Source organism: Gymnodraco acuticeps, unplaced genomic scaffold, assembly GCF_902827175.1.
Source record: "Gymnodraco acuticeps unplaced genomic scaffold, fGymAcu1.1, whole genome shotgun sequence".
Lineage (NCBI taxonomy): Eukaryota > Metazoa > Chordata > Actinopteri > Perciformes > Bathydraconidae > Gymnodraco > Gymnodraco acuticeps.
Genome location: NW_022990981.1, coordinates 831,596 through 902,494, shown reverse-complemented (window position 1 = coordinate 902,494; position 70,899 = coordinate 831,596). Strand labels below are relative to the sequence as shown.

Below are 70,899 nucleotides of genomic sequence, written 5' to 3'. Positions count from 1 at the left end.
TTGTTATTCTTCAAAATCTCTGAAATTAAAAGTTTTTACACTTCCATATTCCAGGTATTCCTCATAAAACATGTTTGTGACTTGAGGCCATTTGAATTTTTTTTAAATGTTTTTATACATTTTAAGAAATTGCAATTTTTGTGTCACTACCCCAGTTTTTCATAAGCGGGGTCAAAAATGACCCCAAGCATTTCCTACAGAATCTCAAGGGTTTGCTTTGGGAACCTTTGATTCTTACCAACTGTGACTGTCAGGATACATTTTCTGTCCCACTTACACATCTGATGCCTGCAGTCTCACCACCAGGAGGTCAGTTTGACACAGCAGCATACATGTAAGTATTATCTTCATTTATCAACTCCATGACTTTTCTGTGATAGAGTATCATGTTGGTCAACAAAGTAGACACTAGTTAGCTAACTACAAAATAATGTTAGTATTAGCTAGCTTACTAAGCTAGCTAACATTACACTAGTTTAGTAAGCCAGCTGATATTACTGCATTTGTTGTGTAGAGACTCACTGTATTCATAATTCCTTCTAATAATAGCTAACCTGTTAGGTAACCTATTATATGATTATTGATTGGTGTGTGTGTGTGTGTGGCTGTGTGTGTGTGTACACATGCATGTCTGTGCCTTTACTTACATATAAATGCACAGACATTTACTTAGATAGCTACATATTGATTTATAGTTTTGTGTGTCATTCAAACATTGTCTGTTTTATGTTTTCTCATCTAGACTATCATGGCTACTTGGAGGCCAGCTAGGATACCCGAAGACGTTGCTTGAGATATGATCCTGAACGGATGGGATGAAGAGCCCATCGGTGGGATTGACTTGGGATCTGACATCTCAGATGTAGAGGATCCAGATTATTGTCCACCTGGACATGTCAGGCCGTCTGGGAACCAACCTGCCCCTGCCGAACAAGATCAGTCAGACACGGAGGAGTCCTCTGAGTCCTCCGAAGAGGAAATTGATATTGTGTCCAACAGAATGAGCCGCAAGGGCTCTTACTGGGCAGAGTTACCTCCCACCCAGGCTAAAACACCAAGCCACAATTTACTGAGAAGTCGATCAGGGCCTGCACCTGGGTTTAGCACCGTCTCTCCAATAGATGCATGGAAGCTGTTTATCACTGATAGTATATTAGAAGAGGTGTTGAGATGCACAAACATGGAGGGAAGAAGAGTCGCAACAAACAGAGGAAAAGAGTGGAAAAATCTAAGCAAAGAGGAGCTCATGGCCTTCATTGGATTGACCATTCTTGCAGGAAGTGAGAAAAACTGGGATGTACCAATCCGTGTGCTCTTTGGGAGTCCTCTACATCAGTGGTTCCCAAACTTTTTGTGCCCAAGGCACACCAAAGGACAAGTACAAATCTCAAGGCACACCTATTGTGCAAAATAGCCCTTATAACACGTGTTATCACTCATATCATGTAAAATATCTGTAAATGTGCATAACTATTTAATAATGCTAAATAAAATGTGACAAAGACAACTATATTACTCGTGAAATATTTATTAACGAAATATTTCAGAAATTAATTTGAAACTTTATCAAATTAGGCTTCATCAAAGCAGCAACACACTCATTTAAACCAGACAGGTCACAACATTAAAAATGAGGCAAAGGAAACTCAGCAGAAATTCAGCACATGAGAACTGTCAATGCAAGGAAGCTGCATTGTCCATGGTCCTGAACTACAAATTATAAATGTAACATTTCAGCAATCAGCATTGAAACATGTGCTATTGTAAATATTTTGCCGATATATTACACTACTTCGTTACTATCTACATAAAGTAACTCGTTACTTTACTCGCCAAGCACATGCGTGAGTGCCAATAACTTTCCTTACCAGCAGGCGGCGGTAGTGTGCATTTGTCATTCAAAACAGACAACAACCGGAAGACAGAGAAGAAGAACAGACGATGTGATATAAACAAACAACAAATAGCTGTGCGGTAGCTTCGCCTTAGCATGTGTTCTTTGTAGGTGCTTGTTGAGGTGTGGTGTTTCCAGCAGTGGATAACAGCTTCTGGCCTGGACACAGTTTGCACCTCACCGTCACATTCCTGTCTATTCTTCGGACGAACTCAAAATAATGGGCATACCTCCACCCCTCGAAAGTTATCGCTGACTCAGCCATGTTTATGCAGCACTGCACGTGGAGATGTGGACACACAAGTCGCGCAGATTACGTACATATAAACCTACTAAGTACTGATATAGTAAATTAAAAAGTAATTATTTATTTTTAATAATTTATTTTTTGTGTAGTTGTATATTGCAATAATAACGTATGGTTGTCACAAAATCCCACGGCACACCCGAACTTGCCTCACGGCACACCCTTTGGGAACCACTGCTCTACACAACCCAATGTACAAGGCCACAATGTAAATTGGACGTTTCGAAGATATTCGCCGTTTGCTGCGCTTTGATGACAAGAGGACCAGAGCCTCCAGACTGGAAACAGACCACATGACAGCCTTCCGCCACATATGGGACCTGTTCCTGGTCAACTGCAGGCAGAAATTCATCCCCAGTGATTGTGTCACAGTGGACGAACAACTTGTACCATTTCAAGGGAGGACCAAGTTTTTGCAGTATATGCCAAGCAAGCCTGCCAAGTACGGCATAAAGATATTCTGGGTTTGTGATGCACGCACCTCTTATGCAATTGATGGAATTGTGTACACAGGGAGACAACCAGGGGAAGAAGTCCAGAAGAATCTAGGGGAAAACACTGTCCGTCAGTTGTGCAGTGGATTCAGACACAGGTCTCAACATCACCACAGACAACTTCTTCACCAGTGTGCCTCTTGCAGAGCATCTCCTGGAGAAGGGTCTGACTATTGTAGGAACGTTGCGACAGAACAAGCCAGACATCCCTCCAGTGATGAAGGCTTCCAAGTCGAGGGAGGTCCACAGCACTGAATTTGGGTTCAATGGCAGCATGACCATGATCAGCTATATCAGAAAAAAGGGAAAGGCTGTTCTGATTCTCAGCACAATGCGCCACAGCAAGATGGTGGATGAAAACAGCCAAAAGAAAAAAACAGAAATAATCCTCTTCTACAACCAGACCAAAGGAGGTGTAGATACCGTTGACCAGATGGTTGGCTACTACACCTACAAGCGCCAGACACAGAGGTGGCCCATGGTGCTGTGGTACAACATGATTGATATAGCCACTCTAAACGCCTACTCATTTTTCAGGGCTCAGCACCCTGAAATTTCCACAGGTATCACCAACGCACAGCGACATTTCCTCACAGAGCTCTCAAAGGAGCTTGTGACTCCTCACATGAAAAGTCGACTGGAAGGTACCCCGAACCTACCAACCTACATCACTGAAGCAATGGGAAGGTGTGGAGTGACAAAAGCTGCAAACCAGCAACAGGAGAGAAGCACAGAGGGCCAACAGAAGAGAAAGAGGTGCCAGATGTGTCCAAGAAACAAAGATCGCAAAGCCACCAATTGCTGTTGGAAATGCAGTACCCCAGTGTGCAATGGTCACAGCCAAAAGCAAATAGTTTGTGACAACTGCACACAGTGAATAGAGAAAAGACGTTTGTGTGGGCACATGTGAGTGGACAGTGTTCTGGTCTTATGTATGTTCATTCTCTTTTTTGTCCTCCAGACAGATGGACATACTAACAATAATTTTTGAAGATTTTTGATGTTATTTCTTGTGAATATTTTTTATAAAAAGTTATAAATAAGCATGTTAAATGTAAAATCAGTCTTTTGTTGACCCAAATATAATAAATATAATCACCTTTAACCAAAATTAAAGACATTTTTTAAATTCATTGCAAAAACACATTGATTCTAATTGGGGTCATTTTTGACCCCACTCATGGAAGAGTGTAGGTATTGGTCGTTCATGCATCCAAGGGTTAAGATATCAATGACTTCTCCCATCCCTGTCATTTCAAAAAGTCTCCCTGGGAAAGACTCATCCCTACACTTAGGGCAGTGCATTCTGTTATGCACGTCCGGCACCCAACCAGGCTACGGCAGCATGGTGCCACCACGGGATTTTCCATGACATCTGCAAGAATACATGTTTTTTTATTAGACCAATTTCAAAAAAGTATTGTGATGGTAGTCTCAAGCAGTTTTCATCTGATTCATATTACCTGTTAATGTTACAGTGTATAATATATATGTTTTCCCATATACTTTAGTAGCTGGGAATATCAGCATTAAATGTTAGATAGTTATTTTTCAAAAATGCAGGCATGTACATTTTATCTACATTATTTCTTCGTAATTTTGATTATTTTAGTATGTAATAACAATATCTGACTAAAGTCAGCAGTGATTTCCATTTTAATGGGATAACCCTTTAAACTCAGATTTTCCGATGAAGTTCTCTTGTATATCGGTATGTATCTCCGTATGTGTTTTTAAACCCCTTGTTCCATATTGTAGGACTAACATCCATGTGTGTATCTGCTAGTTGCAGCATCATTGCAGCCACATCACACTTACATTGAGTACAAGTTTCAAGTCGAGATGCCATTGTTTTAAGGCTGCAAGATTAAATCAAACAGAAAATAACTACATGTAATTTATACACATCTCCCTGTAATGCAGCATGTATATATATTTTTTATTTTCTGAATCCCAGGTATCTGCACTAGAATCTAAAATAATCCTTGTGGCTTTGAACAAAGATTGTCAGTTCAGTGTGTTTGTAATGATGAACCCACTAACGGGACTGACCAGTTTGAAGAGTATAATGCAATGACGTAAATTAGAAAATCTTTAGAATATGGCTAGTTTGTGCAGAATTAGTATGCAAGTTACTAACCTCGGCATATAGGCACTTAAATGTGGACTTAACGGTGGACACCTGGTCAGTCGTCAGGGCCACCGTGCTGGCCTTATTGGCCTGGGCGTACTGGCTGAGGTCCCGCAGGGCCTGTGTGATTGCTGGCAGCTCCTCTGCTGCCAGCACCAGCTCCTCCACTGCCAGCACCAGCTCCTCCACCTTCTCCACAGTATCAGAATCAATACCACTGGGGGGTTAACAAAAGTGTTAGTTTAGACACAACACATCACACACATTCCCTCTCCACATCAATGATTTTCATCATGTAACGTGTGAATGTTTATTCAGCATAATATAGGTCATCATTACTTCATGTAACTTATTTATGACTCTATGACTTCACTTTATTTTCCAACTATAGCATTACTATATTGTTTCTGACTGAAATTAGAGAGGTCTCTGTCAATATTTGCTTGTGTTGTCACTTAGTAAGGTGGTGTTCAAACAGGGTATATGCAGGAATCCTGAAGTCAAATGTAAAACCTTTTAAGACCTTTTTTAAGACCCTTTCCATACATTTTAAGACCTCATTGCCACATGGAGTTTTAACCGGTTACCTTGGAGACACACTTTACCTCACATTGACTATATACAGTATGGATTGTCCTTCCTCCTTATCTTCCAACCATTTGGACGCAGACTTGCATTTCCCCATAACGATGTTGTTACAACCGGTGTAAACGGACCTTTGCGCGCTATCAAGCAGTGAGCGTGCGATGTCCTGTTGAGATGACGTCAAATCCAACGGGATGTCATAAATAAACTACACAGAATCACACTACACTCCTACGCAATGATTACATTCAGGCAGACTGTAGAATACAACCTCTTTGGACAATTTATATACTTATTGAAAACAAGCTACAAAATGTAATACCTTGGGAAATGCCGTTTAATAGCCTTCATTTTCGCTAAATTGATTTCCATCCATCCATCCATCCATCCATCTTCTCCCGCTTATCCGTGGTCGGGTCGCGGGGGTAGCAGTTCCAGCAGAGAGCCCCAAACTTCCTTTTCCCTGGCCACATCAACCAACTGGGGGATCCCAAGGCGCTCCCAGGCCAGCGAAAAGATATAATCCCTCCACCTGGTCCTAGGTCTACCCCTCGGTCTCTTCCCAGCTGGACGTGCTAAATTGATTTATCAACTTTTAATACTTTTTAAGACCCCGCGGACACTCTGTCAAAGGTGATTTGAAATTAACATTCAGATGAACATGGGGAGACTATGGTCTGCGTTTTTAAATGTCACTCTTCAGTGACTATTGTGTCGAAAGAACAGAGTCTTGCATTCGAAAATATGTGGAGGCTTGGATAAACACTATGCTTGTTACCTTGTCCTCCTCCTCTTTCTTCTCATCAGCTCCTTATAGGAGCTGTCGAGAAGAGCCACAATCTTCCTGGCATTTTGCCTCCAAAACCCCCAGACCTAAAGAGAAGATAACATGTAGTTTTCAAATGACTATTACTTTATCAATTTCAACACATCATTTTTGAAGAAAAAAAAGTAGTTTAGACGAAAGGCATAACTAACTTACTTCTCACATAATTGAGAAGGCTAAGACCGTTCCTGACAGCCAGGAGTGCAATAGGTGCCAACAAAGTGGGACAATTATCAGATTATACCAAATGAAATGACAGAGGTTATACAATTAAAAGTTAAATCAATAAATAAATCAGCTAATTAGACAAGATCAGAACAATACTTGATATACAAGATATGTAATGAAAAATAATATTAAATAAACGTAAGTAGCATTTCAGTTTTTACAATAACATACCAGTTGTCCCGGCCCCCTCTAGCATGCGGTTCCCCTTCCCGTCACAGAGGACAACCTCCTCTTCTGTGCCCAGGTCAGACTTTATTTTGTCAGTAAAATAAGTCAAAGTTGCATCTCTCTCTGAGAAATCAATGTAGAGATTCCCTCCATCTGTCTGAAGGACTCCATCCTCCACTCTTCCCATACAAATGATCCTATTGAGTAGTGCTGGGGGGAAACGATTATTTTGAAAACGATTAATCGGGCGATTATTTGATCGATTAGTCGACTAATCTAAAGATTATTTTTCTGTTGTTCAATTCATAAAAAACGTAATGTAAAAAATTTTTTTTTTCACGATACTGTGTCTCAGGGGATCTTAATATTTAAGAACCTATTAATGTGTTATACCAGATTAACGGAAATAATCTCAGCTAATTGACGATACAAACCATGTTTACCAAAACAAAACACAAGTCTCATAAGAAGCATCTAAATTACCCCTGAGCGAAAAATGCTAACGGACATTGGCACAGAACTCAAGATAAAAGTACCCTTATTACTTATCGTAGCTGCACATACAATATATCCGATTAAAGCTGAGACTCCACATATTATGTAGGTATATAGTATGATCACTGAGTGATCCGGACTCGCGACAGGGGAAGCAAATACAGTCATCACAACACGTACCTTCACAGAGCTTCTAGGGAGATCGTCTCACCACCGTAGCTGTCAATCTGATCAAAAGACGTGTTCAATGGCATTAAAATGAGAAAAAACGCGGCTGAATCGGTTAATCCATAGGTTTTTAACGTCTATGTATAAAAAAATGATTGAATTTATAATCCATAATTCCATTTTTATGTAAAAATCGGAGAGCAAATGCTAGCTGCTAATGGTAGCCACCACAGCTAGCTGCTGCTTCTGCTAGGCTATGCAGCAGTCTCAGTGAGATATAAATATATAAATATCTTTGCGTTTTGGACTAACTTTAAAATATTCCCATGCTTTTGAAGACCTCGGGCGAGATGTTTTCGTTTGGGGGCTTCGTGCACAATCCTGTGAGGAGGAGGTGGTAGCCGTTTCAGTCTCCATTGTGTTTGAAGTGCGATTGCGAACTGCTTGTTGCTTTGGGTGACCCACGTGTGTGTAGCGACGCGTCGACGCGGAAATATGTCGTCGACGATATTTTGAAGTCGACGCGTCGCTACAGCACTACTATTGAGAGAGACAAAGAGAGTACGTTTTGGACATGAGTAACCCGTCTATGATCGGGTTATTGGAGTATCCCGTTTATGTGTTTGTACATGTAAAAAAAACATATCCCGTTTATGATAAACCCGAATATGATTATCCAGGTTACTAGCACTTAGCTTAGCTATTTTATCTACCTCTGGAACAAGCTCAACTAGTTATAAATATATTTATTCTTCACTGTCGGGTCACTCATTACTGGATTAGCGAGATGCATGAGACGGATAAGGACGGGCTGCCTGTCAGGAGAAGGAGAGAGAGCGCTCCGTTTATTATGAGATTTAGATCCCCATAGCCCCCACCAGACCAATGATTGGCTATCAGTGATCGGCCCCAAAACCCCTGATCGGTGCATCCATTTATCATGTAAACGGGTAATATGAATGTGGAACGGATCACACACACACACACACGCACACGCACACAAACACACACACACACACACACACACACAATTTGGTCTAGGTTAGAACAGACCTGGAAAAAGTCCTGACAGCGGCCGCAGGTCCAGGGCGGCCAGCAGAGGCCACAGGCCTTCCTCCAAAGCGGAATAGGTTTGGCAGGGCCGGCTGCGGAGCTGGGTGCCCAGATGAGGATGGTGTGGAGACATCCTCTCCACAAACCTCATAACGCCCTTCCCTCTCAATGTTGCCCAAGTAGCCCAGGCTGCTTGGGCAACAGGACCACACCAGTCTCAGCAATTAAGTAAATGCTAGAGGGTGTCAGCTGCAAATACAATACAATGCTTTATTATTACTAGTGCTGTCAATAGATTACAATATTTAATCGGATTAATCACATTAACTAACACTGAAATTCTGTGATTAATCCGATTAATCACAAGTTTAAAAGAAACATATTTACAAAACAATGCAGGTGTGGAAGAATGAAATGCTAAAAGCAGTTAGAGATCAAGATGTGTTATTATCTTAGTCGTTTCTTTTCACTTTAGGGGGGGGGGGTGCTAGTGAATTGTCAAGGGGGTGAGGGGTGCTAGCGAACTGTCAACTGGGGGTTAGGGGTTAGAAATGAACGGCGGGATATCTCTCCCAGCTTAGACGCGGTTTGATTGGCTACGGCTTGAGCTGTCAGATTTTCAGAAACTGGATTTGATTGGCTGGCGCTGGCTACTCTGCAGAAGTTGAACATTGTTCAACTTCTGACGCCGGAGACGGACCGCTATGCTACCCACAATTCAGTTCAGCGAAAAGCGAGGCAACGTGACGTCACCCCATTCAAAGTGAATGGGCAGACGCGTTGGAAACCGTTTTTGAAGCTGTCGAAGCTGTAGTGTGGACGGGCCGTTACGGAGCGTCCACACTACAGCTTCAAAAAAAGCTTGGAGCTGGGCGTGTCTGAAGCTTGGGGATTTTATTCGGGCAACGCGACCAACAACCAATCACATGAATCTCCTGCCCCCGACATACAAAGCAAAAAAACCCGGGGATTTTATGCGAGCAATATATATATATATATAAACTCCCCAAACAGGCGAAAACCTACCAGTTTCACCCACTGTCTCTGCCACCTCCCTCCATGACTGGTTCTTCCGGTTTGTATCCCGGTAGGTGAAGAGGGTCTGGTCATACAAAACCGGGTGATTTGCTACGGCGATAAATAGTTTCTCCTCCATCTTTTTTTGAAATATAGAAATCAACGGCGGGATATCTCTCCCAGCTTATATTAGACGCGGTTTGATTGGCTAGCGCTTGAGCTGTCAGATTTTCAGAAACGGGATTTGATTGGCTGGCGCTGGCTACTCCGGCGTCAGAAGTTGAACATTGTTCGCCGGAGACGGCGGAGACGGACCGCTATGCTACCCACAATTCAGTTCGGCGAAAAGCGAGGCAACGTGACGTCACCCCATTCAAAGTGAATGGGCAGACGCGTTGGAAACTGTTTTTGAAGCTGTCGACGCTGTAGTGTGGACGCAGTGTTACGGGCCGTCTACACTACAGGCATCAAAAAATCTTGAAGCTGGGCGTGTCTGAGGCTTGGCGATTTCTCGCGACCAACAACCAATCACATGAATCTCCCGCCCCCGACATACAAAGCAATAGCAATGTTAAAACGAAGTAAACTGGATATAAAATCCCCAAACAGGCGAAAACTCCCTCCACGCCTGGTTCCTCCGGTTTTTATCCCGGTAAATAGTTCTGGTCGTAAAGAACCGGGTGATTTGCTCGTTTGGAATATGAGGAAATGAACTGCGGTCTGGCTCTCCCAGCTTGCACGCGGTTTGATTGGCTAGCGCTTGTACTGGCAGGATTTGCATAAACGGGATTTGATTGGCTGATGCCAAGCATCGAGCCTCAAAAGTTGAACATTGCTCAACTTTTGATGCTCACGATGCTTGCAAAGCCACGCTCCGCTCCCCACAATGCAGTTCGGCGAAGATTCAAAATCAACTACGTCACCCCATTCAAGTGAATGGGCGAAGCGGTGAAAGCATTTTTCGATGCCTGTAGTGTAGACGGGGCGTTACTCGGAACCGAGTTTAGCTTTCCAACCCTGCCACAGTGCTCGCTATACGTTCCGCCCCCGTCTAACAGTACAGAAAGCAGCGAGGCGGATTTTGGTACCGAAGCCTACTCCTCAGTCATCCTGTTAGTTTAACTTGCCTGCCTCGTTAATTCCCAGGTGAACATGTACGGTTAACGCGTTAACTCTAATTATTACTACTATAAAGTTACATGAAAAGACCACAAATAAGGAAAATGACACACTGAACAATGAGAACAAAAATGTCAGGTTAGGGCTGTCCCGAATACCATTTTTCGGGCTCCGGATATTCGGTAGTAATCAGCAGCGAATATTCGAATATTCGGTGCGGAGAGATTGTTTGTTTATTTTAATTTTTTTAATTCTAAAAAATGTCATAACACGCTCTGAATCCGAGACACCTGACAACACGCTGTTAAACAGAAGCGCAGAAAGAGCATACTATTACGATTTATATTTATTTATTGTCTCAGTACCCGCATACATTAAAACTAAATGTGTCCTCTGCATTTAACCCAGCCGCAGTGCAGTGCCCGGGGACCACATCTGGTTCCAAATTCCGTCTATAACGTTTTACAACCTGAAGATACAAAACACATATTTCTGTTAACAACAATACTTTTAATAACATAGCCGTAACAGTAGGCCTAACAGTGTAATACTTGTTACCGATACAGTAAACAGTATTTAAATAAGTGAAGAACGAAAAATAAATGAACAAACTGTATGCCAATAATTGCCTTAGCCCCAGATGTTCCCACATTGCTCCTATTATTTTCACTATTCGGATAAAATTGAAAAACTAATATAAAAAAACAATTCGGTTGCTTGCTTGCAACTATTTTCCAAGCAAAGTAAGTGCACGATTTTATCATGTGTAACGTTACTGTTTAAACGGCGGATAAAGCAGCTTCATCATGGCAACTTGACAACAGCTAAGCTAAGCTAGGCTAGTACTTACAGCATCCGGTGACTTTTCAGAGTTGTTGTGCCACCGTGGTAGGCCAGTTTCTTGTCGCACATTTGGCACACTGCCTTCTTCTTACCGTCGTCCAATTTAAAATGGTCCCACACAGCTGGAGTCTTCGGCATTTTGTGTTCAGGTGTGTGAAACGAGGTGAAGCGTGCCGTTTGCGTTCGTGACTGTAACGGCCCGTCCACACAGCAGCTTTTGGCGATTTGTCCACCGCTTCCAGCGCGTCTCCGCCCATTGACTTTGAATGGGGATGACGTCACTTTCCCTCGCTTGTCGCCGAACTGCATTGTGGGGGGGCGAGGCGAAGATTTCCAGGATTTCCAGGATGTTCAGGATTCCAAAGTTGAACATTGTTCAACTTTTGAGGCTGAGCTGGAAGCGACAGCCAATCAGATCCGTTTATGCAAATCTGACAGTTCAAGCGCTAGCCAATCAAACCGCGTGCAAGCTGGGAGAACGAGACCCGCAGTTCATTTCTATATTCCACAAAAATGGAGGAGAACTTAGTTATTGCGGTAGCAAATCACCCGGTTCTTTATGACCAGTCCCTATTTACTTACCGGGATACAAACCGGAGGAACCAGGCATGGAGGGAGGTGGCAGAGGCAGTGGGTGAAACTGGTAGGTTTTCGCTCGTTTGGGGATTTTATATCCAGTTTACTTCGTTGCTAGTTTACTTCGTTGATAGCAAGCATAGACAGTATCATTAGCCAGCATGGAATGTAGCATAAAATAGCACCATAAACATTAATCTCATAAATGTTCAAAATGTTAAAAAAATAAATGTTCATCATAGCCCTTCCTATTTGACAATAGTGTAGAAGAACCGGGTTTTTTTGCTTTGTATGTCGGGGGCGGGATATTCATGTGATATTCATGTGATTGGTTGTTGGTCGCGAAATCCCCAAGCTGTCAGACACGCCCAGCTCCAGGATTTTCAAGATTTGGTCAAAGCTGCTGTGTGGACACACCGTGAGTGAACGCGATGTCAGGAGCACAGGCTGATTGTATATATTTCCGCATTTTAACAGTGCAATTCAAAAGTATAAATATAGTATAAGAATATGGCAATTCGCCTTTATTGATAGCATACATTTAGGAAAAAAAAAATAAAAATAGAAAAAAATAAAAATAAAAACGAATATCCGAATAATGAAATTAAAACCCGAATAGTTGGCCAACGAACGAATAGTCGAATATTTGGGTACAGCCCTAGTCCAGGTGCGCATAATTTTACGTATTTAATCATATATTTCCGATTATAAGGAGTAGAAATATGATTCAGATATCCGCGTAATCGCTGGAAGAGTAGCTTTCCAGCGGTATCTCCTGTGAGACTGTAACCAGGGCACAGCAGCCAATATGGCCGCTCAAAGCAGCTTGACTTTACACTGTGTGCGATTGGTGGATTCGTGTGTCCGTCAAGGAAATCTCGGCCGGCAGCCATCATGGTCTGAAATGACCAATGGACATCGAGAAATCACTAAGGACCTACCCACCAAGTAAACAAAACATAAACCACGTGTCTCCCATCAGTTTACGTCTTTGAGGAGAGAGACAGATAAAATGGCTAAAAAAAACGTTGCCGTTGCCGACTTCGCTAGAGATTTTTTTCGCTAGCAGCAGTGAAGATAGAGCCTCAGAACCTGAAGTCTTCGACTCTTCTGAAGAAGAAGAATACAAAGACAACAACAAGGATCCATTTGGACATGGGTAAGTGTAAATATTACAGTAATAGTGTACTGGCAATGTGTGGGGAATACCGCGAAAATGAACAATAGGTTTATTGATATATATTATTTATTGATAGTCATGAACTTTTTATTGGACAAAATAGACTCTCCATTAGCAAACGTTTACTCTGTGTTAACGTTATTTTGGTGTGTAAAAGTGAGATTACATGTGTAGAGGATTAAATTAATCATTTATTCGTCCCACAACGGAGACATTTACAGTGACATGTTTTTGCCATCGATTATTTTATCATACTGTTCTGTACAGATGATACTTTGTAATCAGATGTAGCCTATGTATATGTGTGTCTGTGATTTTATACTGAATGTAAAGTAACTGGAAATATGTGTGTGTGTGTGAGAGAGAGAGAGACTCCTCCAACCTCCCAAACTTTCTTTTTATGTGTGCATTGTTATTTGTGCTTGAGCAACATTTTACTTGAACTTTATTTCAATGAAATTAGTTGTAATTATTGTCCTACGTTTTAATTTGTTTTACAGAGATGTTTCACAGCTGCCTGGGCCTAGTGGCCCACATGCTGCGTTTATCCAGCAGCCAGAACATCCATCTGTGCCGGCCCCCAGGTCAAGATCTACCGTGGCTCAAGGGCCTTCACCAGAGCCATCAAGGACCAGCAGACCAGCATCACTACAGCTGCCTCCACCTCCACCTGCGGCTGCCACCAGGTCAAGATACACCTCAGCACAAAGGCTCCACCACAGCCATCACCTTCAACCCAGCCAGCAAGGAGGTCTCGTGGAGGTCTCGTATAGCACTTGTACACCCCACCTACACAGCAGCCCATGCACCATCACCCCCATCTTCACAGCAGCCAGACCCACTGTCTTGGAAGACAGACAAAGACCTTGACACTGTCTTGACATTTATAATGAATAGTTGGTTGAAAGTTCTGATGTTCAATATTGTAAATAGTTAGATTTTCCAGTTTCTTATATTTATATAAATAGTTGGTTGAAAAAAACATTTATAATAAATTGTTGGTTGAAAAAAAAGGTTGAATGCTCAATTTCTATTTGTACACATCACATGAACCTTGGTATGTAATATGAAGTCATTATTCAGTCCTAATGTATCTCAGTCCCTGCTGTGGTGAAAGTAGAGTGATAAACACCTATTTTACTCAATTTGAATTTAACTTTTTTTCATTTTAGACATGAATAACACATTTATATACAGTGTAATTCAAATATTTCACTGCTTTTGTGATCCTAAGACTTTGGTAACCAAATCAAAAACACCAAAACAATTCGATCACGAGTAAATGTGTGTTTTCACAAAAGTTTTGAAGATTTTCCGAAAAAAAAAAAAGAGGGTTAAATATAGCATACTCTCTCGTGCAATCAGGGCGTAATACGGCTCCTGTTTACAGCAAATATGTGGCATTAACAAACTCCAGAAAATACGAGACTAACTTTAGGCGTATACGCTAAATGGTATAAGTGTGGAAAATAATACATTTGAACTTATCCTATTTTGAATGTCTTGGACTGACGTTAAATACAGCAAGTGAGATATACAATTTGAAATATCCTCTTTGGGCGTGGTTGTAACGTCACATTTTGTACTCACCTTAAATATTCTGCCTATGTTCTCCAGCGTGATGTCAACATCACGAATTCGAAATGTCCTAGTTCCCCGCCAGAGGTTCACGTGATCCTGCTCGAACATGTTGGTGTTACAAGTGTGGTCGAGGAGCTGGAGGAATTGTCAACGGTCTCCGCCTGGCGCAAATTAACAGAACTTCGGATTGCCGCTATATTTAGCGCGGCCGGAAGTAATCATTTAAAATGAACCGTTAACTTTTAAAATAGTCTAGCTAAAACATATTTTAATTTCCACTTAATTAAACGTCATAAACATTTGAAACATGAAGCTATTATTTTCAATAAAAAATAACTGCAAATTCTAATATATAATGTTATTTTCGGGGGCGGATCTCAACGGACCCCCCTGCAAAATACAAGAAACGCTACTTGGAGGGTCCAACAGGAGCTAGCCAATGACAGAGACTGCAGCTTTTAAAACTGTCCCAAAGTGGACCCGACTTTAGTGCGCCAACTGCTCTGAATTTGAACGTCACCCACCACCACTGCTGCTGTACGCCTACTCGAACGAGCTGATGGAGTCCAGCCTACAACCTTACCTAGAAATTATAAAGAAAATGTTACATAGTGGCTGTAGTGATGAAAAGATACATCACTACTTGACTTTTGAATGTGGCATGCAAAGAGGAGCATCCATTAGTAACATTCGCCGTTTTTGTAGAGAACACGGTTTAACAAGACAGCGAGTGACCGACCATGAACTGGAAGCTGCTGTCTTCAATTCAGTAAAAGAGGTAATATTGGGCTACAATTAGGGTGACCAGATGTCCCGCTTTGCGCGGGGCTGCACAGCATTTTCACGATTTTTGGTGCGTCCCACAAATTGAGACGATGTCCCGCATATTTCATTTTGATTGGCTAAAACGCTTTTCTTAAAATCAGATTTATCCAATGGCTGTTGAGAAAGCAGGGAAGGCTATCATCACGGGGATGTGTTTGCTGTCAATCAATCTGTAAACACGGCGGGTGCTGGTCAAGTGTTAACCAATGAGAGTAACTCACTCACACACCCCCCCCCGCGGCCCCGCCAAACAACAACAACGAAAGTCAGTCAATAATGCAGGCGACGCAGCAGGTTATGGAAAATGGAGGAAACTGAAACTACAGCTAAGAAGAAAAGAAGATGCACATACAACAAAGACTGGGAAGACACTTATCAGTGGGTGAAGCCAGTGCAGGGCGACTCTCAGAGAGAGTTTTTTGCAATCTTTGCAAGAGTAATTTTTACAATTTCACATGGCGGTGAATACGACGTCAAAAGACACCGAGAATGCGATTCTCACAAGAAACGTGTCGCTCAAAAAGAGACATCCCACTCTGGAGACATTCCTACTCAAACCAAAAAATGATGGCCACTCAGACAAGGTAACAGCAGCAGAAATAACCAGTGTTTACCATACAGTGCAACACTCCCAATCATACCGGTCAAATGACTGTGGTAACAAGCTAGCGCCGACCATTTTTCCAGACTCTGAGATAGTAAAGAAAATGTCATGTGGACGTACAAAAGCAGCTTGCCCCTGCCTCTGTGGAGAGTTGTTTGGCAGAGTTAAAGACACCAGTGGCAAAATAGCCCACACACTGTGTGTGTGGGGGGGGGGGGAGATACTAAATTGTTACTGCATTTTGACTTGACTTTCTGTCATTGTTTATTGGATGCTGTTGAATAGATCAAATGAAACAGAATAGAAATAGAGATTTTTTTTCCGGGGGGGGTGTGTGCTGTTGAGAGGGTGTCCCACATTGTCCCACACAAACATACTCCTTGTCCCACATTTGGTTTGTTGGGACCTGGTCACCCTAGCTACAATATGTTATATGGCGTTAATGTCCCAGAGATATACATTAAAACAAATGGTAATTGTGTATTTGCGTTATTATACTGTATGTGTGTTATGTACTGTAGCAATTGGCTAACCTGGCTAATTGGCTAACCTGCTACAGACACCCGCCTCCTGTGGGCGACTTCTCCATCCATTAATAATATTATTTAATAATTATAATAAAGATTTGTGTGTGTGGCTCAGGGAGGGTGGTGCCCTCTATTGGCCAGCCCCCACTGCAAACGTTACATTGTTCTAATACTCTTAATTAACTAAATGAATTTTAAAAAAAACATAGACATCAAATACAGTAAAACTATGCAGGCCCAAGTTTAACTCTTGAGGTCGAAGCAATTTTTTAACATGTTAGGCTCATCTGGGCTTTTTTTGTAAAAATGCTATTAAAACATGAACCTTGGTGACCATCGGGCTGGCCTGCATGGTCTGCCTACAAAACAAAAATAAAGTTTATGTAGCCCCAAAAACAGCCTCTGATTCATCAACAGACTTCATGCAATGCTTCATTGGATGCATATATTAGATAATAATCTCTATCTCACTCCTAAACCATCTAAATCTACTTTCAGAATGGACAAATGTTAATAAAATACATCCATTGTTTGTTTGATATGCTTCTTGAAATCCTAAAAAACACATCGTTTTTCTAGAACAGATTATAAATCGCCTGAAAATGGCCACACGTGGCGTTGCGCTGGGCTATATCATGAAACTTAAGCGCTCTCCATTGTGGAGATATCCCCGCGAGAGTGCTGAAAACGGCTTTAGGCTTTTTTTCACTTGGAGCAACTGTTTTTTCCTTTCCCTACACAACCAACTACGATTACTTTATTATGTCATTATCTATAGAAATTGGCCTTATGTTTCCTCCATGTATATATTATGTTTGTGTGTGTGTGTGTGTATATATATATATATATATATGTATATTATACATGTGTGTATATTTATATATTTGTCATCTTTAACATAATTTTTATAACTAACACTGATAATTACTATCTTATCTTTACCTTAAGACTGGTCCTATGGCCGGAAGATGATGACAGGGTATCTTGCAGCTGCAGGAGTCCATGCATCAGAGAATCGTGTGGGCCATGTGTTGCGCAACATTCACTAACCATACCATAGGGCACGATGTCAGGTAGGTTTAATCAAATGTAGCGTCATTAGTTATCCACGCTTGAGAGGTAGTTGGATCAATCCAAACAACACAAATGTAGTTATTAATGCTTATTAAATGTAGCCTAGATTATTTGGATGTATGGTTATTGTTATTTCTCAGAAACCCTTAATGAGGCAGCTCATACAAATTAAGTGGAGTGCTTTATATGGAATTGTGATTTTCTCTAATATTTCAGTATGGTTTACTATACCCTTATAATGAGGTCCTGATGTTTTTTTTTTGTCTCTATTTAAGGGAGCCAGGAACCTCAATCCAGTTCCATATACTGCGGCCTATGTTGGTCACAAATTGCACATGGACCAAAATGAGAAATTGGTTATGTTTGGTGTGACTCATGTTCTGGCGATTGATGGCTTCTCCAGCAAAATTGTTGGGCGTTCCACTATGCCTGTGAAGAACAACCTCACTATCTACAATGAGGTTTACAGGTCATTCAAAATACCTGTGTCCAACAAAAAGTACAGAATAACTAACAGCTTGTGGAAATCATCCCCATTTCATGAAGTGCTTTAACAGTTTAAATCCAATTATCTAAATGTTCTGCCTTAAATTGGATTATGAAGTTAGATAAACTTATATTGATCACGCTGTAACAAAAGTACAAAATCAAACCAACATTGAACCACCATTGTAAATTGTGCATGCCGGTCAGAATATATTGGAGCACAACCGGCTAGTGTGTCGCAGTGTGGTGTATGGGTTAATGTAAGGTCTCCTCTTATCCCAAAAATATCTACTTCTAGAAGTAACGGGTTTTTGGCCCGGCGCTTGGCCGGTTACCGCTGGTATTAAATACATTTTGGCGAATGGTTAGGTGGCGCGATAGTCTGTAGTGAAGGAGCGCGCTCCCGCTCACGGGGAGCCTGCTCGCGCTGCGCTCCGCAGCAAACAGCTGTTTGCTTTTCCTCCAACAATGACAACCGACTCGTAGCGTTGATAAACGAAACAATTTAACTAAATTGCTAGTCAAAATACCAATACCACAAGAAGAAAAACATTTTAAACAATATTTTTAGTGGCCCGAGCGGGCAAGTGGAAAGTACGTTATGCTGGCCCGGGGTGTCTAAATAGTGCTTCCGGGCCAGCGGGCCATTTATAATGTCGAGCCCTGCTTAAGTGCAAGTTTGGTTGAAGCCTGATGAAAATACAAATGTCAAGCCTGCTGCACCGTGTGCAAGAAAACACTCAAATTATGATAAAGGCATTAGTCGAATCGGAAGTTCTTCATATCCTTTGTACTTTTTTTTCAGTATGGATGTGAAAAACTCTACTTTGTATTTTCATGATTTGCATTCATAATGATCCTAAAAAGGTCTTACATTTTTAAGCAGCAAGTCAAAACTCTGTTCACCTCTGATCTGCTTGACAACACAAGACCAACTATAATTGTTCTACAGACAGCTACGGATGACACCATTAGCCGCACTCTTCATACTGCTGTATCCGACTTGGTAACCTTATTCTGTTTTCTTGCAGAAGTGCAATAATGGAGCATGGCATGTGGGACCAGGTCAGAGTGGACCATGGAAAAGAGTTCTATTTAACTCTTTTTATGCAGGAGAAGTTGGCCAGCCAGCGACACAACACAGAGAGGCCACCATACCGGCAAACTCCGTCAACAAAGGTGATTCAGTTCAAAACCGAGTTGTAATGTATGCAGTCAAGCTAAGAATTGTACAACCCCTGATTATAATTTAGAGTTTTCTGCTTTTTAAAGTAAATTACAACATGTAATTAATTAACTAACGCTTTTCTTCATTATTTCTTCTTAATTGATTGCTAAAGGTAGATGATAATTATGAAATTGTGTGTAAGAAAGTACATTAATCTATAAAAAAAAGCTAATATCTTCTATATTTTGCATTGACAGAATCATACAATCGAAAGAATTTGGCCTGAAATCAACAATAGGGTAAACTACCCGTTGAAACTGGCATTGATCCAACTTGTGGATCAGGAGGAGCTGGACATGGAGGACAACATGAGCAAATACTGCGTGTCATCCTTGACTTGCCAATTGGCCCAGCTCGGAGTTGAGCGTGCTGTGCAAGCATGGAATGCCCACAGGATTCCAGGTTTGTGTTAGGGTTTGTTTCTCAAGCAGAGATGTGATAAAGTCTAATCTAATTACATACACATATATTTTGAGTAAAAGGAAAGTCTAAAGCCATCTCAGAATTTCAAAATAATTCATCATGTCTTGACTTCACACCTCTGCTCTTAAGCCTCTTTAAAAAACATTCAATGTATAGTTAAAGCAATGAATGTATCCTTTATGCTACACTTATTTTAGGGAAGGGTATACCCAATTACTTGGCAAGAGAGGGATGCCCGAAGAGAGTCGAACCAGACCTTTTGCCTGTTGCATCAGTGGCTGCCGACTGGTACGATCAAGAGGTTGGAAGGCTGACACGGGAGTCCCACTTTGGCACCAACCCCTTCCATAATGCCCAGGACCAGGAAGCTGCAGAGAGGGAATTTGGTCAGCAGCTCCCAGATGTCAGTTTTCTCTTGGACAATGCTGTAAATAATCAGCCAGAGCATTTTAAGCATGGACTCAAATGCCTGGTTGATGTCACAAGAAGACATTCCCAGTGTTGACCAATGGACGGAGAACTCGAAATGGCAGGGATGGAGTTCAGTCATTCAATATTGTGACATTCTAAAATTAAAACATTTGACGTCCTGCATTGTTGTACTTTTTCTTGTGTTTGTTACTGTAATAGGAGTGTTATCTATTGTACACACTGAGGTGTAGTGAAGAAGAAAGATTTGAGACATCTGCTTAGAAATGTGAGATTAGCTATGACTTGTGACATGTTTGAGTCTTGTACAATATCTCATACAGTCGACCCCTAAAACAGTTCGCACAGTAAATGGAACCGTTTTTAAACATTATTTTGTCCAACTAGTCTACATTGTGAATTTGATGTTTGTCTAAACTGCTAAGAAGCTGACAGCTGAGTTAGGACAGAAAAACATGCAGGCCATAATCGCTATTTTTTTCACCGAGGGCCATATACAGAAAAATAGAGAAATAACAAAATACAGTATATTGCTATTACCTCTTCCTCTAACTTTCCAAAATTGGCCTCCATTGTTGTGCACAACAAAGAGCAAACCTAAATCCCTATGGGGGTTATTCCCTATCTTTATTCAAGAGTGTGGTATTTAAATTTGAGAGCATACTTTATTGATTTCTTTCCCTCAAACCCTGTCCTCGCACTCAAATAGTGCCTGCTTGCGCTTAGATCTGCTCTGCTTCTGCTCAAACTACGCTTGCACTCAGATATATATATTGCTGCTTACAGATTTCCTGTGTTCCAGTTTAAAACCTTCTCCTCGCACTCAGGCTGTTTCTGTGCGCTCGTGAAATGTCTGTTCCCAGGTGTCCTTGCGGGTGCGTTCGCTTTATTTATTAGAGCGTCCCGTAAGGGCGGTTACTTTTTGGTTTATAAACTACCGCCCTCCACGCAGGGCCGCCCCTCCCCTACAGGCCAATCACGCAGGCTGCATGGGGCCCCGCCTTGCGCAGGGGGCACCGCCCAGAGGGCCTCAGCTGCTGTGCGCAGTTCTCCGCTCAGTTCTCTGCGCACCCCCCGCGAGAGTGTGACGGCCCGTCCACACTACAGCTTCGACAGCTTCAAAAACGTTGCCTCGCTTTTCGCCGAACTGAATTGTGGGTAGCATAGCGGTCCGTCTCCGAGACGCCGGAGACGCCGGAGTAGCCAGCGCCAGCCAATCAAATCCCGTTTCTGAACATCTGAGATATCCCGCCGTTCATTTCTATATTTCAAAAAAAGATGGAGGAGAAACTAATTATCGCCGTAGCAAATCACCCGGTTTTGTATGAGCAGACCCTCTTCACCGGGATACAAACCGGAGGAACCAGGCATGGAGGGAGGTGGCAGAGACAGTGGGTGAAACTGGTAGGTTTTCGCCTGTTTGGGGAGTTTATATATATATATATATATATTGCTCGCATAAAATCCCCGGGGTTTTTTGCTTTGTATGTCGGGGGCGGGAGATTCATGTGATTGATTGTTGGTCGCGTTCTCGAATAAAATCCCCAAGCTTCAGACACGCCCAGCTCCAAGCTTTTTTTGAAGCTGTAGTGTGGATGCTCCGAGAGATGACAAGGGGAGCACGTCTGTAACCCGACACCGTTGTAATGTATCGACATCTGACCAATCACGGCTTTGATACGGCCACTAGTGCAGGTAAAGAGATGTCGGTGAAAAGACAGTTTCAGTCCGGCGCAAAAAACAAATCATGAAGAAACTAGAGCATCACTCGAAGGTGGGTTATTATTGTATGAGTCAAATGTACAACTTGCGAATGTTGTATAAGTCAAATTGCCAATTGCCATATTAAAACATCAGCTGCAATTCACGACATGAAGAAGGCAGTCTCTGCATAGCATATAGGCTAATGGAGATGCAGTTATTTCCAGCATTCTTTATTTAACATTCATTCAAGTATGTTATGCCTTTTATCTTCAGCCTATGTATCTGTATGATTATTATTATTACTTTTTGTTGTGTTACTTCCCATTGTAAAGCGTCCTTGGGTTTCGTGAAAGGCGCTATATAAATTGAAATTATTATTATTATTAATGTACAGGAGGAAGTGTGATACACTGTCTGTCTAGTTGGCTTACATAACAGTTCAAGTTTACAGCCTAAAAAACATGGAGCATGTTTTCCCCTTTTATTCATTTTTATGTCAATTTGCACATTTCATGGTGATGCTCAGCCTCTCCCCTTAACTCCTAACAGTCATCATCATGTCAACCACAACACAGAGAAATACTGATAGAAATGTGTGTGTAGTTGTTGGTACATTGCTGACAGAGGGAACTACATTTGAATACAGATTTAAGAAATATCATTTTTTGAGCATGTCATAAGCATGTTTTGTCTTGACTATATTATAATAAAACAATATAGTATTTTTATTATTGAATTGATTATGATTATCATTATTAGTAGAAGTAGTTTATTTGCATTAATTATATTTGAATCTTTATGAGGCTAGTATTTGGCAGGAAATGCAGACGTATTCACCTGTAAACGCATATTGAACGACATACATGCACATTGACCATTTACCTCACTGTATAAAAAAGTAACTGTTGATAATAATAATAAACAGGAATTATATTTGCAAACATTTTTTCACTCCTGTCGGTTGGGGGGGGGGGGGCTCATCTCACAATGTCGCTTGGGGCCCCAAGTTAGCAAGGGGCGGCCCTGCCTCCACGGCTTTATAACATAACATGTACTTCACTTGTTTAATTTACAACTTTTGGGGAAAGCACAGTTAGTATATATATACCAGCACCTTACATAATAGCTACGTTCAGTGGCGGACTGGGACTAAAAATCAGCCTATTATATAGCTCTGGTTGCCATGGATGTATAATAAGAACGGTTGTTGCACAAAAGATCCGAGCGCGCACAGAAGAAATCTGAGAGCAGACATTTCACGAGCGCACAGAAACAGCCTGAGTGCGAGGAGAAGGTTTTAAACTGGAACACAGGAAATCTGTAAACAGCAATGTATCTGAGTGCAAGCGTACTGTTTGAGCTGAAGCAGAGCAGATCTAAGTGTAAGCAGGCACTATTTGAGTGTGAGGACAGGGTTTGAGGGAAATAAATACATATTCTGAACGTGAAATCAATAAAGTATGCTCTCAAATTTAAAGACCACGCTCTTGAATAAAGATAGGGAATAACCCCCCATAAATCCCATGCAAGTGTTTAAACTCAGGTTTCTAAATGATCTAATTGGTTACATGACTTTTAACATGTACATTTTCCCATCGCTTTTTTGTTACAAATATCAAAACAGTGTGGAATGGATAACAAAATATATAAACAGCAGTATAACTGTGTTAACATTGTAAACTAGACGTTTTTTAATCCGCACCATCTACTGGTTAAAGCACGTTATTACATGTTTAGAGTCATTGTAATGTAGATTGTGTTGCTTTTTAATGACTGTTTTTAAATGCCTTTTTCTTAATGTCTTTTTGTAAAGCACTTTGAATTGCCTTGTGTTGAAAGGTGCTATATAAATGAACTTGCCTTGCCTAAGGTCTGCAGCACGTTTTGTTGAATGTGTTATATTTGATGAAAACAATTAAATATTAAGAGTACATACAAAATAGGGGGAAGGTCAATGATAGAAATATAGAATATCAAATATCAAGAAGATGAGCCGAATCCCCAGGAACATGTTGAACCAGACGGTAACTAATGGCGCGTTTCCACTGCAGCGGGTAGCCCCGTTTAAGCGTCCTTAACCGTCCTCAAGCGGCCAGGTCGGTTTTTGGTGGCGTTTCCATATAGCCTAGTACCGGCTAGCGGGTACTTTTTCCCTCTTTTTCCGGCCCCATAAAATCGTGGTTCCCTCAGACCAGGGCCAGGGCTGAACTAGTGACGTTAACACTCTCGACTGCTGATTGGTCAGAGAGAATCGTCACAAGATCGCGCGCAAGTTCATCCCTAGCGTCGCATATATATTTAGAAGCAAGCTTGCAGCATTTTTATAAACAGCATTTTGTAAACGGATGAGCTACAAAAATGGCTACGTCTAATAAGAAAAGCACACCGTGGTCGACCGAGGAGGTGACGACGTTCCTACATCTCATTGGGGATGATCAAATCCAGCGGGAGCTCGACGGAACAACTCGAAATGTGAACAAAAACAAAGCCGATCGCCCCGCCTACACTGCGTTGCTACCCCAGGTCCTAAACTGTAATGGAAATGCGCCACGGCCTGGGCCGGCCAGCCCAAGGCCAGAGCGAGGACGCTTAGGGACGCTTAAACGGGGCTACCCCGCTGCAGTGGAAACGCGCCATTAGACAGTAACACTTCATCCTGAACTCACTGTGGGGCCTGTCTTCTATATCGTTCTCCCACTTGCTGCTGGGTGCAGGTGAAAGTATAGGGTGACAGTTCTGTTCACATCGCTGACATTTGTCACAGGTAAATCTTGCAGGTATGCAACAAACATGACGTTGTTCAATGGTTGTCACACAGCGACAAGCTGGACACTGGATTTGCCGACACAGTACAAACCGGAAGTCAGCAAAATAAAGTTATGCAAAGATTACTTGTATTCTCTATAAACGCATATCTGCATGTGAATGAACCTCACACAGCGTGTAATCATAGCCTGCCCTTACAAAAAATGGTACTTGTGCTATTAGTACACTTCTTACAAACTTTAAAAAGTATGTTTTTAATTTGACTCTTTATGTACTTACCAGATATATATGTTTCATGCAATAAGAGCAATCTATAAACTAGATAGTAGATATGTCTTTACTCAGACAATTATTGAAATATTGTAATATATACATGCCACATTTAAACATTTCCATCAACCTAGTGTAAAAAAGGGGATACAGAGAGAAACAAATGTAGGATATAAGTACAACTTATAAAAATGCATAAAGAAGGTCATTTGTTATGGGGCTTAAGTAACATTCTGAAAACTGCTATACACACCTTGGATTCTGTGTGCATTCCAGGACTGCACCATCCGGTCAAGTCCAATGTTGGCTACCTGACAGGTAAGAGTGGACACACAATATCGTGTGATGTTGTCTTCGAGGTTTAGTTCCTCCTGGTCAACAAGGTGGTTGAGTGCGCCTTTCAGAGGGTAGTTTACCCTGTTGTTTACCTCTGGCCACATCCTTTCTATAATATGATTCTGTAATTTAAAGTAAACAAAAATGAGAAGAGTCAAATGTAGAGAGCACATTGTAATTTCCCATTGTTAATTTCCCTATTTCCGGCTTTGTATTTTATCCATTTCATGTTGTATCCAGTTCAAAAGTACTGTGTATCTCTCCTATGTCATAGGGAAAAGCTAGCATTCCCCTAGAGAAGTTTAGTGAATGCCATGGGTCTATTGACAGCTTTATCAGCTAGCAGTTGGGTGAATAATGGAATGAGATCAGAAATCTTTTATTTGTCTCGCCACAGGGTAATTTACATGATTACAGCAGATAAAGTGAGGAATAAAAGACAAAAATGGCTATGTGGGGATTGTCCACAGTATTGAGTATGTCAGTCGCTTTGGATAAAAGCGTCTAACAAGGGACATGTAATGTAATGTATGAACACGTTGATTGCAATTCAGATAAAAAAACAACTCGCCTGTGTTGACTTTGTTTGCATGTATGGCTGTCTGCCTGTGTTATTCCGGTAGTCTGCCAATTTCTCCTGCATAAAAAGAGTCAAGTAGAATTATTTTCCATGGTCTACTCGGATTTGGTCCCACATTCCATATCGTAGGACAGCACTCCTGCAAAACAGCAATACAAAAGTCTTATGACATGTAACAGAATTTCATGTTTGTTGTTACAACCTAAGCATTGCTAAAGCGAATTGTGTACGCAGTTAAAATGTTGATCTCATCAATCAATTACCAAGTAACGTACAGGTTACCTGTCAGTAGTTTTCGATTTACAATATTTTTCCCAAATAAAACTGTTCAAATAAAGCTACATTTAGCCATTGTGTTTTTATTTAGCTAAATGTTTACTAAATTATTTACTGTCTGCTGTTTATTAGGTTATTATTATATTATTATAACAGAAACAGGGCACTGAAACTTACTGGTAAACCTCTTGATATATGGTCAGGTTGTTTTTCACTGGCATGGTGGAGTGGCTTACAATGTTGCTGGAGAATCCGTCCACGGCAAGGACGTGGGTCACCCCATACATCACCAGTTTCTCGTTTTGGTCAATGTGCAATTTGTGACCCATGTACTCTGCACTGTATGGCACTGGATTTAAATTCCTTTATCTCTGAAGAATTAAACACAATGTTATTGTTCTCACAATATGTTCACAGCAATGTACAATACAGGAAAATCTAGATGTTTTTTAATAATACCTACACGATACCGATCTGCATGATATGGACACAACCAACAACCAACACGCCCCTCTGATGCTCGGATTCCTTTTGAGGCCAGGTAACCAGTCATCATTTTTCTTCCATATGTTGGTCCAGTCTGAATTTGTAAACACAAAACAAAAACTAAATAGGACCAAGGTACGTTTTAACCGTTTGTTTTTTAGTTCTAATTTAAACCAAAAAAAAACAGAATAGTTATCTCATTATTATTTACACAATTATGTCCAAAGTTATTAGTGAGTATTTCTGTCACATCATTGTTAAGCCTCAACTCAGCTCCTACGTCTCAAAGAAAACCCATAATTCAGGGCTCGTTACATTTGTTTGTATTGTGAGAACAAATGAAACCGGAACTTTAGTCCACTGATGTATTGTTCCCCCACGGACAAATATCGGGGGTAGTAGCTTCCGGAACCGGAAGTTGCATTGTTTTTAGCATTCACAGTAGGATGTAGCATATCAAGCAGCATTAGTGAAGAGAACGCGTGTAGTTACATACTAAACACACCGTCTCCAACTGCCACTCAGCGATGCTAACATATCAACTGTTACTATATGGTTAACTATCATGTATACAGCTATTTAAATGCTTATGAATGGATGTTTAGCTACGTCAATAGAGGGCAACGGAATATGACGCCGCCAACCAATGGGAGAAGACTGGAAGTACCAGAGAGTTTATAATCGGAGCTGAAACGTTTATACGGCCCCTCTCCCGTCGCAGCCTCAGAGGAACGTCATGTTTACTATAATTAAAACCCTGTCCATTTTACAAGAAGTGTCTTGGATTCTTTCTGGCCATTACTCCTCCCAGCATTCCGAAACCCAACAGTAGGCTATAGAGTCGTGCAGTGACACGTCCTAAAATCATAAATCTTTCGATTCGATTTATGATTATAAAAGTAGGGTAGACATGTGGAGATTATCCGACTGAACAAAACGTGATCCGTCTCTTAAATGTGTGTCAACCACAGACATTATTTCGAGCTATTTTCCAAAATCCTATGGCGAAATTGCATAGCTTTTTTGTCGAGGGAACCAGAAGGAACTTACTTCCGGGTTTTAGGACGCTTCACGACACCACTCTATTACTATGAAGTAATAAGTACAGTACTTGAGTAAATCTACGTAATTACTTTACATCACTGAATTAAGCCATAGGCCTACCTCACCTCAACAGCTGCTTTAGCAACCTCTACTTCCAGTTGGGAATCATGCACTCACTCTCTGCCTATACCATTTTGGGTACAAAAGCGACGGATGTTTGTTTGGAAGAACCCTTTTGTTAAGCCACATTCATAGTGGAGATGATCGGATATATTTTGATCAGTATAACCATCTTTTATCATACTTTGTATAACTTCTCTGTAGGCCAACAAACTGGACTCCATTATTATTAATAAGGAGGGTGACTATATTTCCCGCGATCAAACTTTCCTGTCATGCGCACAGCAGTCCTGGTGTAAATTGATGGTGCATTTACGGCACCATACCGTAAATGCACCCTGTGTAATGCACACATTACCGCCAAGAACGACTTGTCGGACACGGCGATAGCAATATATTGTTAACAATAAAAACGGAGATGGAGTCATACTTTCTTTTCAGAGGCAGCCAGCGAGTTACTCTTAAAATAGACGACATGCGCGTCGACAGAATCAGCCGGATTTTTCAGGTATTTTTAAGAGATCCGTGATTAATTATTGATTGAACAGGCACATGGTGTGTTAACGTGTAACAAGCTAACCTTGTTTCAATAGCAATAAAGCTACGAGTCATCTGGACGAGAGAGTCAGTTAATCATTCATTTAAAAACAAAACAATATTTAGATATCACATTGTAAATGGGGAAGGATATTATTAGGATGTTATCGGATTTTATCCTTAATTTGGTGCACAAAATAGACATGGCATGAAAAGATGTGAAAAGATTCAATGATAATGATTTTATATGAACTGTTTTGCACAAATAACTGCATAACTATAATTGAACTTTTCAGAAGCGAAGCAAGAAGAAACTTCAACAACTTAAAAACAGCATTTACTTGGTGACAGCCCTGAGACAATTTTGTCGTACAGTCCAGCAAGACATTTATTTATAAACTATATCAGTGACATTTAGATTGATACTGAGGTCTGATATAGGCATACAAATAATCTTTAGGATTAACTACTAACTGCATGTTTTTTTAATACAATTAATAAACCACTACCACCATTGAAGAAACGACACAAAGGAAGAAATTATGCAAGGACACACATGGAAAGACAAAGAAGTGATTGTTTAAAAGGAAATTGTGAAATATATATAACCTGTTATTTTCTTTTAGGTCAACGCAGGTAGCCTTTTCATCACTGATGCCGCCAACGTTGCGGTTTTTCCATTGGATAGTGGGTCTTTCTGCTCCCTGGACCTCTCTGATCACGGCCATTATGAGGTTCATGGGGAAAAACCTGGGGAGACTCAAAGGATCCAGACAGAGCCAGCTGAGTCACGGCCGTTTGCTTTTCGTCATAGTCAGCCAATGTCTACTGCAAACATGAGTCAGTTGACTAGATCAATTAGCACCCCTCGGTCATTTCAAAGGTAATGAGATGCCCATTTCATACGTTGGCATGCTTTAGAATGTTACGTTTTAGTCCATGTTGCTAACTAAATGTGTGTCACTGTTCTTTTTGCATTACAGGTCAATACATGTGTCAGAAATAATGGATAGAAAGATTGTTTCCACAAGGGTGGTCATGATCAGATTTGTTGAGTCAGAGGCAAGCGTTCCACTGATCACAGGAAAAGTGAATGTGGCCATGGGAGACAGTGAGGAGTACATCCTTACAGACACCGTTGGGAATGAAATAGTGAGTCTGAAGGGACAATTGGTAAATATAATTATTCTATATTTCATTTTCATTTGTGCAAAAGATAAGGGTCTGAAAGTGCTATCAGTACAACAATGTGCCCCTTTTAACATTTTATTTTCACGTGTCTTTACTCTTTATTTCTCTCATAAAGGGTCTTTGTACTGGAAGCCGAATGCAAGAAAGATCCATGCTGTTGAGAGCTCTGCTTTCAGGCAATGGCGTCGAAGAGGCTCAAGAAGCAGGTGTGGTTGGATAACAAAACTGATTTTGTCTGGAGAAGGTTTGAACTGGTCTATCAATAGGGGAAATAATGTAATGTGTAAAGAAGGGCTAGCACTCAAACTGAAGGGTCACAATATGCAGCATTTCACTTTATTTGACTCGCTAACAACAGACTGGCAAAACCCTCTCATTATTTGAAAAAGGCTGCTTTCTGGCCATTTAGCATTTTTGCAGCTCAAGGGCTATATAAGTTTGCCATCTGGGGCAGACATGCATAAGCATGGGCTTCACTGTAGCACACCTCAGTACTCTGTGGGTCAGCACATGGTATGAAGAGTCACAGTCAACATCCGTTCTACAATCAGCATTTATAAACAATATCCTTTAAATGTAATTTCAAGAAATTAAATGTTTCCACATGCTCTTGTTTATTTAGCATCATCTAATTTGCTATGGAATACATAACTTTCTTTTATCTCTAATAAAATGAAGAAACAATCTTAAATGACTGCTAATACTTAAACTATTTTCAAAATGTGACAAAAACAGAAATGAGCTATCTGAAGTCCACACACTGAGAACTGCTGGATGCATCCCAAGGCCTGGAAGAAGTCACCAGGAAGATTTGTGACATAGTGGCAGCCAGCCAGGACTTGGTAGTACCAAGGCCAGAAGTCAAACAGGCAGCTGTTTGATCTGCAGAGGTATTGTTTTTTTTCAGAATTCTTATCTGAATTCTCTGAGTTTTTATCAACTTTGGTTCTTAAAACAGATAAAGTAATTATCGTAGGTGACTTTAATATTCATGTTGACGATGATAAAAATAGCCTTACTGTTGCATTTAACTCTATATTAGATTCTGTTGGTTTTTGTCAGAGTGTAAATAAACCAACCCACTGCTATAATCACACTCTCGACCTTGTTCTGACTTATGGTATTGAAATTGAGCAACTATTAGTCGAACTGCATAATCCTGCTTTATCCGACCATTTCTTAGTAACTTTTGAAGTACTGTTACGAGACTACAAAGCATTAGTCAAAAGCTCCTGCAGCAGAAACCTATCTGTTAGTGCTATAGCCAAATTTAAGGAAGAGATTCCACCAATACTTAACTCGATAGCATGTCTGCATGTAAGGGAGGAAACTTATACAAAATGTACACCACCCCAAATTGATCATGTTGTTGATAGTGCTACAGATGCGCTGCGAATAAAATTAGACTCTGTTGCTCCTTTGAAAAAGAAGAAAATAAAACAACATAGATTAGCTCCATGGCATAATGCCGAAATCCGCAAAATAAAGCAAAAGTCGAGACAACTTGAAAGGATATGGCGTTCCACTAAACTTGAAGAATCTCGTTTAATGTGGCATATTACTCTCAATGAATATAAGAAAGCACTGCGTAAAGCAAGAGCAGCCTACTACTCTTCATTAATAGATGAGAATAAGAATAATGCAAGATTTCTTTTCAGCACTGTAGCCAGGCTGACAGAAAGCCACAGCTCAATTGAGCCTTCTATTCCCATAGCACTCAGTAGTAATGATTTTATGTGCTTTTTTAATGATAACATTGTTACTCTTAGAAACAAAATTAATGACCTCTTGCCTTTGACCAGTATAGTGTTATCAACAGCTCCCGGAAACGTAAGTTCTAATATTACACTAGATAGTAAACTAGAATGCTTTTCAGCCATAAACCTTGAACAATTAAATTCAATGATTCTCTCTTCTAAACCATCAACGTGTATGTTAGACCCAATTCCAACTAAGCTGTTGAAGGAAGTTTTTCCATTAATTAGCACTTCTTTATTAAATATTATGAATATGTCTTTATTATCAGGCTATGTTCCACAATCATTCAAAGTAGCAGTGATAAAACCGCTTCTTAAAAAGCACAACATCGATCCAGAGGTTTTAGCCAATTATAGACCTATTTCCAATCTTCCGTTCCTCTCAAAAATTCTCGAGAAAGCAGTCGCAAAACAGCTGTGTGATTACTTAAAAAACAATGATTTATTTGAAGATTTTCAGTCTGGCTTTAGAACACATCATAGCACAGAGACAGCTCTGGTTAAAGTCACAAATGACATTCTAATAGCCTCTGACAAGGGACGTGTCTCTATTCTTGTTTTGCTCGATCTCAGTGCTGCATTTGATACTATCGACCATGATATCCTATTGCAAAGACTAGAGCACTTAGTTGGCATACAGGGAACTGCTTTAGGCTGGTTTAGGTCCTATCTATCTGAACGCTCTCAGTTTGTACGTGTCAATGAGGAATCTTCCACGCAAACCAAAGTTAGCCATGGAGTGCCACAGGGCTCAGTGCTCGGACCTATTTTGTTCACATTATATATGCTTCCGTTAGGCAATATTATAAGGAATCATTCTGTACATTTTCATTGTTATGCGGATGATACTCAACTATATTTATCAATCAAGCCTGATGAAATTAATCATCTAAATAAAATTCAAGACTGCCTTAAGGACTTAAAAACGTGGATGACCTTAAACTTTTTTATGTTAAACACGACCAAAACTGAAGTTATTGTACTTGGCCCGAAGAATCTACGAAACAAATTATCTAAGGATATATTAACCATGGATGGCATTAATTTGGCCTCCAGTGAGACTGTAAGGAATCTTGGTGTTATATTTGATCAGGATTTATCCTTTAACGCCCACATAAAATCAATTTCAAGGACCGCCTACTTCCATCTACGTAACATTGCAAAAATCAGGCATATCTTGCCTCAAAACGATGCAGAGAAACTAGTCCATGCATTTGTTACTTCAAGGCTGGATTATTGTAACTCTTTATTATCAGGGTGTACCAAGAAGTCAGTCAAGTCGCTTCAGCTGATTCAAAATGCTGCAGCTCGTGTACTAACCAGAGTTAGGAAAAGGGACCACATTACTCCTGTTCTGGCTGCCTTACACTGGCTCCCTATAGAACACAGGATAGAATTTAAAATTCTTCTTCTCGCCTACAAAGCCCTTAATGGGCAGGCGCCATCTTACCTTAAAGAACTCATTATACCCTACTGTCCTACTAGGGCATTGCGTTCCAAGAATGCAGGGTTGTTGGTTGTTCCTAGAATCTCTAAAAGTACAATGGGAGCCAGAGCCTTTTCTTATCAAGCTCCACATTTGTGGAATCAGCTTCCAGTTTGTGTTCGGGCGGCAGACACCCTATCCGTTTTTAAGAGTGCGCTTAAGACCTTCCTTTTTGATAAAGCTTATAGTTAGGGCTGATTAGATTCAGCCCCTAGTTTTGCTGATATAGGCTTAGTTTGTCGGGGGACATCTTACTTCTTCCTTCTCTCTGTCTATACCTGTGTACTCTCATGTTCCGATTAACCCAGCTTCCCCAAATGTCTTTCTTTTTGGTGTCTATATACGCCGGGATCCGGAGTCATGGATGATCCTGCGCTGCTCTGTCCTGGATCGCGAGCCCTGGGTCTTGAGTCGTGGCTGTGGTCCTGGATCATAGGTCCTGGATGGATATCCTCGTGGATTCATCTTCCTATTATACACACATGCATTTCCAAACATTTGGACTACCTATGTTGAAAATGTATTATCTTTTCAATTTACACACGGCATCTATTGCACGTCTGTCCGTCCTGGGAGAGGGATCCCTCCTCTGTTGCTCTCCCTGAGGTTTCTCCCATGTTTCCCTTTAAACTGTGGGTTTTCTCCGGAAGTTTTTCCTTGTACGATGTGAGGGTCTAAGGACAGAGGGTGTCGTATTGTCATACTGATATTTTGTACAAACTGTAAAGTCCACTGAGACAAATGTAACATTTGTGATATTGGGCTATATAAATAAACATTGATTGATTGATTGATTGATCCTCTCTTTGAATAATGCTCAGTGTAACAAACAGTATTTAAAAAATAAAACGTATAGGTGCCGGATTTTCATATTATTCTAAGTTCAGTCACACAACTCACGTGTTCCTTTAACATGTTTATTAGAAGCAGCATATAGTTGAGTTTGGCGACTAGGCTCGGGCATCATCACTCCATAGATATACATAGCACGATGAGTGATGATTAAATAACTAACCCCCGAGCCTACAGGTGGAAGCTGGGGTGGTGGTGGGGCAGCAAGCAGCAGCGACGTAGAGGTAGCTGCAGCTATAGCAGCAGCAAGCAATGCATGGAGAGAGATCTGGCAGGTTAAATAGAGCGGCATATTAAGGAGACTCTGTTTGGTTGGTTGTAGAGTGGCAAGGGAGCGTTATGTATGAATGCAGCATAAGTGCTCGAGTTGACTGCCTGAACTAGCTCGCAGCCTTCGCTCCATTTAATCTTTTCAAATCTATTTCTGAACAGTATCTTTCTCAGTTTGAGTGCATGCTTCAGAAATACAGTCCATGACATCAATCAGTAACTATCAGCATATCTTTGAAAACCTGTCTTTTTTCTTTTTAAAGACACAATGACTGGACCCATGTTTTCCTCCTGCTGCCGAAGCAGCGTGGGATGCAGGCTCTGTGTGGAGGAGTGGAGGATAACATCTCCCCAATGCCTTAAGTGCAGGGATCAGGAGCCAGTGTATACCCAGGTTGCTGGACTGTCTGCAGCACTGGATGCTTTAAGGGCCCTACCCTAAAGTGGACAGCAGTTCAGTCGTTTATTGTTTATTGTTAAGTGGTGTGTGTTCAAATTCCAGGTTCCATGATATCATCATACAGAAAATGATTGTTGTAGTTTTCTTTAGCTGTAAGACTTGTTAATTGTTCATCTGCAATGTTTAATAAATGGAAAATTGTTTGAATGTGTGTCCATGGTTTGTTTAATTATGTTTCTAAACACAGGCAAATAGCTGCACGTAAGGCAATACAATCAAACACTATTATTTGATCATCCACGCACCAACAGAACATTTGGAAATCAACCATTAATCAGAGGTTGTCGAAGTAATCAGATCTTGTACTTGTGTAAAAGTAGGAGTACCCAGATCTTGTACTTGAGTAAAAGTAGGAGTACCCAGATCTTGTACTTGAGTAAAAGTAGGAGTACCCAGATCTTGTACTTGAGTAAAAGTAGAAGTACTCAGGTCTTGTAAAAGTAGAAGTACTCAGATCTTGTAAAAGTAGAAGTACTCAGATCTTGTACTTGAGTAAAAGTAGAAGTACCAGAGTGTAGGAATACTCTGTTACAGTAAAAGTCCTGCATTCTAAATGTTCCTCAAGTGAAAGTAGAAAAGTATTATCATCAAAATATAGTGAAAGTAGCGACAGTAAAAGTAGTCATTGTGCAGATTGGTCCATTTCAGAATAATAAATATGATATATTTTATAATGATTGATCATGAAAGTGTTCTCAAAGCTGGTAAAGGTGCAGCTAGTTTGAATGACTTTGTATACTGCAGGGTAGCTTGTGAATTTACTCCAGGTGGAACTAAAGTCTGATTCAACACTTGATTATATTTCACATCATTCATCCACATCTGTTAAGTAACTAAAGGTATTAAATACATGTAGTGGAGTAAAAGTGGCTACGCTTTAAACTCTAAAATATAGTTACAGAAAGACAGACAGACAGACATCGAGATAGAAAGACATCGAGACAGACATATACATAGAAAGACAGACATAAGGACAGACTGTCTTCTGTACTTGTATATGGTTCATCAATGGTGGTAGTAGCATGCAGTGTATTGTTATTGTGGTAAATAAATATACTTTAGCCTCCCTTGAGTAACATTTTGAGGTTTTTGTCACCACCGTCAGACAGTATGTCACCACCGTCAGACAGACAATCTGACGGTGGTGATGTCTGACGGTGGTGACAAAAACCTACTCTTTTACATGATATGCATGAGTTGTTCACATTAGCCATCTTGTTTCCCCTCTGTTGCTAGCTACCTCAGGCCTCGTCTTAAAAAGTATACATTTATGTCATAATCTAATCTAATATGTTCTATACAAAAGAGACGGTGTTGACATGTTATGGTTGTGACAGAAGCAGTCAGATAAAAAATGTACAAGTTTTAGAGAAAATAGCAAATGTACAGGAGCTTGAGTGATCTTGAAGCATGCAGTAAAGCTGAAGGTTTGAAAAGGGGGTCCTAAGGAATGTAGCTGACCTTGTAGTTGCCTGATTTTATTGCTTTTTATAAATATCTGACGGTGGTGACGAATATGTGGGACGCATTTTGAGCAACCACAAAATAATGGTAAATATTGTTCAAAATTCACTGTTTGTAGTTTTTAATACATATTACAATGTACTCTTTCATTTGGTAAGAATATTATTCTATTAAATTATTACTTTTTGTTTTTTTAATCAAGTTGAAATGATTATCTCCTATCCGAGGACAACTGATTTTGTAGGCAATGGGCCAGCATATAATCATTAAATTAATAAAAAATAAAAAATAAAACTATGAAAGAACCATACATTTGTGCAGAAGACCCTCTGATTATAACCTTGATTATTTTTATTCATGAAAATGTTATTCATTTCCAACAGAATTAGCACTTTTCTTAGTGGGACATGTTTTTGGCAAAGTTTCAAGAATCAGTGATGTATGAATATAATAATATACGTATATTTGTAACGCAGTCTAAAGGCAAAGACGTAGAACCTTTATTTTGAAGAGTACGGCACACTAGCCAATCAGAAGCAAGGAGGCGCTGGAGACACACCCACTTATGGAAACGAAACATTGAGTGGTATACTTGTTTTAACAGTAAGAACAGAAAAACGAGCTGAATTTCCGTTTTTTAGTTTTGGGGCAAAATTGAAAAACAAAAAAAAGACCCGTTTCTGCTTTTTTTTTTTTTTTCAATTAGAACGAAAAAACAAACTGTTAAAACGTACCTTCGTCCAGCTTTCAATCAGCAACTATATATCCATAATCCACCAGTTAAAGGAAATACAACTAATGTGTTGTGTTATATTAGCTGTACAATTTACCACATATGGTGTTCTTAGCTTCCATACCTCCTGTGTTTTATGAGCGACTTATCAAGTCTTAGAAAACGGCATAAAACACGATTAAACATGATAGTATATAAAACCATGCTCGTATCTACAACCTATAGAAATGCAAAACGGCGTCAGTTTAGACGTAATTCTGTCCTCCTGCTTACCGCATCATTTATGAGAAAACATTTCATAACATTAACACAACATATTCGAGGTGGTTTTAAATAACATCCGTATTTATTTATTTCTCAAAGTTATGTTTTCGTGTGCACTGAGGAGTCTCAAACAGGCGTTTGTTTAATCATTTTAAGATTGGCTTTAATCAATGTGTGAAAATGAATTATTCATATGATAAATGAGAGGTAACGTTTTATTTATGGTATTATTTCCACATATTTCTCTCCATTCTTCCTTCTGCCAACGCGGTGTCGCAGTTTCTCGTCTCTCCCGTTGTTGTGCTTAGTGCGTACGCATGGGTTACAGTTTGCGTGGAGGGCCGCACATTTTCCCGTCAAGTTAGTATTTTATATAACATTGCGTAGAAACTCGCGTACGCCATTTTTTGAGCGTATCCTATATCCCTTTATAAATGAGGCCCCAGAGCATTAACATGTCTCAGTATTAAAAATATATGTTGTCTCACAACAATCCCTCGTTTTTTGTATTAGGCCATGTTAGGGCAGTGGTTCTCAAAGTGGAGGGGGGGAGGCATGACAGGGGGGGGCGCGAGAGACCAGGAGGAAAAATGGTTATTAAAAAAATAAACATATTTTGAAAAATTATTGATTCGAAAATAATATGATACAGTACTATTACGTCTGGGTCTCTGTGTTTCATTAAAACTTGGCTCTGTGTGTGTGTGGAACGAGCCATTTTGTGTGCGTGCGCGAGCGAGAGAGAGAGAGCGCACCGGTACCGGAGATCGTTGATGTTAGCTTCTGGTGCTAGCGAGCTACGCTAACGGATATAAGGAGTTCTTTCAACAACAAAGTGGAGGAGAGTCCTCTCCTGTCAGACTGAGGGACTCAGTGAGCTAAAGGACTCTCTCAGTGTTATCTCAGTGGGTCTCAAACGTTTTGGTCACCATTAATGTAAACAATTATTTCTGAGGCACACATTTATATGATCATTATAGTTATAAAAAAATAAGAGAATAAATTAAAAACAGGTATGAAATACTATATGACATTAAAAAATGAATAAAGTTTAAAAGGGGAGTAATTTGTAAAATATCCATAAAGAAATAGTAAATCTGTTAACTGTTCTGTTTCATATGGGTGTTGAGAGAGTTATCCATAGATCTCTTCATTTTGCTCTCAAAGTGCACCAGATTGATGCTTTTAAACTTTTTTTTTTCTCCAAATTTGAGATTTGAGAAGTCATGTGATTTTGATCGCATGATATCACAGCTTGTGTTAACCCGTTTAATTGACTCTCATTTGTTTGCGGAAGACCTACACCCATTTGAGCTTATAGGTGTCCCACATTAGGGCAACTCACCCTAGCACAGTGGTTCTCAAACTTATTCTGTCAGGCGGGGGGCCTGACAGAATAAGTTTGAGAACCACTGTGCTAGGGTGAGTTGCCCTAATGTGGGACACCTATAAGCTCAAATGGGTGTAGGTCTTCCGCAAACAAATGAGAGTCAATTAAACGGGTTAACACAAGCTGTGATATCATGCGATCAAAATCACATGACTTCTCAAATGTCCAATCACAGATGAGGGTGGAAAAACCTTCAAACAGGAAGTACCCTGTGTGAAGACCACCCAAAGGTCAGTGACATAGTGTTTTGACAAATGTGATGTTAAGGTTTTACATTTCGTATAAATAAAACAATCTTGCAAGTTTTTATCAGGATGTGCTTATGATAGGCTAATTTAATGGGCTCCATATGCTTTCACTTCAAAAAAAGAAGCAGATGGCATGCAGTCTCAGTTTTGTTAGCAAAACACACATTTTCCATCAACGTGTGTGTGATGATAATTTTCTCCTCACCTTCAGCATCATCATCAGAGGGGAGGAGCGCACGAGTATTGTGAGAGCGCCGCAACCTCGCGCTGCTGCAGATGAAGCATGGCAGGCGACCGCGAGACAAAGCCTGACGGAGCCGAGCATGAGCGCGTGCACCGGCAGCCCTTCCTCATCGGGGTGGCTGGAGGGACCGCCAGCGGCAAGGTGGGCTCCCTTCCATAATTAACAACAGAAGCGTTGACATGTTTGTGTGTTTATCAGGTGGCTGTCGTGCTAGATGACACCTTATTTTCATTTGGAATTTTGAAGATGACGTGCCTAATTTTCTTCGGGATAAAAACATATTTGTTTCACGTCTCTGTAGGATAAATTAGACTGATTGTTAGCCTACTCGATGAGCAAAGAAATCGGTAGCAGATCAGAGCAGGATAACATGCATTGTCAAAATATGTTTTTTTTAGATGGTAAATTAAGTGTCATATGTAAATCAGACTTAAAGTCTTCCAGATATTTTCCTTTTTTTAAATTAAGGGGAATATAAAGGGTGGCTGTATGAGAGTTAAAAGAGACATTTCACTTAATTAGCATCAGCTGCACCGGGTCTGCCGGCTGATAGCACGTGACACTTGGAGAATATCACACCTCCCACTTAGATAATAATCATACAAAAGATACAGACCTTAAAAGACCTCAATAAACTTACTAATTGTATAGATATCCTTTTTAGTTCTGATCATGATGATTCCAGGACCTGTTATTGTCTTCTTTGTCCTACCTCAGTGTCAGCTCTGTCTGATTCTCCCCTCACCTAATTTCACCGGCTGGCTCACTGACTTCATCTGTCCACATGTCAGCAGGACATGTCTGCAGATATCTGAGATATCACTCCTGATCTGTATTTAATGTTGTGCAGTAATTCAAGGGTTTTCAGAGAGCTTTCAATAGGTGTTATCAGAAATGATGCAATTGTTTTACATTTTGCAGAGATCATGACACGCACATCAAGGGGAAAACATTTCTTTATTTTCTCTCAATGTGTAACCAATGTGATGATGAGATGTATTTATTATTTACAGGGGTCGAATGTAACCAAGTACATTTACTGTATGTCTGTACAATTTTGGAGATGTTTTACCTTTTCTGCTGCTACTAGAATATTGTACTTTTTAGTCCACTTTAGCTACTTCTCAGATAACAGTTGTATTCTCCTTCATGTCCAGGGAAATCGTGTGTCTCCAGATGTGCATGTTGAATTTCTAGGTTTAGATTAGGTTAAATATACATTTATTGATCCCAATTTTGGAAATGTTTTCATCACAGCAGCATGCACATGAAATACAAATTAGATTAAATAGAACAAAAATAAAGAGTAAATATATTCATATAAACAAAAAGGACATTTTAATAGTGAAAGATGTATATTCATAAAGTATCTCTATAGAATATACAATATAAATACACAGATTGGCGTTGGTGTACAGTATGAGGCCAACCTACAAGTAAACAAAAGATACTATTCACATCAAGTGTGCAAAGTAATTGTTTTTGAAATGGATTTAAATATTCAAGGTTATGTGGAAAAAAACATTGACACAAATCTGAAAACAGGGCTGTTTTCCTAAGTAACTTATTTAAAGTTGAGTGTATATAGTGGTTCTCATAGGACAGCGACAAAGTCACAAACATGATGATCTTCTAGAATATGGAAACAGACATGAGACCAACCACATCAGCAGTTTAATGCAATATACACATGAATGCAGCAGCATATCAATCCCCAAACATCATATGTACAAATAAAACACTGCCATGGAACATTTACTGCTCTATCAATACTTTTACCTGAGATGCATTGGCTGACAATTATTGTATTTATAAATCAGGTTCTGAGTTCAGGACTTGTAGAGGAGTATTTCAAAGTGGTTAGTGTTAGTAGGCCTACTTATGGATCTGAATATTTCTTCCATGACTGACGTTTAGGTAGCTTGTGCTCCTTGACGTGTATCATGAAAGTGACAGGAGGTTGATTTTTGGTGTGGTTAGATCAACACAAGTGTTTTCAGCAGGCAGTAATTTGTGGGTGTGACTTCCTGGTTCTCTGCCTCTTTTTCCCACCAAACAAACTGCTCTCAGAAGCACCTGCTCTACCACACACGTTATCTGAAGGAAACTGTAATCTTTATTTTGTCATCACACTGTCTGCGAGTACATCTGTCTGCCAGGTTCACACCAAGACCCCAAGTTTCAGCCTTTACATGGATAAACGTTTCTAGTAACTATGCTTTCCTCTATGAAGACATGTGTCAACTAAATGCAATGTAAATGAAAGTAGGTCTAAATTGTACATCAAACCACTCATGTTCCGAAGGATGTAATGACTAAGATTGGGTGGCAGTATTTACTCATGTGTTTTTCTTCATGTGTGACCAGTCCTCAGTGTGCAGTAAGATCATGGAGCTCCTGGGGCAGAATGAGATCGACCACCACCAGCGACAAGTGGCCATCCTCAGCCAGGACAGCTTCTACAGGGTCCTCACCCAGGAGCAGAAGGCCAAGGCCCTCAAGGGCCAGTTCAACTTTGACCACCCAGGTATTATTCACCTCATCACATGCCTTGTTGTATTCATGTAGCGTCTGAAAGCAGAGCGATGGATAGAAGCCTGCAGCTGTTTACCAGAGAAACACAGCCGTTCATCTCTAGGAGATTACGGGTCTCTTTGTGAGGTATGCATGGTGAAATCTGATGTCATGTAAGGGTCACTAGGTTAAAAAAATAAGAGTAATATACAGAATTCCAGAGATTAAAGTGGTATATTAAAATCTAATGGTTACGGAAAACAAAGATTGAAAAGATTCTCCTGAGATATTAAAGTCATGTGCATGTGAATAACTTTTCCATACTGTTGTTCCTCCTCCCTAAAGTAGACATGTGGAAATGTTGTTGTTGAAAAAAATATATAAATTCACTGAATATTACAAATATTGGAACCACTTTACAATAAGACTGCCCTTATAAAGGATTCATAAAGAGTTTATAATGAGGTTATTAATTAGGTTGTAAACACTTTATTAATCATTAAGAACCATTTATAAACCAGTTCTAACAGTTTTCATACATCAACACAGGCTCACTATTTGGCAAGATGACTAAGCCTTATATTGGCTACCTAGCTTACTTCGTGTTCTTCATCAGCCAGCATCCTTGGTATCTGTTGTTCACTGAGTTGATCCCCCCCCCCCCATCCATCTTGATGTTTCTTGGCATCTCTTTATGACCATTTATTTATGAGTTACTAACATGTATAACTGCCAAAAGGGAGTCTTATTGTAAAGTGTAAAAAACATTCCCATTTATTAATGAGTTACTACCATTTCTAATAAGGCTTAGCAGTACAGATAAATGTGGGCTCACTATTTGGCAAGCAACCGGTCACAGTTGCCCTGTTTATCTCATGTCTTATAAAAGCTTGTTAATGATTTATAAAGTGTTCACAACCTAATTGATAAATGAATTACAAACTATTTGTAAACCCTTTATAAGGGTAGTCTTATTGTAAAGTGGTACCCAAATACTTTCCTTTTTTTTTTTAACCACCTTGATCTCAGAGATTAATCAAATATTTTGTTTTGCAAATGTGTTAAAATGTAACTGGCTAAATGTGTAGCCTGTTAAATTGTTCCAGTAAATCTACCTCTACTTTCCATGTGTATGACTTTATTCCAGAGAATATCTTTCTCTAAATGTGTTAGTTTTTCCTAGATCATTTACAACTTTAAACTCCGGGATTATCAAGTGAATTTGTTTCGTAAATATACGACTGGAATTTAATTACATTTTTTTTAGAATATTTCCTCCCTCACTCACCCGCTTTTTCTTCCACTTTGTACATATTTGATCATGCTTGATAAATAATTGTCACTGTTTTGTACTCCTCTGTATAGATGCATTTGACAACGACCTCATTATTTCGACTTTGTGGGACCTCAAGAAGGGACAAACGGTTCACATCCCTGTGTACGACTTTGTTTCCCACTCCAGGTGAATGATTCTGATCCACATAAAGGACAAAGTAAAAGCAGTATACTATATAAGATCATAAAACAGCAGTAACATTATCTTAAACAGGATGTCTACTGTGTTGGATTATTTACACTAATCTTTTATCTACATTAATTTTCAAAGCATAGTGAGATGAATGGAAACTGTTTTCTCTAACGCCATTGCTCAGTTCTATACAATCTTTGGTTTAGCAGATGTTGCATACTGAGTGTTTTATTTTGAATGTCTTCTGGTGCGGCAGGAAGGAGGAGACGGTGACGGTGTACCCGGCGGACGTGGTGCTGTTTGAGGGCATTCTCATGTTCTATTCTCAGGAGATCCGTGACCTTTTCCAGATGAAGCTGTTTGTGGACACCGACGCAGACACACGTCTGTCTCGAAGAGGTGAGACACACGAGCATGACGAGGGGCAAATCCCATCTGTTTCTAAACGCAACAAACAAGACACTATTTTATTTTTCTTACAGCTTTTTTATTTTTTTTAGCATTTACTACGAACCTTTTTATACAAGAAGAAATACTGTAGAGATAAAACAAAAAAAGTGACAGTAAATATAAGGTAAAAGGGAATTGAAAAATAATGTGTTAAAAAAGATGAGAAAATATGATTCAACAAATTAAAATGAGATAAGAGCTAAACAGCATAAAACATATATTAGGCCTCAAACCTGTTGTTCAGGTCTCATGCTCGAAAATGACATTTCCAGAACAAATGACCATATCTTCCCTTCTAAAAGGGGAAAATTAATAATCTTTTTTCTCAAAGTAATGATAAACCTGTGAGTTGGATGTAGAAAAGTCAGAATCAATATAGATGTTTTTTATTTTAAAGAAAATTCAGATTGAACATAGTAAAAAAACTGTAAATTATAGTGTCCGTCCAAAAATTATTTTTTACTTATAGTGAAAACTAACCTTGAATGATGGGTTAGTAGACTAAAAGCTTTAGGAATCCAAAGTACAACATATAATAAGTACCCTGTATCAAGATTGATGCAAAACAAGTGACATTCAACCTTTTTTAGAGAGGTTTGGCAAAAGAAACCCACTTCTGGGGTCATTTGGGTGGATTTTCCATATCTCTGGCCCCCCTTGGTCGATTTTGATGATTGACATCTCTTTCTAACCGTCAGAGCCAATGGAATCGAGGGAAAGTTCCACATACACACAGGTTACCAAATAAGCAGTGATAGTGACGCGTAGAAAAACCGGAAGCTGCGCTAACCTCTGGTGGCTACCATTAGCAGCTAATTTTTCTTCTCCGATTTTTGTATAAAAATCGAATTACGGATTATCAATAATTTTTTCAAAGTGACATACACATTGCTATAACCTATGGATTAACCTTCAGCCACGTTTTTTCTCGTTATAATGCCATTGAACACGACTTTTGATCAAAAAGATATAGGAGTTTTAGGAAATAATGTATTCACTTTCCTGCTGGAATGAGATGTTAACATCCGTCATATCTGTAAAGTATTTGAATGCAGTGGTTTGCGTAGTTTAGCTAAGACGAGAGATATAACACATATTTAAAAACAACACATTTGTTTTTTTACCTGGGCTAATGTAGGCCTACCATTATATCCCAGGAGTCTCTGATTTAAATAAACCTGTGGTAGCCTTACATTTACTAAACAAATACAAGAGTCCTGTACAGTAAGTAAGTACAGACTACTGTTATTCACTTTTTCTTTTAAAGCTAACTCTTCCCAAACTTTTTCCCCTGCCAGTTCTGCGTGACATCAGTGAACGTGGACGGGACTTGGAGAGTGTTCTGGCGCAGTACATTACTTTTGTCAAGCCTGCATTTGAGGAGTTCTGTCTGCCAGTAAGTGTGATTCAACATGTACCAAACACTTTGACCCTGAGCGTAGACTCGCGGTCAAACCTGTGTCCTTTTCATTGATTCTGATTAGACCAAGAAATACGCTGATGTGATCATACCGAGAGGAGTGGACAACCTCGGTGAGTATGTGTGCTTTGGAGTTGAGAGAGATGATAGCAAACAAATGGAAACCACATGTTGGAGATCCTAGTCTCAACAGGGTTATCATAAAGGACACAGCTGTTATTGTTGTTGGGAATTGTGCTTTCGGAACTAAGGAAGTCAAAGCATCTGCTGCCGTCTGTTGACTTGAGAAAATAACTTTAACTGTCCAAAACAAAGTGTAAAAGAAAACTAGATACAAGTAAGTCTAAATATGTAGAAGCAGGATACGTAGCCCTGAATTGTGCCTCATGTATTATACCATAACATCAAGTCACAGAGCTAAGCATTCAGTTAATTGAACAAAAAAAATAACTGAGTAAGTCCACAACAAAGCGAGCAGTATGCAGGCACAGAAGTACTCAGAGCTACATGCTAACGTCATTATGACGTATGACTCTTAATGCCTTGTTGTTGTGATCATGTTAGCATAATGATTAAGAGTTATTATTTAAAACTAATTCAGGTTTGGGAAGGACATGGTTTTTATTAAAATGTTTACAGTTTATATTATTGCATTATTTTGTATGAAAATATGGTAACATCAATTTATGTTTAATATTCTTTAGATTCCAGTTGTGACGGCCCCTAGGCCTCAGATCCAATTACAAATAACATATATTTTTTCCCACTACTGTGTCTGGATCTATTGGTTGGAAATGTTTTTCCTGTCTGTTTCCCCCAATATATATATTTATTTTTATTTTTATAAAAGGACAATGATAAGCAGGGGATAAGACAAGACGGTTAGGAACCAGCCACATTTTGAACTGATTTGATGGATGAATAAATGTACATCTGGTTACCTTAGTATGTTATAAAAAGCATGAAATTAGGCCTTTGAAGGAACAGCAGTACGTTTTTAATGAATACCTTCTTTTTTATAATGAAGTATCATTGTGTAACTTTGTGATTTAGATGTATTAGTAAAACATCAGACGCACACTTTGCCTGATCACACAATATCTGTGTCTCTTCCTACAGTTGCCATAAACCTCATCGTTCAGCACATCCAGGATATTCTGACCGGGGGTCTGACCAAGCGGCTGAACGGCTGGTTTAACGGGTGTGGAGCGACGAAGAAGCAGCCGAGCATGGAGTCCAGTAGCCGGCCCCACTGAGGGGCCCCCGGGCAGCAGGGTCAGGAGCGTCCATCGGTACCAACCCAATGTGCTTGGATTGTTTCTGACGATCAAAAGGCCTGTTTAGAGATGATTCTGATGAAATTAATAAGGGACACCAGTCCTCTGTGGAGCTGGTTTAAGGGTTGTTGTGTTTAGTTCCTTTTTTCTCTTTAACTCGTGTACTCTGAGATGGAGAAAACAAAACTCTACAGGGCTACCTTATGATTCACTCACCTTTGCCACGGCGCTGAAACTCACTGAAGAATGGTGTCTAAAACAAGATGTCCGAACACTTGACAGCCTTCAGACATACGGTGAAATACAGTGTAGCAACATGCTTTAAAGCAGGCAGGGCCTTACATGTCTCAATACTCTAACAGGTGCAACATACCTTTATGTTGATGTATGAAGGATATTTTTACTTACAATTCAAATGTACTGAGTTTTCTGTCTTTATGTCCCTAGTTGCACCTCCTCTGTTTTATTCAAAAACTGAATTTGTGTAACGAACCAACCGATTCCACCTCAAATCATCTGATGTATGACATCACCAAAGATCATTTTCTGTGCCATCTGTGTAGAACAATTGTCTTTTTTTTTCTTCGCTATGCGAAACTGCCATTACTGCAATCCATGTAATGTGATGTTGGTAACATTAAGAATTGCTTACATTAAGAAATAACCACAAAGTATTATTTCCATTGATTACTATTAACTTGATGCTTGAGATGCATACGTATGCAAGTTTAATTTAAAGACACACTGAAGATGGTGTTACTAAATGCATTGAGTTGTAAAATGACATGAAGTACTAGTACACAATGTGTTCTGTAAATGTTTAATGGAGTTTTCTTCTTGTATACATTTTGTCATGATAAAGTTCTCAGGTACTCTTTGTTTGCTTGAGTTGACGCACCCATCATTTCCAAGGTCCTGAATTTTCATTTAAAATTACAAGTTGTTTTTTAAGACGATATGTTTAATTCATGTATCTACACATACTTGATGCCATTTGGTAGATGGCAAGAACAAGTTGGGACATTTAGCTTGCTTTGGAAGAGGTCCTTTTGATATTTTTCAGGTAGGATTGTACGAGGTACTTGTCAGTGTATTAGTGATTAGTAATGATGCCCGGAACACCCCCAGGCTGGAGAAACAGCAGGAAGCTGTGACATGTGCTGCTGTGGAGGAGAGCAGCAGCTTCACATAGTTTAGACACCTCAACAACAAACATTTTCAGTTGTTGCTCTATGGCTGCCTTGATTATTTAGTTTTTGTTATTGTATGACTTTGTTGAATTTGAAAATTATTTAAGAACACTTCTGTGTCGCGTAAAATTAATGTATTTGTGAGCATAGATAATGGAAAAAGCTTCTTCTTCACTTGAGTTACATTTCTGGCAGTATTGTGATAAGAAAATGTAAGATCCTCATTGTGAGACTAAAATACAACAGTTTAGTTAGTTACATATATTTTTAGGTGTCAACAATTGAGCAGGGGTCCCACTGGCCTGGGATGTAATGTCACATGTCTGCAGTGTCACAAAGCCATTCTCACTAAGCAGGTCTTCAGTGTGTAGGGGGGTCACACTGGAAAGTGTGAAGTATGTATAATCATACATATGTATAGTAAAAAAACAGATTTGAGTGTGAGTTCATGGACTCTATTCTCTCACAATGCACAGGAGTGAAAATCCTCACAAATCCAAAAAAAACATTTACTTGGAAAACAATTGAGTAGTTTCTATGTGAAGTTTATTAGCAGTGACATTTGAAGACTGCAGTTGTATTGCACTAGTATGGTTTTATTCCATTGTTTAGATCTTTTGTATACTAACTAGTAAAATGGTACTATTAATAAGTATGAAGGATAGTTTGTATGGATATGGGCCACAGAGTATACATTAGGGTAGTTCCCTATTCCAAACTATTTTTAGAGCATACTTCACCTGAGTAGTGAGACTTGATGACGGAAGAAAACATGGTTTTCCTTCAAATCAATTTGATAGTCTAGAGCAGTTATGATTAGTTTCACATTACATAGTACTCAGCTTACGCCCTTTCCAAAGCAACTTACTGACACTCAATACATGTATACCTGAGAAGTGTGGGGTTCATTATGTGGCGCGAGGACTCTTCGTCTGCATCGAACTGCTGACCCCCTAAATGCAGATCAGTGCCCTAACCTGAGCTACAGCCACCCCATATCAGTTGTTCATGGAAAAGTCAACAACTATATACACTTTTTGGAATCTTGAATATGGAGACTTTCTTCTTTTCTCTGTTTTATATCTTGGGAATATCTTTGGGTTTTTACTGAGAAAAAAATCCATTCAAGCTCATTTTCTTGGACTTGGACTCTTAGATGTGTGATGGACATTTTTTACGAGGCATTTTGATTTAGTGAAAACACTCGTGTATGACATTTTAATCAGAAATGTATCATTCGGCAAAAACACGTACTGAAAACATTACTCAGTATAAAAGTTATACAACATGACACACATTTCTCAGGTTTCTTCTGACAACAGCCTGCCCAGTCTCTGTCCCAACACAAACAGCTGCTCAGCATCAGGCACTTTGTTATGGTTCCCATGCTCACTTCCTGCACTATTCCCTGACAGCTGAGTTCTGCCCAAACAGACCCCGGTACAGCTCGCTGCGGGCCTCGTCGCTCACGGAGCTGTGGTCTACAGGAGCCATAAAGTTCATCAGCTTGCTGTGGATGTGGAACCGGACTTTGCGGCCCTTGCTGGCTTTGGTGTCCACCTTCTTCTTGATCTTGCTGCGCAGCTTCTGGATGGCCAGCCACTGCCGGCCCATGGCCACCTGGTCGTTGGGGTCCGATGCGCTTGTCCTGCGCTCGATCAGCTCTCTCAGCAGCTGGTGGTAGAAATCATCATCGTCGAATATATCCTCGTCCAGATCCTTGAGATGCGTGTTGGCCTTCAGCTCCTGTTCCACCTCCTCTCCCTCTATGCAGACGGGCTCAGAGATGACATTAGACACCTCTTTTTTCCCCAGCACTTTGTACTCTGAGCGCCGGGTCTGCGTCCGCCGCACCAGCCTCTCGTTGTCCATCAGCACCTGCTCCACCTGGGTCAGGATGTTCCTGTCGAACGCCCCGAAGCCCTTGCTGCTTTTCCCGAGAGTCAGCCTGGTCTTGTCGTGCCACTTCTGCAGCGTGGCGTTGCGGTAAGGCTGGAAAGCGGCAAAGCGTTTAGCCATGAAGTCCGGGTACTCCGCCATCTCCAGCTTCCGTTTGGGCGCTACACCTCGTACCTCTTCCTCCTCATCGCTGGGTATCTCCTCGTCTTCGTCGGCTGGCCCCACAGTGACGCTCCTGGTGTCGGCGCTCTGCCACAGCAGCTCGTCGTGGAGCTCCAGCAGGGATCTCTGGAGGGCTTTCAGAGCCTTGTGGGAGTTCTTCAGCTCCCCCGCCAGCTCCGCCCCGCCCCTCTTCTTGAACTCTGGGAAGGTCTGCGGCTGCGGGAGCTGGTTGGCGGTGATCACAGCTTTCTGCATTTTGATCCTGCCCTCCAGCAGTTGGTCCCACAGGGCCAGCTGCTCCTTCACAGCCTTGCCTTTCTCCACCTCCTCGTCCACTTTGTCTTGGGAAAACGTGCGGACTGTTCCATCGTCCTCACCTTCTTCATCATCCATCTCAGAGTCGTCGTCATCTTCATCGCTGCCTTCTGACTCTTCGTCATCATCTTCATCTTCACTCACTCCCAGGTCATCCATGCCCTCTGTCAGCTTGTTGAAGTCCACTCCTTGAGGAAGGGTCATCCCCTTTTTCTTAGACGCCAGTTTAGCATCACTGCCCACCTCCTCCTCTTCATCGTCATCTTCTTCTAAATCATCTTCCTCCTCCTCTTCATCCCCCAAAGGATCATCTTCTTCTAGCTCTTCTATACTGCCCTCCTCCTCCTCCTCCTCCTCCTCCTCCTCACCAGATCCCCCAGTTTCTATCAGAAGCTGTTTACGGGACACTGTCTTCCCCACGTACCGTCTGTCGGTGTCTGACAGCAGGGTTGTGTTGCTCTTCCGCAGGGCACTGAGGCCGCCTCCATCTTCGTCTTCATCCTCGCTGAATCTTTCCGTAACTTTCGCGTTGGTCGCCTCGTCCCCGTCATCCTCCGGGTCTGCAAATTTAGGCAGAGGGTTCAACAAGTCCTCAAGCTCCTGAGAAAAGGAGCCCGCCATGGAGGGAGTTTACAACAACCACACGTGCACTGTACTAGGGAGAGTTTCAGGGTGAGCGGAGTGATGACGTTAGTAATATGCGACGAGCCTAAACCAAAGGGATTTGGTTCCCCTTGGTAACGTTTCCAAGGCAAAACCTTTTTCCCCTTTTCATATAACAAACAACATACAATGTATTCATTATAAAGGGGATAGTATACAAACAGAACAATATCAATAGCCGGGTGTATAAGACACTCGCTAAAATAGAATAATGTTTTAATGTCTTAATAGCCGGTATATTCGTGAAATTATAAAGAACAAATGATGTGCAGAACAATTTTTTTATCAGCTAATGTAGGCTTAGAGTAAGGGTTAACACGGAAGTGAAATGAGCACAACCAAACTTCAGCAATAACAATTAACTGCTGAATTAAAGAATAAACTATATTTGAATACTTATTACTAAAAACTAAAGAAAACTATTCATACAGTATATTGAGTTGTATCGTTTTTTTACGCTGACACTATCTGACTGTGCAGGCTATAATAGATGGATGTGAAGTTTAGAGATAGTATCTTTTAAAAATAATTATCAATCGGAATGCAGATTCAAGGATGAACATATTATTTCAATACTCTGTAGCCTACATTTATTTCACCTTAATTGGACATTTTGAGTCCAACAGTTAACTGGCTTTATACAAGGTTTGGAGGTTTTGAACTGTGTATAGAACCCCCTGTAAGGCAGAGTTCGGGGCACTAAGGTTTCATAAACCGGTGACTATCTACGCATGCGTACATGGGTAGCGAGGCTCCAGGTTGCGTTTGCTAGCTGAGTTTTGTTTCGTATGCTTCACCAGAAAGAGTGCTTTCTGGAGAGTAAATATGTCAACAAGTGACTTTTATTTGAGATATTATGTTGGGCACAAGGGAAAGTTTGGACACGAGTTCCTGGAGTTTGAATTCAGACCCGACGGTAAGTTTATTTTGGCGGTAATGCAAATGTATTAGTCTTCCTGCCTCTGAGCTAACGTAGCTAGCCACTCAGTAATGGCTAACGTATGCTAGGCCGCAGTCCACTCTAAACCAGTTGCGAGCGGCAAATGAGTCCTTCGGTTCACACGGTTTTATAAATGATAGTAGTTCATGTCTAGACCAATTCATTATTGCAAACATAATTATTATAAAGACCGTAATATTTTAAGTAATATCAGCAGAGCGTTTAAGCGCCATGTGGCCTGCAGGGAATGGAAATAAACTCATGAGTTTTGTTGGGGGATGCTTTGTTTTACATTTCTACTGTAACGTAACATTCAACATTGTGTTGTAGGCAAACTGAGATACGCAAACAACAGCAACTACAAGAATGACGTCATGATCAGAAAAGAGGTAAGTTATGTCAATAAACGTAAATGGTTGGTCCTGGTATAAAGGGTTAATGACTGCAGGTGTACATACACGACCTCTCTAGGCTTTCCCCCAAATGATGATCCCTCCCCCTTGGTTCAGCTGAAGGAAGTTGAAACATCCATACATTTGTCATATGTGGGCAATAACATGTCATTCAGTGCTTTTTAATAATGCTCAGCTGAGCAGATAGTCATTATTTCTATGCCAAACACTACAAACCAAATCCATGTTGATATCAAGATCGGTTTGCAGGATGTTTCCATATATATTTTCACATCATTTGTGTCTTACGAATGATTGGCCACAGCTCCACAGATGAACTAACGTGTTCTCTGCACCCCCAGGCTTATGTACACAAGAGTGTGATGGAGGAGCTGAAGAGGATCATCGATGACAGTGAGATCACTAAGGAAGATGATGCTCTGTGGCCGCCCCCTGACAGAGTCGGCAGACAGGTTTGTGGCTCAATTCCCCATCAGTGACCATCGTAATTAATTTACATGTTTTTTTGTAATGTATTTTTATTTATTTAAGAAGTTACTATGCACATTAATTAACATGAGCACTTGCGTCCATCATGTAAATGTGTCAGATTTAGCCAAAAAGGCACATTTTCGTCTGCAGTCCCTGGCACGTGGCATTAAAAGAAAGCATACAAGAGCACATATGCCCGATTAAAAGCACATTTGTAAAAACCCATATACACACAAGCAAAAATAAAAGCTTATAACAACAGACAATTGGAAAAACTAGTAAAGCCCCTACTCGAGTTCATGTTTGATTGTCCAGTGTTACAGATTCAGAGAAATAATGGTGTTTACCCATGCTGTTAGCTCCAGTTGTGTTACTTTTTGTTAGTCCTGATTTATTCAGTTTGACAGGGCCTTCCTGAAGCCTTGTAGCCCTTTGGGTTTTGTACAGCATTCTTAGAAAGGGGTATTTTTATAGCACTTGGAAAAAAGTTATGCGACATTTAGGAAATAAGGCTACACATAAGAACAAAAAACATGCCTTTCTATGCTACAGGTTTTAAGACCAAAAACCTTTGATAGCAAAGTTAATTGACATCATTCCAAAATGTGTTTTAAGAGTGGTTATAACTGGCTATTAATTAAGAAGGGGATACCATTTTACTACCATGCTTTGAGCACTCCAATATTTGATCGTGCACATGGATACAGACAGTCACAGATTTTAATATAATCACTGACACCGTAGTGAATTTGACCAAAAACGTATTTAAAGCCATAGCACTAACTTGTCCTTATTTTCTCAGGAACTGGAGATCGTCATTGGTGACGAACACATTTCATTCACAACTTCCAAAATTGGCTCCTTGATTGACGTCAACCAGTCAAAGTGAGTACTGAATGCAGGAGTTGTGAGATGGAGGCTGTTGATTGTTCAGTGACACTGGGCTTTAACCTTTTCTCTTGGCGCTGTGTTCAGGGACCCTGAAGGCCTCCGTGTGTTCTACTACCTGGTGCAGGATCTGAAATGTCTCGTCTTCAGTCTCATCGGCCTCCACTTCAAGATCAAGCCTATCTAAATGTGGATTTTGCACATTTTAATTTCTTTAGCTAATGTTTCTGTTGTTGTACTACCGCATTTGTACATTTGCTTTTGGTGGAACTGTTTTTTATTTTAAATAAAGGTGGGAAAAGAATGTTGTGTCTGAGCTCTGTTATATTTCATTGCAGCTGGTATAAAGGCTTTGTCTGAACATTTAAAGGGGCTCAGTTTCAGTGTGGGAGAGAAACTCTGGAGCCTTTTGCACACCATAACATGCACAGAAAGCTCTCGAACACAATACAGGGAAGGGACTCAGACTGCAAGGAATCTGGGTGTGACCCTGGATAACAACCTGTCCTTCACTGCAAACATCGCTGCTACAACCCGTTGCTGCAGATACACGCTTTACAACATCAGGAAGATACGTCCCCAGCTGACCCAGAAAGCGACTCAGGTACTGGTCCAGGCTCTCGTCATCTCACGCCTAGACTACTGCAACTCCCTCCTGGCTGGTCTACCTGCATGTGCCATCTGACCTCTGCAGCTCATCCAGAATGCAGCGGCTCGTCTGGTCTTCAACCTTCCTAAATTCTCCCACACCACGCCGCTCCTCCGCTCCCTTCACTGGCTTCCGGTAACTGCTAGAATCCACTTCAAGACACTGGTACTTGCTTACCATGCTGTGAATGGATCTGGCCCTTCCTACATCCAGGACATGGTTAAACCGTACACCCCAGCGCGTGCACTACGCTCTGCATCAGCCAGACGGCTCGCTGCACCCTCGCTGCGAGGGGGACCCAAGTTCCCATCAGCAAAAACACGTGGGTTTGCTGTCCTGGCTCCAAGATGGTGGAATGAGCTCCCCATTGACATCAGGACGGCAGATAGCTTACACATCTTCCGGCGCAAACTGAAAACTCATCTCTTTCGACTCCACTTCGAGCGATAGAACTATTAACAAAGCACTTATATACTAATAAAGGACTGGCTTACCTAAAGCCAGTTGAGTAGTACTTGAAATGTTTTTGCTCTATGAAACCTGATGTACTTATATGATTCTGTTTTCTTCAAGTTTGTATCTTCTTGGTCGAACGCACTTATTGTAAGTCGCTTTGGATAAAAGCCTCAGCTTAATGTAATGGAGAAACCAATAAAGCATGATGCCGCTTTAATGTCTTATAGAAATACAGCTATTCTGCAAGGTAAGATGTTCTTGCAACCAAAAAACACTGAAAAAAAGCAGGTGTCATTCAATTAAGTTTAATTTCCAAAAACCTTCCAACACATCAGTAAAGCTATCAACAACAAACATGGATGATTTTTTAGAAGTTATTACAATGACAATCTGCAATTGTGTCTGATATTCACATAATGATAAGGCAGAGAAAATGTCTCCGTGCTCAATTGGAAGTTCTACTTCTGAAAAGCCCTACTGCATAAATAACATGACTAAATGGTGTCATCTGTTACTCTAAGTTACACTAGAACAACAAACCAACATACAGTACGCTGCTGTCAGAATGAACAAACACACTGAGGTCATAAAGCCAGTGCTTTGAATCAGTAGAAGTGGAAAGCTAGCTAATTCCATGTTTCAAATGATTTTCATGTTCGTTGATGTAGTCTTAAATGTTATGTCGCAAGTTTTATTCACTTGTTTTATATCTACAGTAATATTAACACCCAAAGTCCCAACAAATATTCTCATACTTTTAATTCCTAGTGTATTTAAGCACTATCATTCTCCTTGTTTTTTTGTGGTGTATATAATATAATTGTAATCTCACTCTGCATGTTTTGTGCTGAGAGTATGACAGCACTCCCCTTCACTGTCGCTAATAAAATATATATATTTGACAATTGTTTCTTAGCTGAGTGCCTTTCCCTCCAGCACAGTGAAAATGTCCTCGAAGGACTTGTGGACACACTGCAGGAAATCGTGCACATTGCGATCCGGGTAGCTGGACACGTTGCAGCCGATCCAGTCGTCATGGACACCGTATCCAACGCCGAAGCCGTCGGGCACCACAGGGGCGAAGCCGCCGAGGTTCACCGCGGGGCTGGTGAGGGTGGAGGTGGACAGGATGTTGTGGTTGATGGCGGTGTAGGCGGGGTCAGAGTACAGGCTGTGCAGGGCCTGACTCTGGGAGTTAGCCAGGTACTTCATCGCAAACAGGTGGCGGTCGAAGCCTTGGCCTGGAGAGAGGAAGAGCAGGAGAGGTTAGTGCATCAGATCAGAGGATGAGTGTTTCTTTTCTAACTCTTTGGGGTCATTTTTGTGTCTTTTTGCTTTTTCTTAGGCTCTTTGGTCATTGTGTGTCTCTGCATGTTTATTATTTATTTTGTGTCCCTTTTATTTAGTTGTTTTGTGCGTTTTCGTGGCTTCTTTTTGTGTCTCTTTTTGTTGTTTTGTGTGTTTTACGGTCTTTTGTCTTGTTTTTAAAATCTATCTTATTACTTTTTAGTTCTCGTTTTTTTATCTATTTTAAGTTGTTTTGCATATCTTGTAGTAATGTTGTGTTGGGCCCCTAGGCACTGGCCAGGAAACCCAACAGGGCAGGTGTTCCGTGTGCCCAGCTGGCCCATGCTTACAGTGAGTTTAATGAGTTAAACAAATCTTTGAGGGCATATTTTTAGAAACATGCCCTAAATGTCTGCAGAACTTAAACATCGGAATATGTAATGCTTTATAATGTTTCAGATATGTTGTTGAAATGTCTCACCCATTGCTGCCTCTCTGGTGAGCTGCCCGTGATATTTGGAGCATTCGCTCAGCAGACCCTGGAGCTGTTCCACACTATGTTGCCCTGGCTCGCAGACAAAGGCATGTGCACATCGCTGCGTGTGCACGGAGGCCGGTCGGATGGTCTCTGTGCGGCCATGCCTGAAGGCCGCAGTGCTGCAGGACTCGTATGTGGCCACGGTCTGTCCATACTGCCTCAGGAAACCCATCTGGAAGGCCAGCTGAGCTATAGCATCCGGACTCAGCTTGCTCTTCTTCAGCTGCTGCTTGCCGCCTTTCTTGAACTCCAAGGCGTCGATGGTGAGTTTGGATACGGCTGAGTCGAAGTTCTCCTTGGCGTTTTGGATGCCGGTCTCCACCTCGCTGTCCAGGTTGAACTGCAGTCTGCGCACCGCGGAGGAAGAGTCCACCGCAGCAGCAGCGGAGCCCGGGTGGACCAGCGGCTTCTCCGTGGTGTCTTTGAAGATCTCATTCTGAAAGCGGAGCACGGCTACACCGTCGCCCCAGGAGTGCTCAAAATTGATGGCCGCCTGTCCGTCTTTGGTGAGGATGATGCTGAAGGACTTGTCGTACCAGCGGTTGCAGCCGTCTCCGTGCAGCATGTTGTGGGAGATGTGGATGTGGTCCTTCATGCTCTCATCGTCCAGGCTGAGACAGAAAAGCGCGCTGTCGACGACCCGTAAATCCTCCGCGTTTCCAGCAGCTACCAGTTTGTTCCTCAGCCCGGCCCACACATCCCTGTTCTCACTGGTCAAGACCCCCAGAGGAAAGGCCGCAGTTGGTGCTGAGTCGGACAGAATGTACTTCAAGTGGGACTGGATCTCTGCAGGCTCCACCAGATTCCCCTCCTTGTCCACAACGTCAAACACATACATGTTGCCATTCCTCATTACCAGCAGATGTCGCGCCTTCTCATCCGTGAAGAGCTCATCTCTACCAGTCTTTGGGATACGAGAGGAGTTGAAGAGGCGGAAGTACTGAGACATGTCCAGAGGGTAAGCGTTCACCATGTAGGCTCCGTACCAGGACAGGGAGGAGGGCACCCAGCGGATGAACCTTTTGAAGCTGTCCGTGTCGCTCTTTGCCGGGTTGAGGTGGAAAACCTCTGGCTCCAGAATCCCGGCCCGCAGCGTCTTCATGAAGCGCACCGCCGAACACACCATGTTGGTGGAACGCACGAGCTGATCATTGTACTCCGTCTTAGGGTCGGGGTTGAAGGACATGAAGGGGTTGAAGTTGAGCACCACGGAGTCCCGAGCAGAGAGGTACATGTCGGACCACGGCCCTGAGATAAAACCACATTCATTACTGACTGAATGTTTTTGAGATGATCATTTTCAGGGTGCTGAAGATCACATTATTCACCTGAGATGTAGCTGGTGTGCTTATTTCTTTTGTCCTGCGCGACCAGCTCCTCGTGCAGCTGTTTCCCAACACCGCTTTGGAAATCTTGGGTGAGTTTCTCTGTTGTTCTAAAGACACACAATTAGGATTGTTGCAGGTTAGATCAGGTAGTGAGTATTAGAAGCACTCAAAGGCAAAAGACTCACTTCACCATCAGCTGCCGAATCCTGAGCAAAACTGAGCAATTCAGCATTAATATATTAGAAATACTAGTACACCACTGTATATATGTAATGTATATATATTGTAGTACAATGTGAACATTTGTACTTTAACCTTTAATGTTTGTATAATTATTTAAAAAAAAAATTATTTGACATTTTACCTTAAAGGTGGGGTAGGTACGTTTGAGAAACCGGCTCGAGATACACTTTCTGTTATATTCCATGGAATGTTCTTAACGTCCCGATAGCAATGAATATCTTAAGTGCTTTGACAATAAATCCATAATAAATGTCATCTGTGGAAGCTGTGGTGCTGTACAAAGCACGACCAATCATCTGAGCCGGCCCGGCTAAAGTAACTGGACGGCCTACCTGCCTGTCAGCCTTCCATCTGTGCACAAACTTATCTCGTGCCCTCATTGGTCATGTGCGCGTTCGTGTGTGTTGGAGGAGGGGCTCTGGAAGGAAGTCTGAAGGAAGTGGCAGATTTTTTCCGGCTGTGTATTTTAAAATTATAGCGCACTCGAGCCGGTTTCTCCAAAATGACCTACCCCACCTTTAACTAATTATATTTATGTATATCTTATTTTATCTTTTTTTTGCACATTCTTGTTTTACTATCTTGTTTTTTCATTATCAAATGGTGCAACTTTGACAAAACCCCATTTCCCGTCATGATAAATAAATAAAGTATTCTGAATATGATTGACTTGTACGTTTTAAATAATTGAAATATAAAGAGTTGATTTCCTCTCTTAAATCTCACCTGAACTGGTCATCATCCAGCAGGGGCTTCTGGGCAGCTAAATACCTCCTGACAGTATCCTCCAGCTTTGGTATGGGTAGCCTGAACAATTGAACAGAAAACATGTGATCAAGGGGAAAATAAAGCCTCTCAATTTGATGTATTTAATAATATAAATAACATAGAAACACTTTCAGGTGAACATTGCAGCAGATATATAGCAGATTAACTTATATCAATACAGTTTGATACACATAAGGCAGAACCTAAAATGAGACCAATAATACAACGAATACAATTATTTAAAAAACTGAAGTAAACAGAAGCACATACACTTAAAACATATTTAGTCAGAGATTTCAGGGGTGAACAAAGTTCTATATATTAAAAAAAATCTTTGTACTTTAACTTAACTTTAGTATAATTAGTGAATCAAGAAAATATTTACAATCAAGAAAAAACATTAAAAACGTGGGATGTGATTAAAAAACATTTATTTGTTTGTGTATTAAAAGTAAATTGCATGTCGAATAATGAATCATATGTTTAAGAGCACTTTCAACTGGATTATCATAATGAAAATAAAACGTTTAATTGTGTAGGATGTGTCACAATGAAAAAAAGATATATAATTGTTTTGATATTCTTTCACAAAAGGTACAAGTAATATGAATATCTGTAATATAGTGATAAGCATTATAAGCAGTATATTATGTCCACATTTTGGAAAGTGCCTTGTTTGGAATACATCAGGGTAAAATCAAGCCCATTATCCAGTTCATATTCTCACATTAATAATAATAAACCAACCTTTCTTCTACAGTCCAGTAAGTCTTTATGTCAGTGTATGTCATGTCGCTGCCCCCTGGTGGTCATCGACCATAAATCAAGTGTGCACTTTCACCTACATCAATCTAAAAGCTGAATGGGTCACCTTCTTTATTTTAGAACCGCTTGCTACATGCCCCTGTTTGTTCCGAAGTAGTTTAACTTAATTTAAATCCAAAGGTTGTGTCGAATAAAAGCTATTCTCTAGTTAATTTAACAAAATGTGCGTGTCCAATTTGACACTGCTTACCTGGGTAAACTCTTCTGGTAGTGCATCGATGGAACGACACTCTGGTGAAGGTACTCGCCTGAAGCGGCTGCCTTTTTGCTGCTGTAGTTTCGCTTATTGATTCCCAGAGAAGCAGCACCTCTCAAATGAATAAGTCTTCCTGGTTTCCTCAGTGAGGCAACGCACTGCATTGGTAGCAGACTAGCCATGGTGCTAAGTAGCAAGCTGAATAACTATGATCGACGTAAAGCACAGTTTAAAGCTAATGGGCAAAACCAGAGAGTGGAAAGTGTCACTACCGGTCACTACCCGATCCGCATTGCGCATGTGCGAGATGGTCCGCCATATTTGACAACTACATACGGCAACTCAAATAGGACAGTTGACACAGTGGCGTTTGGCAAAGCAGAAAAAGAAAACAAAAAAACCCCGACAATATTAATCTGAACGAGAGAGATGAGTTATTGTTAATACAATGTGACTTCACTATTATTTAACAGCTCCTTTTATTGGGTCCTTTTATTGGTTTAAGTACATTGTCAGAATAAGTGAGAAATTGATTTAACTTCTGTTAGACAGCTATCATACTGAAGAAATATTGACTGTGAATGTATGCAATATTCAATATGTATGGCATTCATAATTTATATATAATTATATTAACTGTGAATGTCCTAACTTTTATTTCAAATAAAATAAAATAACATAAAAGATGTTTGTATAGATATTTGATACGTTTATGACTCTCGCATGCACAGGCCCGGCTCCAGGATGAAATGACTGAGGGGGCTGTTAAAAAATCAGAGGGGGCGGTTTTTTTTTCACAACAACGAAAAATACTGGCAATGTAATGAATTGACACACAAAGCTTTTTTCCTTCTCACTGCTCTACAATCTCTTTGCTTCTTTATTTTTATTCCGGATATACCCCTCTCATTCTGTTGTTTTCCTCTGATCTTTAATAATAGATATTATCAGATGGCTGCACTTTGGTTAACAGACTAACATTGATTTGAATTTATACATTGATTTCCTCAATGTATAAATTGACAGGCTCTGTAATTATACCCTAACCCAGGGGTTCCCAACCCCCGTGAAATAGCTGTGAGTTTATCGTAATATTTGCAGAATTATAAATATATTAAAAAAATTATCATAATATTTTTTTTATATTCATATTATTTCATCCAGTAGCCTAGTTAATCTTCCACCAGAAAACCGTTGAAAATGGCTTTTATGATGTTCCGAGGGATTCGGCGGCTCAGCCTGGTCTCAGCCTCTCGAGCGCATGAGAAAGTTCCGGTGCGCCAAGTAGGAAGAGGAGCGCACAGGAGACAACCGTTTAATTGCAGACTGTTGTGTTTATGTGGGGAAATGGCAGTGCATTATTTGAGAAACTCGGACTTCATTTTAAGGACATGTCGGCCAGGGGTGTAGAGCTATTGTTTAAGCACCGGATTGGCAAAACAGGAGAGTAAACCAGTCTGCCTTGATCTATGAATTCATGTTCCTTCACTTCACTCCTTCACTTCATGAAATGGCTGCAGCATCAGGAGGCAGCGGGACGTATACTCCGCCTCTGAGAAGTGCAGCACCAGCGGGTAAAGATGTGCCTTTTTACGCACCGCCTTCGCTGTGTTTACCTTCATCAGAACAGCGAGTGACTGCAGGGTGCTACGTGCACATACACCTCTACACACATATCTACACACATCTCTACACATCGAACTGCCCGATTACTCCCCCTTTTATTAGTTTTATGAAGGAGATGTCCAGTCACCGCGCATGATGTGTGTGTGTGTGTGTGTGTGTGTATGTGTGTGTGTGTGTGTGTGTGTGCTCTGCTCTGCTCTGTGTGTTCGGTGTGTTTGTGTCTGTCCGACACCGGCATTTGTTTTCAAATTACCATGAACAGTAATTTACACACATCTGGCTAACTCCATAGGTATATGCGGGTGTTCCCATAAAAAGTTAGTTTAATCTTAATCTCGATGTAGTGCTAAATGCTGTCGGAGTGCACCGGAACGAACTACAGTATTGTTTGAGACGCGTTGCGGCTCGCCTCGAAAGTAGGCGAGAATAGCCGATCGCAGCCGCACTCAAAGAAATAACTCATTGGATTAACTCAATTTTATTGTTGGCAGGTTTTCCATCCAATAAATATATGTGGCACAAACTCAAACTAATGGCATCCATGCAGTATAATGTAAATGAGTTAGTCCAACTCAAATTTTTCAAATAGAGTTTAAGTAAAATGATAACATTACCTTTATGAATTTAGATAATGCTAGTCCACCTAAATCCTATTTAATTAATTGAAAATGAAATAATGAGGTTAAATATAATTTAATAAAAATGTGTTACACATGATAGAAAACATGGTTTAGTTGTTTTTATTTTTAAATTCACATTATTCAAAACAATCCTCCATTCCATTCAATACAGTGTTTTAAAAATGAATGAATTCACATTGAAAGATGAAAAACATTTCTGAAAGATAATACCATTTTTAAAATGGCAGAGAAATGGAACTCCTATAATTAACTTACAAATCTCCCTTTGCCAAATACAATGAATACAATATAACAGGGGTATGCACTGCTCTTCTAACAGGACAATAACACATAACATGAAGAGTGCACTGCAAACACCAACATATGGAAATAGTGTTACAGTGTGTTGAAACAAACAAATACAGAAAAGCACAGAACAAATGATTGATATAACGGCTCAATCTGCTCTGACTAGGAAACTCGTGAATAAAATGACAACAATGAACTCATGAGTCACTTCTTTTTCACATTTCAATCGAACAACTTGATCTTCAGACTTTCGATTTTACCATTCAGCTTGTGCCCATCCAGATTCATCACTACCTTCTGCATGAACTCGAAGGTGTGTTTGAGGTTTTCCGGAAAGCTCAAATCCAGGGCATAAATAAGTCCCAATAGCATGACAAACTCCACAATCACGCTGCCCAAGTTGTCCATGACTATATTGCCTTCGATGACAATTCCCACGTCCTCTGGCTGCCCATCCACATCTCTTTGAAGTGTGTATATGCCCATGACTGTGTTTGCCATGTCCCTCTTGGCATCTTCAGAGGCAGAGGCCTGAACAAAGACACAAACATACAACACATGTGTTAACTAAAACCTGAATTACTACATTTTATAGAAGCAGATTTACTTATGTGGCAATTCCTAATTGATCAAAACAGTTTTAGACTAACCCTCTGGTATCACTCAAATGTACTACCCTATTTGGCCACTCAGGATAAAAATGTCCACTTTCAAAAACTTGAATGATAAAATAATATGATAAAAATATTATATTTAAATATTTTCCCCCCACACTTTTTGGGAAGTGTGGGAACATTTTTTAAATGGACAATTAGGGTAATTTGTACACAGTGTATTCGAGACCGATTAGAAAAATTGAAATTCCAAAAAGTATCTAGAAAAAACACAAAATCATTATAGCCAAATCTGACGTGAAAAATTACCAATTTGGACAAAAATGTCCGAGTGATACCAGAGGGCTAAGGTTAGGACCTCCAACACAGAACTACATTAATCTTGTAAGAAAATGTTTGCATAAATAAGTTATAAACATATATTCCTGTATGTTCTGTTTGATTATCACCTTTATCTTATTTATTCATTCAGGTATTAAGTTATTTGTTTACATCCCTACTTAATCATGTAATTTGTTGTTATTCCTGTAGTTAATTATGCATTTACCTACTTATTTCGATATGTATTTGATTATTTATTCTTTAATAATGTATTTCCTTGATTTATGTGATTATGTAATTATTCCTTTAACAATTTAGTAATTGCTGCATTCACATACCTTTTTAAACATGAATCTATTGATTAATATATTTCTGTATTTCAGCATTTATTTATTATTTTATTTATGTATTTATTCAATTATTTACAAGTTCTTACATATGTATTCATGTCCATATTTATTTATTCATTTATAGATGTATTTATATATAAATGTAAATATTTATTTCAGCATTCATTTATTATTTGTATTTATTTCCAGATATATTCATGTTTTAATTCACATTTGTATTTATCAATTGTATTCCTATGTTAATTTATAGATGTATTTATATCTGTATAAATGTATTAATTCACTTTTTTCTATATTTATTTTAACACTTGCCCAATGAAATTACTTCTGTATCTATTTTTTTATTTCTGTATTTATTCATTCTTACATATATTCATTCCTATATTAATGTATAGATTTATTTATTTCTGCATGTATTTATGATATGTGATAACACATCTAGATGTAAGCAGGGATAGGGTTGTGTGCCATAGCATTTTCTTATTATAAATGTAAGTAATGGTGGTTATAATTGTGGATAACACTGTTAACCACTACATTGAAAACATATTGTGATAAACATACCTGATACTCCTTAAAAAAAGAGTCTGGATCCTCGTTGAGGTAGATCGCGATGCTTCGCAGGATGCACCCCCTCTTGATGTGGATGTTTTCAAACTAAAGCAGGGGCGATAAATCAAAGACAATTAAGCACAATGCATGTGCAACAGAGCAGGTAGTCTACAAAGTAGAGGGCTGTATCTGTCGTGTGTGTCCCTAAGCAGGACTCCTTACCCCTACATTTCCACAATAAGCTATTGCCTTAAAAACACTATAAAAGCAGACAATTTCTTAAATGTGTTCATATGAGCATGGACAAAAACAATACAGTGAAAAACGAGGTTCTTTGCATTTATACTAACCGAATCTGATATTGCAAGGGCTTCCTTGATTTTGTGCCCCTTCAGTCCTCCTTTGGTCTTGAAGATCTTCAAGAGCTTGTCTGAGAAGTGGTCCAGCTGCCACATGAACTTTGATTGAAGTGGTGATGTTGTGATCCTCAAAAACTCCGCATTCACCTTAAAAATATTATTAACAAGCACAATACAACCAATTGTTACTTGTTATTAGAATCACAACCATGCAAGGATATAGACGTGAATCACAAAGGACAATAATAAAAGACTGTCAACAAATACAAATATTTACTTACTTCACTCTGCTGAAACAGAGCAGGCCATCTGCATTTGAAGTCCCCTATCTAACTGTTATTACCTGCAGTAGATGCAGTGTTACTGCTGGCGATAAGGGCTGGTTGTTATAACCATTTTCTGATGTCCATCACTGACTGCTGTGTAAGCACCTTGCAGATGACGAACGTGCAGCGGCACAGGTCACGCGCACCTGACATACAGTGGGGCAAAAAAGTATTTAGTCAGCCACCAATTATGCAAGTTCTCCCACTTAAAAAGATGAGAGAGGCCTGTAATTTTCATCCTAGGTATACCTCAACTATGAGAGACAAAATGAAAGAAAAAAAAAAATCCAGAAAATCATATTGTCTGATTTTTAAAGAATTTATTTGCAAATTATGGTGGAAAATAAGTATTTGGTCAATAACAAAAGTTCATCTCAATACTTTGTTATATACCCTTTGTTGGCAATGACAGAGGTCAAACGTTTTCTGTAAGTCTTCATGTCACGGTAGAGCGAAGGAAGCAGGACCCAAATGCAGATTAAACTGATATACCTTTATTTCAAGGATAACGAAAATAGAACTAGGACAAACAGAACACTCACCGGTGAACACAGTCAACAACGAAAGACGAACCGACAAAGACAGACAGAAAAACCAGAACTTAAATACACACAAGACTAATCACACAAACAAGACACAGGTGAGGAGGGAGGAGAAAACACAGGGGCCACAGGTGAACACAATCGGGTAATCAGACACACCAGGGAAACTAACGACAGGGAACCACAGACAGATCCAAACAAGACAAAACACAACGCAGACAGAAAACCAAAAACAGATCTAGACAAGACAAAACACCACAAAGACAGATCGTGACAGTACCCCCCCCTCAAGGGACGGATCCCAGACGTCCCAAAAAAAGAACACAAAAGTCCAAAACCTCAAGCAGGGTGGGTGGAGGGGGTCCGGAGGAGGGACGTATCACTAGGCCACCAGGGTGGGTGGAGGGGGTCAGGAGGACGGGACTGAGCTGACCGCCCAGAGGCACAGCAGAGGACCAGGAAGGGATCTCGGGCGGACGGCCCGGGGGCAAGGCAGAGTTCAAAAAGGGGGATTCGGGCGGACGGCCCGGGGGCAAGGCAGAGTCTAAGGTGGGGGACTCGGGCGGCCGAGCATGAGGGTGAAGGCAGCGGCAGGAAGAGTCAGGGGGTCGGGCTCGAGGACGAGGGCAGCGGCAGGAAGAGTCAGGGGGCCGGGATCGCGGGCGAAGACCACGGCTCACAGAGGGCCGGGATCGAAGGCGAAGACCACGGCTCACAGAGGGCCGGGATCGAGGGCGAAGACCGCGGCTCTCAGGGGGCCGGGCTCGAGGGCGAAGACCACGGCTCACAGAGGGCCGGGATCGAGGGCGAAGACCGCGGCTCTCAGGAGGCCGGGCAGGAAGGCGCTGACGAGCCAGAGCCGGAGGCCGGGCAGGACCCGGTGTCGGCCGGACAGGAACCGGAGCTGGTGGGACAGGCCTCGGCAGGATCCCCCACGGAAGAGGACCAGGACACGGGATTGGCAGGACCCCCGGCGAGACAGAGGATGGCGGGGCCTCCAACGGAACAGGATAAGGAGCTGGCAGGACCCCCGGCAGGAGAGTAGACGGCGGGACCTCCAACGGGACAGGACAAGGGGTTGGCAGGACCCCCGGCAGGAGAGTAGACGGCGGGACCTCCAACGGGACAGGACAAGGGGTTGGCAGGACCCCCGGCAGGAGAGTAGTCGGCGGAGCCTCCAACGAGACAGGACAAGGAGCTGGCAGGACCCCCGGCAGGAGAGTAGACGGCGGGACCTCCAACGGGACAGGACAAGGGGTTGGCAGGACTCCCGGCAGGAGAGTAGTCGGCGGGACCTCCAACGGGACTGGACATGGAGCCGGCAGGACCCCCAGCAGAACCTCCATCGGCACAGGACGTAGGGTTGGCAGGACCCCCGGCAGGAGAGTAGTCGGTGGGACCCCCAACGGGACAGGACATAGGGTTGGCAGCACCCCCGGCAGGAGAGTAGTCGGCGGGACCTCCAACGGGACTGGACATAGGATTGGCAGGACCCCCGGCAGGAGAGTAGTCGGCGGGACCCCCAATGGGACAGAACATGGAGTTGGCAGGAGCCCCAGCGGAACCTCCAACGGCACTTCAGTAGGGACTTGAGTTGGGACTGTAGAGGGAACTCGAGAGGGGACTCGAGAGGGGATTTGAGAGGGAACTCGAGAGGTGACTCGTGAGGGGACTTGAGAGGAAACTGGAGAGGGAACTTGAGATGGGACTAGAGTTGGGATTTGAGAAGGGACTAGGGAAGGGACTAAAGGAGGGACTGGAGATGGGACTAGAGATGGGACTAGAGGAGAGACTAGAGGAGAGACTTGAGAAAGGACTTGAGAAAGGACTAGAGAAGGGACTAGAGAAGTGACCTGAGGAGGGACTAGAGGAGGAACTAGAGAAGGGAACTCGAGAGGGGACTTGAGAGGGGAACTAGGGAGGGGACTCAAGGAGGGACTAGAGGAGGGACTAGAGGAGGGACTAAAGGAGGGACTAGAGGAGGGACTAGAGGAGGGAACTGGAGAGGGGACTCGAGAGGGGACTGGAGGGGTGACTCGAGAGGGGACTTGAGAGGGGACTTGAGATGGGACTGGAGAGGGGACTCGACAGGGGACTCGAGAGGGGACTCGAGAGGGAACTGGAGAGGGGACTGGAGAGGAGACTGGAGAGGGAACTCGAGAGGGAACTGGAGATGGGACTATGGCAGCTGGGGCAAGAGCTGGGTCTGGAACCATGGCTGCGGGGGCCGGAATTAAAGCCAGAATCATGGCTGTAAGGTCCGGTTCTGAAGCCGGAAACATGGCTGTAAGGTCCGGTTCTGGAGCCGGAAACATGGCTGTAAGGTCCGGTTCTGGAGCCGGAAACATGGCTGTAAGGTCCGGTTCTGGAGCCGGAAACATGGCTGTAAGGTCCGGTTCTGGAGCCGGAATTGAAGCCAGAATCATGGCTGTAAGGTCCGGTTCTGAGGCCGGAAACATGGCTGTAAGGTCCGGTTCTGGAGCCGGAACCATGGCTGCTCGGGCTGCTAGCCTGGCCTTGCGACGACTCCTCTTAGCAGCCGCCTGAATACTCCGTGTACCTCCATAAGCCAGAGTTCCAGAGAACGGCTCCTGGACAGGAGCAGGAACTGGGGAAAAAGCAGAGGTTGACTCCAGACGGAACACACCGAGACGTATGGTGTCAGGTTGGGAATTGGGAGGCAGGGGTCTAGCATGCCTGGAGCTAGCAGGCCGGGAAAGAGGTTTGACCTCAAAGCTGCCCAAAAAGTCCTCCACCCACTCGGGGAGCAACTCCCTCAACCAGGGCCTTGAGGTTACCTCCTGGCGTGCCGCAGAAATAACTGACCGCCTCTCTTCAGTACTGGAGGCATATCTAAAGTCATTCCTCAAGCATGTTAAATTGTACTTCACCTCGTACAAACTGTCTGCTGGGTCCATTCTTGGTCGGTTCGTTCTGTCACAGTAGAGCGAAGGAAGCAGGACCCAAATGCAGATTAAACTGATATACCTTTATTTCAAGGATAACGAAAGACGAACCGACAAAGACAGACAGAAAAACCAGAACTTAAATACACACAAGACTAATCACACAAACAAGACACAGGTGAGGAGGGAGGAGAAAACACAGGGGCCACAGGTGAACACAATCGGGTAATCAGACACACCAGGGAAACTAACGACAGGGAACCACAGACAGATCCAAACAAGACAAAACACAACGCAGACAGAAAACCAAAAACAGATCTAGACAAGACAAAACACCACAAAGACCGATCGTGACACTTCACAAGGTTTTCACACACTGTTGCTGGTATTTTGGCCCATTCCTCCATGCAGATCTCCTCTAGAGCAGTGATGTTTTGGGGCTGTCGCTGGGCAACACGGACTTTCAACTCCCTCCAAAGATTTTCTATGGGGTTGAGATCTGGAGACTGGCTAGGCCACTCCAGGACCTTGAAATGCTTCTTACGAAGCCACTCCTTCGTTGCCCGGGCGGTGTGTTTGGGATCATTGTCATGCTGAAAGACCCAGCCACGTTTCATCTTCAATGCCCTTGCTGATGGAAGGAGGTTGTCACTCAAAATCTCAGTCGTCCTGGTCCCTTTGCAGAAAAACAGCCCCAAAGCATGATGTTTCCACCCCCATGTTTCACAGTAGGTATGGTGTTCTTTGGATGCAACTCAGCATTCTTTCTCCTCCAAACACGTCTAGTTGAGTTTTTACCAAAAAGTTCTATTTTGGTTTCATCTGACCCTATGACATTCCCCCAATCCTCTTCTGGATCATCTAAATGCTCTCTAGCAAACTTCAGACGGGCCTGGACATGTACTGGCTTAAGCAGGGGGACACGTCTGGCACTGCAGGATTTGAGTCCCTGGCGGCGTAGTGTGTTACTGATGGTAGCCTTTGTTACTTTGGTCCCAGCTCTCTGCAGGTCATTGACTAGGTCCCCCCGTGTGGTTCTGGGATTTTTGCTCACCGTTCTTGTGATCATTTTGACCCCACGGGGTGAGATCTTGCGTGGAGCCCCAGATCGAGGGAGATTATCAGTGGTCTTGTATGTCTTCCATTTTCTAATAATTGCTCCCACAGTTGATTGCTTACCTATTGCAGATTCAGTCTTCCCAGCCTGGTGCAGGTCTACAATTTTGTTTCTGGTGTCCTTTGACAGCTCTTTGGTCTTGGCCATAGTGGAGTTTGGAGTGTGACTGTTTGAGGTTGTGGACAGGTGTCTTTTATACTGATAACGAGTTCAAACAAGTGCCATTAATACAGTTAACGAGTGGAGGACAGAGGAGGCTCTTAAAGAAGAAGTTACAGGTCTGTGAGAGCCAGAAATCTTGTTTGTTTGTAGGTGACCAAATACTTATTTTACCGAGGAATTTACCAATTAATTCATTAAAAATCCTACAATGTGATTTCCTGGATTCTTTCCCCCCATTTTGTCTCTCATAGTTGAAGTGTACCTAGGATGAAAATTACAGGCCTCTCTCATCTTTTTAAGTGGGAGAACTTGCACAATTGGTGGCTGACTAAATACTTTTTTGCCCCACTGTAATAACGTTACTTACCGTTTAAATTGACCAAATAAATGCAGCAGACAATGTTATTTAACCACAATTACAATTTATTATTTCAACTATATTATTCTTCTTCTTCTTCTTTGCTTCTCTTCTTCTTTTATTTCTTCTTCTCTTCTTTCGTCTTCTCTTTTCTTCTTATTCGCTTCTTCTTTTCTTCTCTCTTCTTCTTCTTCTTCTTCGTCTTCTTCTTTTCTCTTCTTTCTTCTTCTTCTTCTTCTTCTTCTTCTTCTTCTTCTTCTTCTTCTTCTTCTTCTTCTTCTTCTTCTTCTTATTATTATTATTATTATTATTATTATTATTATTATTATTATTATTAGGGCCCGAGCACGGATTTGCTAGGACCCGACGGCATCCTAACACGAAGTGCGAGGAAACCTATTGTTATTGGAGGAATTCTTCTTCTTATTATAGTACTGGCGTTTCCTCTTTTTGAGGTCTTTAGGATGCTTCAAAAGTTGTATAATTTTGCACGGACGCCAGGACCGGTGAAAGATTCAATATTCTGGAGTCAAAGGGTTCAAATTATTCAACCTGCTTGCTAGCGCCACCTATGAAAATCCCATTTCGGAAAAATTTACAAAGTCGCACCGTAGCTCAGAATAACCTGAAATTTTGCACATTTATCCGTCTTGACCTGCTCTACAAATTATCCTCTTGGACCGTTAAGCTCCGCTTACTTTTATTTTTTTTAAATTAGCATAATGTTCAAAACAGTGAAATATTCACTTAAATTTCAATTTTCAGTTTTTCAACACCAAACTTCATATAAAGCATCGGTGGAGGGTTACACACATTACCAACGAAAATGAGCATGTTAGGACGATAAATATTGCCGCCGTCAATCAAAACGTACTCGCAAAAAGGCGGGGCTTAGAAATAAATGCTCATAACTCATCAACCATGTATCCAAACATCACAGATTTTGGTAGATAGGTTCAGTCTCTCTTGGGAAATAGGCACACCAAAGCATTTTAATTTTGGATTATAGGGGGCACCAAAAACACCACCAATTTATAACTCAAGAGCGGATGGACTAATCTTTTTTTAATTTTTTTACACAGACTCTCGGGGTGAACTCAGATTTAAAGTATCGCAACAAATTCAGAATGTGGGCGTGGCCTATTTTTAAATTGCGAAGGAATACTCGATCGCTTAAACGAGGACTTCGTAAGCGAACGGAGAACTTTCCTTTTTTGACGATTTACATGTCGCAGATTACTCCAAACTACTCGGATATAGTTATTCCGATATTCACAAAACACTGTATACACATTGCTCTTATGATTGCGGACATATTTCAAATTGGCTTTTATCAGCCCCGCCCCCGACAAAGTCGGCCATTTTGAAAAATGTGCGGTTTTCATTAATTTTAAGGACATTTCTGCAAACTCCTCATAGGGGAATGATCGGAAAAATTCCAATCCAGGACAACTTCAGCGCATATTCAATGTCATGCTACATTGAGAAGGAATAGTCCTTCGCTCAAACGGGGAGCTCGTAGGCTAACAGAGAATGTACCATTTTTGACCAATTATATGTCAGATAAGCTACTGAGACCTGCCTGTCTGCCAGGCACATCAACTCTCACACACACACACACACACACACACACACACA

At 41.1% G+C, this 70,899-nt stretch overlaps 6 protein-coding genes and 1 long non-coding RNA gene across 12 annotated transcripts; 4 read left to right on the top strand and 3 right to left on the bottom strand.

Annotated features, from left to right (window-relative positions):
- The first annotated feature begins 15,945 nt into the window (after positions 1-15,945).
- LOC117559009 lies at positions 15,946-20,344 on the top strand. The gene is made up of 5 exons (XM_034235604.1): positions 15,946-16,074; positions 17,971-18,194; positions 19,213-19,360; positions 19,607-19,811; positions 20,030-20,344. The coding sequence occupies exons 1-5, from the start codon at positions 15,946-15,948 to the stop codon at positions 20,335-20,337; spliced, it is 1,014 nt and encodes a 337-aa protein (XP_034091495.1). The 3' UTR covers positions 20,338-20,344.
- A 4,914-nt stretch (positions 20,345-25,258) lies between these two features.
- Positions 25,259-26,770, bottom strand: LOC117559023. Of its 2 annotated transcripts, none has more exons than XR_004570909.1 (3): positions 26,657-26,770; positions 26,430-26,564; positions 25,259-25,459 (listed from the first exon to the last, which is right to left on the bottom strand). It is a non-coding gene; the product is annotated as an uncharacterized LOC117559023 (long non-coding RNA). The 2 variants fall into 2 exon arrangements; XR_004570910.1 differs by lacking the exon at positions 25,259-25,459 and adding an exon at positions 25,908-25,974 and having other exon boundaries at positions 26,371-26,564.
- A 235-nt stretch (positions 26,771-27,005) lies between these two features.
- LOC117559020 lies at positions 27,006-34,543 on the top strand. 5 transcript variants are annotated; one of them, XR_004570908.1, is made up of 6 exons: positions 27,100-28,351; positions 29,007-29,263; positions 29,364-29,553; positions 29,687-29,777; positions 30,307-30,461; positions 34,200-34,543. XR_004570908.1 is itself a non-coding variant. In XM_034235615.1 (5 exons), exons 1-5 carry the CDS (start codon positions 28,262-28,264, stop codon positions 34,376-34,378), a joined length of 786 nt encoding a protein of 261 aa, XP_034091506.1. In that variant the 5' UTR covers positions 27,006-28,261; the 3' UTR covers positions 34,379-34,543. The 5 variants fall into 5 exon arrangements, 4 of the variants coding, with proteins under 4 accessions (XP_034091506.1, XP_034091505.1, XP_034091508.1 ...); XM_034235615.1 differs by lacking the exon at positions 30,307-30,461 and having other exon boundaries at positions 27,006-28,351; positions 29,364-29,532; XM_034235614.1 differs by lacking the exon at positions 30,307-30,461 and having other exon boundaries at positions 27,010-28,351.
- A 3,874-nt stretch (positions 34,544-38,417) lies between these two features.
- uck2a (uridine-cytidine kinase 2a) lies at positions 38,418-46,745 on the top strand. Its single transcript, XM_034235618.1, has 8 exons — positions 38,418-38,477; positions 38,707-38,880; positions 41,107-41,266; positions 42,619-42,715; positions 42,978-43,120; positions 44,470-44,567; positions 44,656-44,704; positions 45,711-46,745. The coding sequence occupies exons 2-8, from the start codon at positions 38,779-38,781 to the stop codon at positions 45,845-45,847; spliced, it is 786 nt and encodes a 261-aa protein (XP_034091509.1). The 5' UTR covers positions 38,418-38,477; positions 38,707-38,778; the 3' UTR covers positions 45,848-46,745.
- An 849-nt stretch (positions 46,746-47,594) lies between these two features.
- Positions 47,595-50,137, bottom strand: aatf (apoptosis antagonizing transcription factor). The gene has a single exon (XM_034235612.1). The coding sequence runs from the start codon at positions 50,053-50,055 to the stop codon at positions 48,460-48,462; it is 1,596 nt and encodes a 531-aa protein (XP_034091503.1). The 5' UTR covers positions 50,056-50,137; the 3' UTR covers positions 47,595-48,459.
- A 653-nt stretch (positions 50,138-50,790) lies between these two features.
- Positions 50,791-53,113, top strand: magoh (mago homolog, exon junction complex subunit). Its single transcript, XM_034235619.1, has 5 exons — positions 50,791-51,013; positions 51,368-51,426; positions 51,792-51,902; positions 52,724-52,806; positions 52,897-53,113. The coding sequence occupies exons 1-5, from the start codon at positions 50,923-50,925 to the stop codon at positions 52,994-52,996; spliced, it is 444 nt and encodes a 147-aa protein (XP_034091510.1). The 5' UTR covers positions 50,791-50,922; the 3' UTR covers positions 52,997-53,113.
- Positions 53,114-54,203: 1,090 nt separating this feature from the next.
- Positions 54,204-59,400, bottom strand: cpt2 (carnitine palmitoyltransferase 2). Its single transcript, XM_034235561.1, has 5 exons — positions 59,094-59,400; positions 58,037-58,117; positions 57,068-57,174; positions 55,683-56,987; positions 54,204-55,155 (listed from the first exon to the last, which is right to left on the bottom strand). The coding sequence occupies exons 1-5, from the start codon at positions 59,279-59,281 to the stop codon at positions 54,827-54,829; spliced, it is 2,010 nt and encodes a 669-aa protein (XP_034091452.1). The 5' UTR covers positions 59,282-59,400; the 3' UTR covers positions 54,204-54,826.
- Between the last annotated feature and the right edge of the window lie 11,499 nt (positions 59,401-70,899).

Coding starts and splice junctions, on each gene's coding strand:
- LOC117559009 (XM_034235604.1), top strand. CDS start 15,946: ATGGCGGTGAATACGACGTCAAAAGACACCGAGAATGCGATTCTCACA. Junction 16,075..17,970: donor ATGATGGCCACTCAGACAAG/GTAACAGCAGCA, acceptor TCTCTATTTAAG/GGAGCCAGGAACCTCAATCC. Junction 18,195..19,212: donor ATACCTGTGTCCAACAAAAA/GTACAGAATAAC, acceptor GTTTTCTTGCAG/AAGTGCAATAATGGAGCATG.
- LOC117559020 (XM_034235614.1), top strand. CDS start 28,262: ATGGAGTCATACTTTCTTTTCAGAGGCAGCCAGCGAGTTACTCTTAAA. Junction 29,264..29,363: donor ACCCCTCGGTCATTTCAAAG/GTAATGAGATGC, acceptor TTTGCATTACAG/GTCAATACATGTGTCAGAAA. Junction 29,554..29,686: donor TGAGTCTGAAGGGACAATTG/GTAAATATAATT, acceptor TCTCTCATAAAG/GGTCTTTGTACTGGAAGCCG.
- uck2a (XM_034235618.1), top strand. CDS start 38,779: ATGGCAGGCGACCGCGAGACAAAGCCTGACGGAGCCGAGCATGAGCGC. Junction 41,267..42,618: donor GTTCAACTTTGACCACCCAG/GTATTATTCACC, acceptor TCCTCTGTATAG/ATGCATTTGACAACGACCTC. Junction 42,716..42,977: donor GACTTTGTTTCCCACTCCAG/GTGAATGATTCT, acceptor CTGGTGCGGCAG/GAAGGAGGAGACGGTGACGG.
- aatf (XM_034235612.1), bottom strand. CDS start 50,055: ATGGCGGGCTCCTTTTCTCAGGAGCTTGAGGACTTGTTGAACCCTCTG.
- magoh (XM_034235619.1), top strand. CDS start 50,923: ATGTCAACAAGTGACTTTTATTTGAGATATTATGTTGGGCACAAGGGA. Junction 51,903..52,723: donor CTGACAGAGTCGGCAGACAG/GTTTGTGGCTCA, acceptor TTATTTTCTCAG/GAACTGGAGATCGTCATTGG. Junction 52,807..52,896: donor ATTGACGTCAACCAGTCAAA/GTGAGTACTGAA, acceptor CGCTGTGTTCAG/GGACCCTGAAGGCCTCCGTG.
- cpt2 (XM_034235561.1), bottom strand. CDS start 59,281: ATGGCTAGTCTGCTACCAATGCAGTGCGTTGCCTCACTGAGGAAACCA. Junction 56,988..57,067: donor GCACACCAGCTACATCTCAG/GTGAATAATGTG, acceptor GTTTTATCTCAG/GGCCGTGGTCCGACATGTAC. Junction 55,156..55,682: donor CACCAGAGAGGCAGCAATGG/GTGAGACATTTC, acceptor TCCTCTCTCCAG/GCCAAGGCTTCGACCGCCAC.